This window comes from Lactuca virosa, chromosome 4 (genome assembly GCF_052849685.1).
Source record: "Lactuca virosa cultivar CGN04683 chromosome 4, Lactuca_virosa_CGN04683_v6, whole genome shotgun sequence".
In the NCBI taxonomy this organism is placed as follows: domain Eukaryota; kingdom Viridiplantae; phylum Streptophyta; class Magnoliopsida; order Asterales; family Asteraceae; genus Lactuca; species Lactuca virosa.
Window position 1 is genome coordinate 486,018,751 of NC_136429.1, and position 72,089 is coordinate 486,090,839.

The following is a 72,089-nucleotide window of genomic DNA, read 5'->3' on the forward strand; positions in this document are numbered from 1 at the left end:
CTTTCTGAATCGGTATTTAACTGTTTTTGCATGTAACCCCTTGATCAACATGTTACAAAGGTATTTGGATTCATGGAATAACTTTTATATTTATATACATACACAATTCTATATATAAATAAAATTTAAACGACACTCGGACAAATAACCGGTACTATAAGCCCACATCCAAACAAGGAAAAGGACCCAGAATGAGTTATCAGTCCTAAGCCTTTTAAATCTTATTTATATACATATATATATATATATATATATATATATATATATATATATATATATATATATATATATAATATAAGTTTATAAAAGAGTTTAATGTTTTGAGTATTTTTGATGATTTAATATCGTTTTATCATGATTTGAAATCATGATTTTATAACACAAGGTTCTTGTGTTATACTTGTACTCCCCCCCTTAAAACAGTAGAAATTATGAAAATACGGGGGTATGAACTCACATGATAGGTGGTGATTCGGACAGCGTTTCGTTTCCCGGAAAGGAGTTTATTTGACGAAAAACCGGCTTTAATCGGGTAGAGTTTTGACTGGAGAGAGGTTAACTTCTCCAGAATCTCGGGGTTTCGAGGCTTGCTTAGGGTTTTAGACTTGATACCGTGGCTTTAGGGGTTGTAGGTGAGGTTGTGGGAGTGAAATATATGAGAGTGTGTGAAATTTGGGGTGAAAAGTGTAAAATTCTCGGAAGACCTCGCACCCTTATATAGGGCCGAAGCCTCGGACCGAAGGAGGTGAGTCATTGGCACGCGTCGGACATGCGAAGGGGACACGGAGGCTAGACGCGCATGTTCGGACAGGACGCTCGGAGGTGTTGGCTTCGGAGTGGACCGAACTTCGGTCCAATGAGGAGGTGCCACGAGTATCCGAGGGGTGTCCGAGGGATGTGTCCTGCGAGGGTGTCGAAAGGTAAGTGGACCGCGGCCTTGGTCGAATGAGAAGGCGCCACGCGAGACTTCGGTCCAATCAGCAAACGACACGTAGCGGACACGGGGAAGCCTCGCATGCGAGATGACGTGGCCGAAGGTCAGCCATGCGAAATTGCCCGGTTTTCAATATTTCTCGATTTTTGTGCCAAAAACTTGTGAAAATCATAACTTTTGCATACGAGCTCCGTTTTCGACGTTCTTTATATGCACGCGTAGGTAAAATTATACTCTACGACTTTCGTTTAGACTTCGTCGGCTAATTTTGACTTTATTTTTAATATTATTATTTTTAACAGACCGAGACACGAAATTCGTTAAAAATTCATAGCTTCTTCATCCGACTTCTGTTTTTGTCTGTCTTTTTACCGTTGTTCTACTATTGACGAGACCTTCAATTCTCGTTTAGGTTGTGCGGCTAAAAATCACTCGATCTTTATTTCGAGTTGTTAGTTGTACACTGTTATACTGAAACTTAAAAAAATCGTAACTTCCCCATACGAAGTCAGATTTTGCGGTTCTTTTTATGAAAGTTCTCGGTTTAATATAAACTACAACTTTCATTTAGATTGTTATGGCTAAAAACCCTTTTATTGAAAATTCAGTTTTAACACTGAACAGTGTTTTGCCGGTTTTGTCGCGGATCTTCGATTGGTCATAACTTCTTAGTTATAACTCGGATTTTAGTGTTCTTTATATTTTTGGAAACCTTGTTACAATCTCTACCACTTGGTTCATCCCAATAGAGATTGTTTAATAATTTATTTTTGAGGGTCAATTATGTAAATATACACAGTATGCTAAAATTTCTCTTTATTGTTTTAAAAAGAACTACAAATTGACCTACATTATTACATAGGTTTGAAATAACGGTTTGTTACACCCTACATGTGACACAGTATAAAAGGAACCTCATATAGAGCAAAATTGGCCACTAAGAGAAGAACAAGAAGGCTAGCCGATTTTTAAGTGAAAGTGTTCTATTCTCAAGTTATTCCAAGTGTTGTGGTGTTGTGTGAAACATTTGAGGCATCACATTTGGGGTGCTAGGCTCACAAGGTCTTAAGGAATCCAAGCAACTACAAAGGTATGTCATTCTACTAGTTTTTTATATTACAAGTACCCCATGCCATGCTAGTTAGGATGAGAACCTTCGAAAATTCTTATTTGCATGTATATTAGAGAAAACATAGATCCAAGGTTTCTAGGGTTGCATGTACACCATAGGAGTGTTAGAATGCTCAAAACCCATCACTGGGGTGACCATCCTGGGACACAGAAGATCCAGGTCACAGCACCTAGCTGTGTATGCAGCAATGTCGGAACCCTTCATCTTTAGGTTCAAGAGCTCGTGCTCCAGCTTTTGCATCTCGCCCCCTAGGAAATACTCTGTAAGCATCAACTCTTTCAAACTCTCCCAACCCATGGCATTGGCTACCGACAGAGTTACGGATTTGAATCGGCTATTCCACTAAGTCAGTGCTCTATCAGTGAAGGTGCAGGCGGTGAACTTCACCTTGCTTGCTTCGAAGCATGCACAGATTTCGAAAATTGATTCGATCTTCTCGAACCAGCGGGTTAGGGCAATGACACCTCCATTGTCGTCGAATGATTTGGGCTTCACATTCATGAAATCTTTGTAGGAACACTCCTTCGGGTGTCCCTGGTCTCCATCAAGATTACGGGGGTTGGATCCACTTCCCGACCCGCCTGACCCGCCAGGATTCATCTGTGACATCGCGGCAGCCACATCGGATGTAACTACTACCTGGAACATGACAGGATCGAACTGAGAAGGCGGCGGCGGTGGAGGATCGTTGTTCTTTCTGTTGGGTCTCTTCCTGGGAGGCATCTTTTTCTAAAAGATACAGGGGGAATGATGATAAGCCTTCTGAATTGATCATGAGTCGGATACTTTCGAACAAGATATATCTTAATTTTACAGAGATAACAGAGATCTACAACAAAGGTTTACTAACATAAACAAGGAATTATAGGTCTTTCATTTGTGAGGATTAGTACTACTTGTAACAAGTTGTGCAGTGTTATAAAATACTCCTATAGTATTTTAACTATGTGTTTTGTTAGTATAGGATTTGGTGAGTTTTAGACTTGTCGCAACACCACAATCACTCCCAAACACATGTTGGTCATATCTCGGACAAATATAGTTGATCAAGTTATATTGGCCCCACATATGACTACATAACTATTCAGGTTTCACCGTAGTGTCCAACTCGCCCTAAATACTTTTATGTAGTTCTTACTGTGTTATAGCTTCTTGTACGTATGTATACTTGTATACTTCTTGTAAAATACTTATATTTTAAAGTATACTTTTAGTTTCAGAGCACTTCGGCCCCTTTAGTGTTTATAGTTGTATACCATGTAAGGTTCGGTATACTTAGTTCACTATAAACAATAGCTCTGATACTATTTGTAACATCCCCCTCTGGCACGTATCACAATATTGTCCGCTTTGGGCTCCCGACGCGAAAACTTCCCAGGGGGTCACCCATCCCTGGATTGCTCTCACCCGGGCACGCTTAACTGCAGAGTTCTTATGGGATCTACTGCCCTCACGGCTTTAAAACGTGTTGTGACAAGGAAGGTATCCACATCCCTTATAAGGAAATGGTTCGTTCTCCTTCCAAGCCGATGTGGGATCAGGTGCAACCCACCTTCACCCCCCCCCTATTGTAGGGTTCGACGTCCCCGTCGAACACATCGACCCGTGCCCTAGCTCTGATACCAATCTGTCACACCCCCAAACCGAAACGGCGGAAACATTCATGGGTGGAGGACGTCATGTGTAGTATCACAACAATTGCATCATAGTAATCAACGTAAACACAAACATTACATTGAATATATAAAAGGTATTTACATCTGCTTGATTCATATTTATATACATCAAAAGTAGCAAAAATATAAAGAAATGGCTCTTTATAAGCTCCGTCTTCACAAAAGCTGCGGGAGTACCTGCCTACTGATTTCCTGAGAATACAAGCGATTTTGAAAGAGTATCAGCATTAAGCTGGTGAGTTCATAAGCATGTTTTTGTAATGAAAACCTGTTATTGGATCAGTGAAAATGTTTGCATGTTTCCAAGAAAATCCAATATTTTCTAACATGTGAGTTTGTTACAGTGTTCCATAAAGTATTAGTTCGAATGCCTGTTTACCACTAGATGAATTGTATAATACTGTTTTGAATGTAAAACCCCTTCTGTATAAAAACCCTGGCTATCACCAGTATGAATAGGATGTTCCGTTGGAAAACCCTGGTTGCCACCAGTATGTAAAGTAGTTTCATTACTTAAAAATAAAACCATGTATTTTATCCCCTGGAATCCTCCAGTATAATGTATAGTAGTTCTATTAATTAAAATAAAACTAATGGAGAATGATATCTCGTAAACAAAAGGTTAGTTTATACTATTGTGAGTCGCATAACCATGCTTGATATGACTGATGACCTCTGCGACGTTCTTCAGGCGTCGGATGGTATGATATTTGTCACCCCAGGCATGCCTGCTTAACTGTAGCTAGCCGTTTAGGAGTGGGATTGTCAGTTCTGAATAGATCTATTCACAAATCTCACGCTCTCCCTCCAGGAGACTCTGGTTACACTAAAAGATAGGATTTAATCTGTACCCCGAAAGGTACATTTTGAAGAGTTGTCTCACAATCCTGTATTAACTAGTTTACGTGTAGTTCTGTATTGATCTATTGTATTTAAATCCGTCTGTATACTTTATATAGTAATAATTATACTTAAATAATTATTTAGTAAAGTATTCTTGCTACCCGAGAATATCATAAACTAAGTCTGTCATAGTTTATATGCCTTTAAGTTAAAACCGTGTATTGAAATCCCAAACTATACCTATTATGGTTTGTAGGTAGGTTATGTACTTGGTTCGTGTATTGATCAAAAAACTATGCAATTATGCTTATGAGTTGAAAACGTCCCTTATGCTCAGCATGTTACAAAAAGGGATAAAATATCTACATATTTTATAAACTGTGGAAACCATATGGTTATAATAATTGCATCAGTTTTTAAGTGTGTTGAAATCCTTATTGTATAAATTCACAAAATCATTTGTGTTTGGCTTGTATTTCCCCCCTAAAAACATTAAAAATAATAAAAGCATAGGGGTATGAACTCACTGTTAGTGGCGTGAAAGTGTCGGACAACGAAATTGTGAATGAAGACCCTCGGGTTGATGTACGCGACACTTAACGGGATCCTAATAACAATTAAATACATATACGTATTTTATTAGCGAAACCATTATTTATAGTGTTGGAATACACTTGATTTTGGTTTAGGAATGTTATCGGGACTTGATTGAATTGGAGAAAGCGGGTTTTCAGCTAAGTTCACGACTTAAGAAGGTTTGCGGCCGTGAACTGTTCTCGGTCATGAACTGTTCTCGGCCGTGAACAATTTACTGCCCTTGAAGGGTTTACGACCTTTGAAGGTTTGAAGGGTTCATGTCCTGTTCTTAATGAACTATGAAGATTTGAAGGGTTCACGGCCGTGAACTCAAGAACAGCAATACTGGATTTGATGAAAAACGCGTTTTAGATGCTCCACAACTATTGGGTTTTGAGCATTCTAACACTCCTATGGTGTACATGCAACCCTATAAACCTTGGATCTATGTTTCCTCTATTATACATGCAAATATTAACTATTCCAAGGTTTCATCCTAACTAGCATATTATGAAGCACCTATACTACAAAGTTCTAGTTAGATGACATACCTTTTGATGTAGCTTGATGTCTTCAAGCTTTAAGAGCTTAGCCCCAATAGTATGGAAGCCTCAAATGGAATCACAAATCACCAAAACACCTTGGAAGAACTTGAGAGAATATGTATGCACACTAAAATCGGCCCACTCTTATTTTCACACACTTGTTCCAATTTTGTGAGCCAAGGACCCCTTTATATATTATGGAGGATTAGGGTTACATCCATGTAAACCCTAATACCCATGACCTTTCATTTACATAGGATCCATGGGTTAAAAGCTCCATGAACCATCCATGAAAGCTTAGCCCAACCTAAATGAACTTGGCCCATTCCATATATATAAGAGTCCATATTTAATTAGTTCTTTTTTATCACTTAATTAATTCTAAATTAATTCTTGATCAATACTAATTAAATAATATGATTCCATATTAATATATTAGAACTTATAATATATTAATATAAATCATAAATATACTATTCTCAAAAGACTATACATATAAATTGTGTCGGTGAAGTGCAACCCAAATGGACCATGCCGGGTCGGGTCAAGTACATACCAAATATAGTTATGGACTTAGACATTAATCCAACAGTCTCCCACTTGGATAAGTCTAAAACTATTATTGAGTATGACTTCAAAACCTAACTGGCAATCGTAGCTCTTAAAGCCGCTGTCGAACTCTGACCTTGTCAATGACTTGTCCATTAGATAAGGGATCATATATTCCTCCATTCTAGATATCATATGGACTAAGACATGGATTATAATCATTCTCTCTGTCCATTTGTTGTTTCCCGATTTTCGATTTATGATGACTGACTAATTGAACAAATCAAATCAGTCCTGGCTTGGCCAAGCACTCACATGTGTCATCGCTAAATCATCGAGGGGCCCACAAATATCGCTTTTATCCCGAATGTAAAAGGAATGGATAAACTTCGACTCATATGGCTTGTTCTACTACTTGTTGAATCATACAAAAAGGCACGTTTTATAACATCGAGTTACCAAATGCGTTTTCGTGCAATCAATGTATAACCAACTCATAGTAACAACTCATATCTCTAGGTTTGAAGAATATAAGATATTATCGTCTCATGATCACTCGTGATAAAATCCATGAAGTGATTCAAATGAGCGCGGGTTGAATCCAATACTCAGAACTTATGAGCACTCATGAGTGTTGTAGCACCACTTTTTCCACCAACTTGGACCTCTACAAACCAACCCATGACAGTCTTGATTCATATCTACTTCCAACATATGACCAACTGTGGATGGTTTGAATAACTTAATCATTCAGGAAGAGCGACTTAGTTATTCTGGAAGTCAAAACATGCAAAGTGAAACACAAGAATAAATGAATCAAATATGGTATCAAACCCTATGAATATAAATAAACACTTTTATTTATCACCATACTGATTACTCATTATTCATTGTTTCGGTTTTATCAACTTTATACTTGAATTAAAAACACTAGTTGTCCCATGCTCCAAGCATGTACACTATGTTTTTCTTAAACAATAGCTTTGCCATACACCAAGTATGCACTCTATGTTTGTCTATGATCCTTACTTTGTGAAATAAACCAATTGAACATAATTTCAATGATTCTAATTTCACACTCCCAAATCCTTATCGAAAAATGTGACAATTTCAAATTCCTATCATTTATCGAAATCTGTTTAGATTTTAAACTTATATGCACTGACCCTCCTGTAATGAATATGTACAAAGTCACAAAGACTTGTCAACAGTCATTATAAGGTATTCCAATGGAGATCAGCTCCATGGAAACTAAGTCTCATATTCAAAGTACATTGCTTTGGACATGCTTCTTGCATTAAGTTTTCTAATCTTACACAGATAACTTCCACCTATGGAGACAACTCCATATTCTCATTTTGACTATCACTTCTGAATAAGAGATGCCTATTTTCAGAATATATCAATATGGTTCTTCCAAAATTAGCACTATACTTCCAACTGTCCCTGAGCAACCAATCTTTGGTAAACCTCAGATTGTCCTCGACAATTGCTTAATCATTTTATTCATATCCAATTCTAGACCTTTTCCCTTCTTAATGCCTCTGGGCATTTGGAAAAATTTAGAAATGACAAATATTATAGCACATGCAATCGATCCTGTACCCAAAGCAAATGGTACACGATTCATGATGTCTCACATAAAGACATGATTCTAGACCAGTCTTTTGCTACAATATTTTTATTTGCCATGTTTTCAAAAATTGACTATGAAGAGGGATGTCGTAATCATAATCAAATTTTGAGAACGCAATATATAGAATTTCCTTAAGTTGAACCAATCCAACATGAAATTCATATATATATATATATATATATATATATATATATATATATATATTCTTGACTAAAGATGATTAAGGTCTCAATCTAAGCCTTTAGAATTGAAATGAAGTATATCATCTCCCTTAATTATAGCAAAACAACCTTTTCAATCCCTGCAGCCTCACGAATTGAAACTTTTGTTTTCTATAATTAACATTGCTAAGTTGCAACACTAACAATAATTATCATGCTCCCACTAACATGATGATTATTAGCATAACACTTATGCTCCCACTAGCTTTGACATGTACTCAGAAATCAGCTGGACTTCTAGAAATCGATACTTTATTGACTTTCTTACCAAAGTTCAGATTTCTGATACGAGATGCTTTGATAAAACTTTATCAAAATCATACACCTTTCCTTAGATAGCATGCATGTGTGTCTAAACAATTTTAGAACTATGAAAAGGGATGCCGTAATCATAGTCTCAATTGTTTAGACCTTTTGCCATCTGCTTCAAATCTACTTGGTGGAAGTGTTTCCTCACCATCATTTTCATGAATCGGAGAGAAACCTTATGACCCTTAGATTTTATGGTGTATGTGTTCTTATCCATGTGAATCTTCAAAACCATAGTCACAAGACAAGGATAATGACAAATCCAAACTCATATGGACTGAACTTATGCAATCTTAACACCTGGCAGTACAGGGTCTGCCATTGCTTCCAAGTTGTTATGCAACCAATTGAGAACTTTCAGAACTCCTATGCAAAGCCAACTTTAACTGGAATGGGCACAAAATATGTCAACACGATAGGTTATAAACCTCAAGTCGTGTGCTAGTGAAGAACCTCAGGTTTTATTCTTGATTAGTTCTTGAAATTCTTTTTAGGATCTTTAAGACTCCCACTAACCTCTTGACATATAAGACTATCTTGTCAAATGTTCAAGAGATAGTGCGGATTCTTTATCAAGACAAACACTTCACACAATTGGCCTTAGTTGGTCTTTGTTTTATCCAAAACATCACAACTTACCAATTTCAAATGTACAAGAGTAGGACACTTTTACTCTTACATTTGACAAGTGTTTTAAACCTTTCTTTAAGATATGTCACTCAAGTTACAATCTTGGAGTATGACTCTAAGAATTGTTTTGGAACGAAGTATGACTCATCTTCCTGATCTAACCATTTCAACAATTCATGACTCCTCTTCTTAGTCATAAGAATGCACTAAGATGACCTTTAGAGGACTAATTGTGATATGATTTCTAAATCATTAAGATGATCACAAACATGATACTAAAGTACTCTCCCATCTTTTCAGATTTGAGAAACTTTTATCTTTCTGCCTAATTTGATTCTTCCCATTTGTTCTGCCATACATTGAGACTTTTCCAATGTTTCAGAATTATACTTAAACTTGTAAGTATAACCATATTTACTAAACTTTAGTAAATCAAATAGTCTTAACGAGCTTTGTGGTGGACATGACCAGTGCACAAGAATGTGTACTCGATCCCTTTAGTCCTTCACTTGACTCACACATCCATGTGAACAAGTAATTAGTCTTGATTTTCCAATGCTTGAAAGTTCTCATTCATCATACTATTCAACTTGCATGATTCCAAGTTTCGGTCCAATTGAAACTTGGGCGATGAGGAACTTTCCTGATTTGGTAAATTTAGACACTACCACAAATGAAAGAATCAAATCCATTTTCCAATATTGCTGTCAGTGGAATCATATAAGCAACAATTTTCCACAAATTCCATTGTAAGGATACTTCAAATAAACAAAATAAAAAATTTCCTTTTATTTTAAAAACTTTGCGGAAAAACTTATCCTTACAATCCATATGAAAACCTTGTTGTTATATATTCCTAAGCAATGTGTCATAACTCCTAAGTAACAGCTTCAAAATTCTGATGCGATCGAAGTCCATCTTCGCGATCAGAAGCAGCATATACTTCCTTTAAGCTTTCTCTCTTTTCTTTGATTCTTATAACCTCACCATGTGACTCAGTCACATTATGTAATAAGAATCTCCAAATAGGAGCTTAACAGAGTTAGACAATGGACTTTACCTGAAGTAGAGTCAAACTTATTGACTTTAACATCCTTAGGTAAATTTGACAGCTTCGCAAACAGTGCCCCTTCCTTTGGCAATTTTAACAAATTGACCCTTTGGTAATGGTACTATCTCAGACTTAGCCTTTCTCTTTACCATTTGGTCAACCGGGTTGACTATGGCCAATCCCTTTCCATTGGGAAGAGAATGCTTTTTCTGGATTTCCAGTGTCACCATTGTCACTGTCCATAAAGTTTTTGGGAAGTTGATCTTCTAATCAAATTTGCTTTACTATCGTTCCAAATCATTGCTGATTCAGCAGCACCAAGCAAATAGATATGATCATTAAGGTTCATGTCATAGTCTGTTTCATAGTAGTCCCAAAGGAACTCACTGTGTGACTTAGAAAGTGATTGAACATCCAACTTTCTCAAGACTTTGACACGCAACTCTCCCGGCTTGTCAATATGTGACTTCATCTCTAAGATGTGATCACACATAGACCTTGCTTGCCATTAGGGCTTGAGTGACCTTGAACTTGTGGGTTAGGGAGAATAATTGGAGGAGGTAGAGGAAGAAAAGTATGACTTCCATGAGCCAAACTCGGGAAGTCATATTCATTAGGAAAGCTTGGTTTGGGAAGATCATTGTTGTCTAAACCAGACATCAACAATGGAAGAAATTCACGTAAAGTTGATTTAAGTCCTTAATATAACACCCAATATGATATATTAAGGCTAGGACCCAACAAACTATTTTATAACTTGGAAGAGGGATGTCGTAATCCAAGCTATAAAATATTTGAAGGTAGGTGAATGACGATTCACCAATTTTCACCAAGATAAACGAAATGTATTATTAGGTTTTAATTGGTTTTCAAACTCCTAGATTCTTTTGAGATTCATTGAACTTTTCAATGGCATGTTTCAATCTCGAGTGTGCCCTTCAGGTTTTGTGACTGGGATGTTGAGGATCACAAAACAAGGTGTGAAGTAACCATGCAAATATACTTGGTACCCTTAATATTTACCCCTCAATCGATGTGTCGGTTAACCACACACGCTCCACCGATGCTATGATAAACATTAAGTTACCCTTTGCCTACCTTGTTAAATCAAGCTAGTGTGCCGGTTAACCACACACGCTCCACTAACTGACTTAAGAAAGTGCAAAGTGTAATTTCATGGGTTAGCACCAAATTCACATTTTCCTAAGTAACTAAGATTGGGAATTTATAAATGTTTAGTTACTTAGTATTTGTCATTAATACTTTTAATGAAGGGAGAATTATAGTCCTTGTCCTACCCGTTCGGCTAACGACCCTCCACCGGTCAAGGAAGCGGTGGGTGAGTGTGGACACCCATTAAACTGTCATTTTATAGGCAGTAACCTTATACCCCCCTTATAGACCGGCTTCGTGAATGAGGCCTACTAATGGTAAGACGACTTGCTCTTATACATATATATATAAATATTATTAACTTATAATATTATAAAGTATAAGGGTTGAATTTTAACTTTTAAAATTCTAAGGGCTTAACTTGGAATTAAAGTATTCATGGGAAAACTTTACAAATTCCAAAACTTGAGGGCAAGTTTTTGAAACTATTAAAAAATTTTCATTTCATAACTTATGAGTTTAATGGTTCATTAAAAGGAAGACTCTTCATTTTTTATGTAACCTCTTATTCTTTAATAACACTTTTAAAGAAGTGACTCTTAAACATCCATAACTTGAGGACAAGTTATGGAGTCATAATACTATTTAATGAAAAAGACTCTTCATTTTTTTTTATGTAACCTATGACACTTTTATGAGTTTTAAGATTCATAAATGTGACCTTTTATGTAACTTGAGGACAAGTTACAAAAACACATTTTATGAACTACCTCTAGATTAATTAGGATTGAAAACAACTAAAACACAAAATTTTTTTCCATTAATCTAAACTAACTCATAAATCAAGGAAACACAGAAAAAATAACTTTTGGATTCCATAACTTATGGAGTTTAATGTTTTGTTTTATGATGAAACTTTTCATGTTCCATAACTTAAGAACAAGTTATGGAATTCTTTAAAACATTAAGACCAAGTTTTGTAACTCCATAAAAAAATTTGAATCAATTTTTTTTTAAACCTTTTCATATCCATAACTTATGGAGGTTTCAAAAAACTCTTTAAATCAAACTTTTAAAACTAATAAAATAATCATATCATTTTATCTTTTACTAAATTTGACCTAATTCAACTCATATAGCAAATGATTCAAATTTTACAAATAATTAGTTTTTCACAAAACAAGTAATTATCTTAAAATTTGACAAACGTCATGTTTTTTTTTTCCTTTTTTTCAACTTTGAAAATAAAACATTTGCATCAATATAACAGAAAACAACCCATGGCTCTGATACCACTGTTGGGTTTTGAGCATTCTAACACTCCTATGGTGTACATGCAACCCTATAAACCTTGGATCTATGTTTCCTCTATTATACATGCAAATATTAACTATTCCAAGGTTTCATCCTAACTAGCATATTATGAAGCACCTATACTACAAAGTTCTAGTTAGATGACATACCTTTTGATGTAGCTTGATGTCTTCAAGCTTTAAGAGCTTAGCCCCAATAGTGTGGAAGCCTCAAATGGAATCACAAATCACCAAAACACCTTGGAAGAACTTGAGAGAATATGTATGCACACTAAAATCGGCCCACTCTTATTTTCACACACTTGTTCCAATTTTGTGAGCCAAGGACCCCTTTATATATTATGGAGGATTAGGGTTACATCCATGTAAACCCTAATACCCATGACCTTTCATTTACATAGGATCCATGGGTTAAAAGCTCCATGGACCATCCATGAAAGCTTATCCCAACCTAAATGAACTTGGCCCATTCCATATATATAAGAGTCCATATTTAATTAGTTCTTTTTTATCACTTAATTAATTCTAAATTAATTCTTGATCAATACTAATTAAATAATATGATTCCATATTAATATATTAGAACTTATAATATATTAATATAAATGATAAATATACTATTCTCAAAAGACTATCCATATAAATTGTGTCGGTGAAGTGCAACCCAAATGGACCATGCCGGGTCAGGTCAAGTACAAACCAAATATAGTTATGGACTTAGACATTAATCCAACAACAACAACACCCAAATGTGATTCTTGATGATCTTCGGAAGAAAAGAGGGTAGTTTTGTGTTTGCGGTTGAGAGGTTAGAGAGAGAATGTGTAACAAACCGTTATTTCAAACCTATGTAATAATGTAGGTCAATTTGTAGTTCTTTTTAAAACAATAAAGAGAAATTTTAGCATACTGTGTATATTTACATAATTGACCCTCAAAAATAAATTATTAAACAATCTCTATTCGGATGAACCAAGTGGTAGAGATTGTAACAAGGTTTCCAAAAATATAAAGAACACTAAAATCCGAGTTATAACGAAGAAGTTATGACCAATCGAAGATCCGCGACAAAACCGGCAAAACATTGTTCAGTGTTAAAACTGAATTTTCAATAAAAGGATTTTAGCCATAACAATCTAAATGAAAGTTGTAGTTTATGTTAAACCGAGAACTTTCATAAAAAGAACGGCAAAATCTGACTTCGTATGAGGAAGTTACGATTTTTCTAAGTTTCAGTATAGCAGTGTACAGCTAACAACTCGAAATAAAGATCGAGTTATTTTTAGCCGACACAACCTAAACGAGAATTGAAGGTCTCGTCAATAGTAGTACAACGGTAAAAAGACAGACAAAAACGGACGTCGGATGAAGAAGTTATGAATTTTTAACGGATTTCCTGTCTCGGTCTGTTAAAAATAATAATTTAAAAATAAAGTCAAAATTAGCCGACGAAGTCTAAACGAAAGTCGTAGAGTATAATTTTACCTACGCGTACATATAAAGAACGTCGAAAACGGAGCTTGTATGCGAAAGTTATGATTTTCGCAAGTTTTTGGCACAAAAATCGAGAAATATTGAAAACTGGGCAATTTCGCATGGCTGACCTTCGGGCATGCCACCTCGCATGCGAGGCTTCCCCGTGTCCGCTACGTGTCGTCTGCTGATTGGACCGAAGTCTCGCGTGGCGCCTTCTGATTCGACCAAGGCCGCGGTCCACTTACCTTCCGACACCCTCGCAGGACACAACCCTCGGACACCCATCGGATACTCGTGGCACCTCCTCATTGGACCGAAGTTCAGTCCACTCTGAAGCCAACACCTCCGAGCCTCCTGTCCGAACATGCGCATCTAGCCTCCGTGTCCCCTTCGCATGTCCGATGCGTGCCAATGACTCACCTCCTTCGGTCCGAGGCTTCGGCCCTACATAAGGGTGCGAGGTCTTCCGAGAATTTTACACTTTTCACCCCAAATTTCACACCCTCTCATATATTTCACTCCCACAACCTCACCTACAACCCCTAAAGCCACGATATCAAGTCTAAAACCCTAAGCAAGCCTCGAAGCCCCGAGATTCTGGAGAAGTTAACCTCTCTCCAGTCAAAACTCTGCCCGATTAAAGCCGGTTTTTCGTCAAATAAACTCCTTTCCGGGAAACGAAACGCTGTCCGAATCACCACCTATCATGTGAGTTCATACCCCCGTATTTTCATAACTTCTACTGTTTTCAGGGGGGAGTACAAGTATAACACAATAACCTTGTGTTATAAAATCATGATTTCAAGTCATGATAAAACGACATTAAATCATCAAAAATACTCAAAACATTAAACTCTTTTATAAACTTATATTTTTCCCCAAAATTCATATTTGTATATATATATATATATATATATATATATATATATATATATATATATATATATATAAGATTTAAAAGGCTTAGGACTGATAACTCATTCTGGGTCCTTTTCCTTGTTTGGATGTGGGCTTATAGTACCGGTTATTTGTCCGGTTGTCGTTTAAATTTTACTTATATATAGAATTGTGTATGTATATAAATATAAAAGTTATTTCATCATTCCAAATACCTTTGTAACATGTTGAGCAAGGGGTTACATGCAAAAAACAGTCAAATACCGATTCAGAAAGTATATATAAATTATAATAGGTATAATTTATGATACATAGAACAATAATTCCTGATTCTAGCATACTAGAATACACTGTTTTACAAGAAACAAGGATTTTGATTCAGAACAAATCAAGGGTTTACACTTGTCAAATAAATATTCGGAATACTAATTCTAGAACATATTGTCAATCGTTTATTTCAGAATGATTGGGTTTTCATGACTAATATACATGTAACGTTTATATGCTTTTTATGAGTCATTCAATTCAGGTTGTGTAATTCATTTAGACAACCCAAGTAAAGTCCTGACTTTATAACCAGAATCTCCAGCCAGGGGATCGAAACAAGTTGTGTGTAGATCTATATCGGGATTGACAACCCCGCACTCAGGCTGCTAGCTACAGTCAGGCATACACGCCAATGAGTGGCAATTGTTATCTACAGTTTAAACACCCACAAAGCGTTTGTTTCAGACCATCCTGTCTTAGTATGGTTATAATAACTCATTAAAAAGATATTAACAATACGTTAGTGTATAATCAACTAAACGGAAGTACACCTTCAAAGTACCATTTTACAGAATATACAAACTATAATGGTTCAGTATAGTTTTCAATAACAGCTGGTGAAGCCAGACACGCTCTCAGTTACAAGTTTTACAAATACAGAACATTGGTTTACAAATAGAACGATTTTATGGGAATAAAACTACTTTTCATATACAACAGAAAATATAGGATTTTCTGGAACAGTTTACATATGCAAGATACAGAGACACCCTTTTAAACATAAACACTTATGCACTCACTCAACTTTATGTTGATACTCTCTTTTCAAATTACTTGTATTCTCAGGGAAATAATACACAGGTACTCCCCGAGCTTTTTGAGAAGATGGAGCTATTTTGAGTCATATCTTCTTTTGTATAACTATTTTGGATTCAATATACAATGATTGAACACATGTAAATACTTATACTTTTTAAATACAATGGTTGTTTGTACTTTGATTACTATGATGCATGTGTTGTGATACTACAAATGAAGTCCTCCACCCCCGGACGTTTCCGCCGTCTGGTTTGGGGGTGTGACAGATTGGTATCAGAGAATTGTTTATAGTGAACTCAGTATATCAATCCATAAAAGATATACAAACTATAAATACATCGGGGCTAGGAGCTCTGACTACAAGTATACTTTTTAAAGATTTAAGTATTTTTATAAGAAGTATACTAACACTCATACCTACAAGTACAGTATCACAGTCATAAGAACTTAAAAGTATTTGGATGTTGAACACTATAGTCAAACCTGGGCAGTTATGTAATCATATCTGAAATTAATATAGCCTGATCAACTATATTGATTTGAGATATGACCAACATGTGTTTGGGAGTGATAGTAGTGTGGCGACATGTCTAAAACTTACCCTACATATTCAGAAGAACTATAGAATAGAACACAAAGATTAAAATACTACGGAGAGTATTTTACTAACCTTACTTCTAATACAGAACCTATGGCTGAACACAATTTACCAGGGGACCCCTACAATCCACAAAATGCAGGCTGGATCTCAGACTCAGATGAAGAACCCTTTGAGGACAGCGAATCAAGTGGTACGGATACAGAGCCACAAGTCTGTAACCCTGGGGAGCGTCCCATGAGACAAGATGAAGCAGAACCCATACCCGAGTGGGGCCAATATATAAACCATTGGAGTCGACAAGACGGCCAACGCCCTCCTTACGGAATGGTACGAGGTTTCTATAACGTCTCGAGAGGAGGAGCAGCCGATAGAGCTCTTCTAGTTATAGTAAACCGAATAGCCCGGCAAGCCGATCAATCCAGGATTTCGATCAATCGAATCCTCCAAGTGAATACGGTTGCGCAGGCTAACACTGCAGATATCCTTCGTCTTGATGAAATGCAGGATGACACCCAGCACCATACAGAAGCCCTTCAAAGGCAAGTCAATGCTGCTCAATCAGAGATGAGAGAATTGAGAGAGCATCAAGCTGCCCAAGAAAGGCGCTGGAAAGCAGAAGACGAAGCGGAACCCAGCAACCGTCGTAGCAACCGCCACAAGTAGTGTTCGCACTACTTCTACTTTCTACTTTCTATATCGAATGTATATACTACTTTTCACGATATGTAGAAAACCGGGTATCAATAAAACAATAAGCACTTTACTTCAACAAGAGTTATTATAATTCTCATAAACATCCTATTCCAAAGTTTTGCATCACAAAAATGTTCCAGTGTTATTTTTCATGCTTTCAATACGACCGCGGAAATTTTATTTTCGGTAGGTCGGTTTGATGTCGACGCTTTCTCAGTATTGGAGTATATTATAGTCCTGCTTTAAGGTCAAGTTTTCCGGACCTTAAGTACTTAATATACCAATACAGTCGACATGTACTTTCATACTCTTTGAAAAATAACCATTCAATTTCATATTATCCTGTTGCAAGTTGTACTTGGAGTGGATTTCTATTTCCAATTCTTTACAAGATTCATGTTGAATTAAGTGTTTCGTTCAGAGATATCAAATTCATATTCATTCTTGATATCTTACCATTTTTTATCTTTTAACTATTATAGAAAAGATGCCTCCTCGTAGAAATCTAAGACGTGACAATGAAGCACCGACGCCACCCCCACCACCACCTCCTCAATTCGACCCCGCTATGTTCCAAGCGGCGGTCACGGTGGCTGTAGCGGCTGCGATGTCTCATATCAATGCTCCTGGTGCTAGTGGGTCGGGAGCTGGTGTACGTCCTTCTAACCATGGCGAGGGTCATGAGCACTCGCGAGAGTGCACTTATAAATACTTCTCGAACGCCAAACCCATGACCTTTAATGGAACTGGAGGTGTGATGGTTCTAAGGCAATGGATTGAAAAGACAGAAGCAATCTTTGAAATTTGCTCCTGTCCGGAGGGTAGCAAAGTTAAATTTGATGCCTGTACTTTTTCAGATAGGGCTCTGACATGGTGGAACGGCCATGTTAAGTCGCTAAATTTGGTAGTGGCTAATACGATGAGCTGGGAGAACTTAAAAGCCATGCTAATGCGGGAATATTGTCCGCGCGGGGAAATTCAAAAACTTGAGCATGAGTTCTGGGGTCTTATCATGGCCGGTGCAGACATAACAACTTACACGAATCGGTTCTGTGACTTGGCGATTCTGTGTCCTGAAATGGTTGCTCTGGAGAGCAAAAAGATCGAAAGGTATATTTGGGGACTGTCGCCCCAGATACAGGCAAGTGTAATTGCATCTAGGCCTGTTACCTTTGACAGTGCCAAGGAATTAGCACAGTCACTTATTGACCACGGAAATCGTCAAAATTCTATGGTTACTACTCCAGAACAACCTAAGGAGAACAACAACAACAGCAAGAAGAAGGTTTAGAACAAGAGGAAGGGCAAATCTCCTCTGGAACCTGCAAAGAAGCAACAAATAGTGGCAGTCCATGCTACTACTGTACCTGCTACCATACCTGCTACTGTACCTGCTGTTGTCCCTAATAACCTTGCACCAACTAAGCCCTATGTTGGTAACCTCCCTAAATGCAACAAGTGCAATTTTCACCACAACGGAAATTGCCAAGAAATGTAGTGCCGTAACTGCAACAGGAAAGGGCATTCTGCCCGATTCTGTAGAATACCACCCCAACCACTTAACCAAGTACATGCCGCTGGAGTAGGTCGAGTATGCTACCAATGCGGTGATGTGGGGCATTTCAAGAAAGATTGTCCAAAAGCTGGAAATGTCGGTGGAGTTGGGAGGATTCTAGCACTGGGTCATGAAGAAGCGGTGGCAGACCCTGCAGTGGTCATGGGTACGTTCCTTCTCAACAATACTTATGTATGCATTCTATTTGATTTTGGTGCTGAGAGGAGCTTCGTGAGCCATAATTTTAAACATCTACTAAATCAAAACTCCCAACCACTAAATGCAACTTTCACAGTAGAAATGGCTAACGGGAAATCCGAATCTACCAACGATATATACATAGGATGTACCCTTACCTTGAATGACTTGTCTTTCCCAATAGACCTTATGTCGGTCTCTATCAAAAGTTTTGACATCATAATAGGTATGGATTGGTTGTGCCCCAACCATGCCGACATCCTATGCTATGAAAGAGCTATTCGTTTGAACTTGCCAACTAATGAAACTCTTATTATCTATGGCGACAAACCCGTAACGAACCTTCAGATCATTTCTTGCATCAAGGCACAAAAGTACCTTCGCAAAGAGTACTGTGCTTTCTTAGCTCACGTGGTAGACAAAAAGCAAGAAATGAAAGATATCGCGAGCATTCCCGAGGTTTGCAACTTTCCCGATATTTTTCACGATGATCTTCCAGGAGTGCCTCCCGAACGACAAGTCGAATTCCAAATCGACTTAATCCCTGGAGCTACCCCTGTAGCCAAAACCCCCTATCATCTTGCACCTTCTGAAATGCAAGAATTATCCAGCCAGCTTAACAAACTCCTTAGCAAAGGTTTCATAAGACCAAGCTTCTCACCTTGGGGAGCACCGATTTTGTTCGTAAAGAAGAAGGATGGATCATTCTGCATGTGCATAGACTACCGCGAGCTGAATAAACTTACCATCAAGAATCGATATCCTCTGCCTCGCATTGACGATATGTTCGACCAACTTCAAGGTGCGAACTACTTCTCGAAAATAGACTTAAGATCCGGGTATCACCAGTTACGGATATTAGAGGAAGACATTCCCAAGACCGCGTTTAGAACTCGTTATGGTCATTACGAGTTTATAGCGATGTCATTCGGATTGACGAATGCACCTGCTGTGGTCATGGACCTGATGAACAGAGTGTGTCGTCCATTCCTGGACGAATTCGTCATAGTCTTCATTGACGACATCCTTATCTACTCAAGAAGCAAAGAGGAACATGGCCAACATCTTCGTCAAGTATTACAAACCCTTAGGATAGAAAAACTCTATGCGAAGTTTTCAAAGTGCGAATTTTGGATTAGGAAGGTTGAATTCCTAGGTCACGTGGTCAGTTCAGAAGGAATACACGTGGAACCTTCCAAAATCAAAGCAATTGAAAACTGGCCAGCACCCAAAACACCTACAGAAATCCGACAATTCTTAGGTCTTGCTGGCTACTATCGCAGATTCATCCAAAATTTCTCCCGAATCGCTAAACCGCTTACCACCCTGACGCAAAAGGGTGTAACTTTTAGTTGGGGAGAGAAGCAAGAAACAACATTCCAAATGCTCAAACAAGCCTTGTGCAGTGCACCGATCTTGTCTCTACCCGAAGGGACAAAGGACTTTGTAGTGTACTGTGATGCTTCAAATCAAGGGCTTGGGTGTGTACTTATGCAAAGAGGAAAGGTTATCTCCTACGCCTCAAGACAACTTAAGACGCATGAAGTCAACTATACAACACACGACCTTGAGCTAGGAGCGGTGGTGTTTGCTCTGAAGATCTAGAGACATTACCTATATGGCACGAAATGCATAATATTCACGGACCATAAAATTCTCCAGCATATCTTCGATCAAAAAGAGCTGAACATGAGACAACGACGATGGGTGAAGCTACTGAACGACTACGAATGTGAAATTCTTTATCACCCTGGTAAAGCAAACGTAGAAGTTGATCCCCTTAGCAGAAAAGAATACTCGGGACGTCGGGTCAAGTCGTTGACCATGACAATCCATTCACATCTGTCCACACAGATCAAAGAAGCTCAACTTGAAGCCTTGAAACCCGAAAACGTGGCAGGTGAAACCCTGAGAGGAATGGATAAAAACTTCGAAGTCAGGGATAATGGAGTCTGTTATTTCATGAACCGGATCTGGACACCAAAGTTAATGGTTACAGAGACATGGTTATGAATGAAGCACACAAAACCCGATACTCCATTCATCCAGGTTCAGACAAGATTTATATGGACCTTAAGAAACTATATTGGTGGCCTAACATGAAGGCCGAAATTGCTACCTTTATGGGCAAGTGCCTTACTTGTGCCAAAGTCAAGGTAGAGTACCAAAAACCTTCAGGTTTATTACAACAACCTGAAATCCCTGAATGGAAGTGGGAGCGGATTACAATGGATTTCATAACCAAATTACCCAAGACTTCGGGTGGTTATGATACTATTTGGGTAATCGTCGATAGATTAACCAAATCCGCACACTTCTTGCCAATAAAAAAAGTCGACAAGATGGAGAAGCTAACCAAAACTTACCTCAAGGATATTGTTAGACTGCATGGTGTACCAATATCTATTATTTCGGACCGAGATAGTAGATTCACCTCTCGTTTCTGGCAGTCTTTACAAAACTCTATGGGAACTAGGTTGGACATGAGTACAGCCTACCATCCACAAACCGACGGACAAAGTAAGAGGACGATTCAAACATTAGAAGACATGTTGCAAGCTTGCGTGATAGACTTTGGAAAGGCATGGGATATTCATTTACCCCTTGTTGAATTCTCTTATAACAATAGTTATCACACTAGCATAAAGGATGCCCCATTCGAAGCCCTCTATGGCCGCAAGTGCAGATCCCCTCTGTGCTGGGCTGAAGTGGGTGACACGCAGCTGGCTAGAGGTCAAACTCCTGACAATGCTCTCACTGGTCCGGAAATTATTCGAGAAACTACCGAGAAAATCGTACAAATTCGGGAGCGACTTAAAGCTTCCAGAGATAGACAAAAAAGCTACGCGGACAAAAGGAGAAAACCCTTGGAATTCCAGGTTGGTGACCGCGTCTTGTTAAAGGTCTCACCCTGGAAGGGCATGATACGCTTTGGAAAGCGTGACAAATTGAATCCAAGGTACATATGACCATTCGAAATTCTTGCTAGAATCGGTCCTATAGCTTACAAACTTCGACTACCCCAAGAACTAAATAATATTCATCCTACCTTCCACGTTTCGAACTTGAAAAAGTGTCTATCCGATGAGACTCTTGTGATCCCACTTGAGGAAATCGAGTTAAACGAGAGCCTCAATTTTGTGGAAGAACTCGTAGAGATTCTAGACAGGGAAGTTAAGAAAACCAAACAAAGCCGTATCCCGATAGTGAAGGTTCGCTGGAATGCAAAACGGGGACCTGAATTCACTTGGGAGCGGGAGGATCAAATGCAACAGAAATATCCACATCTTTTTCCCTAGTCTATATGTAATGTTAATTTCGTCCAAATTCTCTCTAACGGGGGGATAATGTAACAAACCGTTATTTCAAACCTATGTAATAATGTAGGTCAATTTGTAGTTCTTTTTAAAACAATAAAGAGAAATTTTAGCATACTGTGTATATTTACATAATTGACCCTCAAAAATAAATTATTAAACAATCTCTATTGGGATGAACCAAGTGGTAGAGATTGTAACAAGGTTTCCAAAAATATAAAGAACACTAAAATCCGAGTTATAACGAAGAAGTTATGACCAATCGAAGATCCGCGACAAAACCGGCAAAACATTGTTCAGTGTTAAAACTGAATTTTCAATAAAAGGATTTTAGCCATAACAATCTAAATGAAAGTTGTAGTTTATGTTAAACCGAGAACTTTCATAAAAAGAACGGCAAAATCTGACTTCGTATGAGGAAGTTACGATTTTTCTAAGTTTCAGTATAGCAGTGTACAACTAACAACTCGAAATAAAGATCGAGTTATTTTTAGCCGACACAACCTAAACGAGAATTGAAGGTCTCGTCAATAGTAGTACAACGGTAAAAAGACAGACAAAAACGGACGTCGGATGAAGAAGTTATGAATTTTTAACGGATTTCCTGTCTCGGTCTGTTAAAAATAATAATTTAAAAATAAAGTCAAAATTAGCCGACGAAGTCTAAACGAAAGTCGTAGAGTATAATTTTACCTACGCGTACATATAAAGAACGTCGAAAACGGAGCTTGTATGCGAAAGTTATGATTTTCGCAAGTTTTTGGCACAAAAATCGAGAAATATTGAAAACTGGGCAATTTCGCATGGCTGACCTTCGGGCATGCCACCTCGCATGCGAGGCTTCCCCGTGTCCGCTACGTGTCGTCTGCTGATTGGACCGAAGTCTCGCGTGGCGCCTTCTGATTCGACCAAGGCCGCGGTCCACTTACCTTCCGACACCCTCGCAGGACACAACCCTCGGACACCCATCGGATACTCGTGGCACCTCCTCATTGGACCGAAGTTCAGTCCACTCTGAAGCCAACACCTCCGAGCCTCCTGTCCGAACATGCGCATCTAGCCTCCGTGTCCCCTTCGCATGTCCGATGCGTGCCAATGACTCACCTCCTTCGGTCCGAGGCTTCGGCCCTACATAAGGGTGCGAGGTCTTCCGAGAATTTTACACTTTTCACCCCAAATTTCACACCCTCTCATATATTTCACTCCCACAACCTCACCTACAACCCCTAAAGCCACGATATCAAGTCTAAAACCCTAAGCAAGCCTCGAAGCCCCGAGATTCTGGAGAAGTTAACCTCTCTCCAGTCAAAACTCTGCCCGATTAAAGCCGGTTTTTCGTCAAATAAACTCCTTTCCGGGAAACGAAACGCTGTCCGAATCACCACCTATCATGTGAGTTCATACCCCCGTATTTTCATAACTTCTACTGTTTTCAGGGGGGAGTACAAGTATAACACAATAACCTTGTGTTATAAAATCATGATTTCAAGTCATGATAAAACGACATTAAATCATCAAAAATACTCAAAACATTAAACTCTTTTATAAACTTATATTTTTCCCCAAAATTCATATTTGTATATATATATATATATATATATATATATATATATATATATATATATATATATATATATAAGATTTAAAAGGCTTAGGACTGATAACTCATTCTGGGTCATTTTCCTTGTTTGGATGTGGGCTTATAGTACCGGTTATTTGTCCGGTTGTCGTTTAAATTTTACTTATATATAGAATTGTGTATGTATATAAATATAAAAGTTATTTCATCATTCCAAATACCTTTGTAACATGTTGAGCAAGGGGTTACATGCAAAAAACAGTCAAATACCGATTCAGAAAGTATATATAAATTATAATAGGTATAATTTATGATACATAGAACAATAATTCCTGATTCTAGCATACTAGAATACACTGTTTTACAAGAAACAAGGATTTTGATTCAGAACAAATCAAGGGTTTACACTTGTCAAATAAATATTCGGAATACTAATTCTAGAACATATTGTCAATCGTTTATTTCAGAATGATTGGGTTTTCATGACTAATATACATGTAACGTTTATATGCTTTTTATGAGTCATTCAATTCAGGTTGTGTAATTCATTTAGACAACCAAGGTAAAGTCCTGACTTTATAACCAGAATCTCCAGCCAGGGGATCGAAACAAGTTGTGTGTAGATCTATATCGGGATTGACAACCCCGCACTCAGGCTGCTAGCTACAGTCAGGCATACACGCCAATGAGTGGCAATTGTTATCAATAGTTTAAACGCCCATAAAGCGTTTGTTTCAGGCCATCCTGTCTTAGTATGGTTATAATAACTCATTAAAAAGATATTAACAATACGTTAGTGTATAATCAACTAAACGGAAGTACACCTTCAAAGTACCAGTTTACAGAATACAAACTACAATGGTTCAATACAGTTTTCAATAACAGCTGGTGAAGCCAGGCACACTCTCAGTTACAAGTTTTACAAATACAGAACATTGGTTTACAAATAGAACAGTTTTATGGGAATAAAACTACTTTTCATATACAACAGAAAATATAGGATTTTCTGGAACAGTTTACATATGCAAGATACAGAGACACCTTTTTAAACATAAACACTTATGCACTCACTCAACTTTATGTTGATACTCTCTTTTCAAATTACTTGTATTCTCAGGGAAATAATACACAGGTATTCCCCGAGCTTTTTGAGAAGATGGAGCTATTTTGAGTCATACCTTCTTTTGTATAACTATTTTGGTTTCAATATACAATGATTGAACACATGTAAATACTTATACTTTTTAAATACAATGGTTGTTTGTACTTTGATTACTATGATGCATGTGTTGTGATACTACAAATGAAGTCCTCCACCCCCGGACGTTTCCATCGTCTGGTTTGGGGGTGTGACAGAATGGGGGAGTTTTCGGCCAGAAAAGTGTAAATGAGGGTAGCACACACACACACACAAACACACACACACACACACACACATATATATATATATATATATATATATATATATATATGGGGTTTTTCATGGTCGGTGGTGGGGCCACCAGCCGTGAACGGGTTTACGGCCGTGATCGGGTTCACGACCATGAACACCAATCAGGCCGAAATCCGTTGATTTTCGAAGGAAACTCGGTTTCTTGTGCGATTTTGGTTCCAACTCATATATATAAATTTCACTTATATAACTTAAATGACTTTCCAAACCATAGGAATTTGACGGAACTAAATAAAATTCAAAATTTATTTAACTGAATCGGGCTAACGTTAACGGAAAAAGGTTCGGGTTGTCACATAGTATGTGGGCATTCCAACCCGATGGTTGAGGGCCTGGGATATTCCAACCTGATGGTTGATTGGACACATAGTATGTTGGCATTCCAATCCGATGGTTGAGGGTCTGGGGTATTCCAACCCGATGGTTGATTGGACCCATAATATGCTGTTTGTTATTATATGTGTATTGTTGTGTATGAGTATTTTAGGGGAACTCACTAAGCTTCGAGCTTACAGTTGTTGATTTTGTTTCAGGTACTTCAGATGATCGCGGGAAGGCGAATGCGTGATCGTGCACCTCCTTATGTTTTTATGATTTGATTTCTAGGATACTCTGACATGAAACTATTTTGAAAACAAATTGTAATAAATATTGGTTTTGAAATGTTTTAAATTGACATGATTTTTATGGATGTTACATAAAATGAGAAATTTAGTAGAGGTATCCATATGCGCTAATTAGTAATTAAAGGATAACAATAAAGCCTCTCAAGTATTAGTATCTAAGTCGATTATCAACACCAAAGTAATAGGCACATTTATGTCTTGTTTACTTATTGGTTTTGCATTGGCTATGACCAACAACAAAACATAATGACACAATTAACATTCAAAACTATGTTACATAGATTTCACACAATACTTGCCACTTCGTGGCGTCCATCACGACACGCGATCAACTAAGTCTTATGCCATGTCGTGGTCACCAACCCACCACGTCATGACATATGGTTTTCCCCCAAAACCATATTTTTAACTCCTTCATGTCACCTACCGACCCATTCTAGAAAACAGATGTTGCAATGGGATTCTCATTGATCATTTTCTTAGTTCATTTTTATCCTAATCTCTTGCACTTCAAACATCTCTTGAAATGATTAATCATTTAAAAAAAGGGAATGGTTGGTATACAAAACAATATCATGTTTATAATTTATGCGGCTACTGTTTTTTTAAAAGGACAAAAATACCCCTAACAGCCTCACAGCCTTGTCACCGAGAAAAGCCCCTTTCGTTGTCGATCCACCGAATCTGTCCTTGTTGGCCTATAAAGTAACAACCACCGAAGCCTCCGCAAAATTTCAGATCGTCGCCTGAGATTTGATTTCAAATCTCTCTCTCTCTCTCTTGTTCAAACAAGACGGCTGATTCTATTTTGACCTTACGATTTTGCTCAAAAATGGCTATGTCGACCTCTGCTTCTAGGGTTTCCCTTTCTTTTGAATGCCGAACGGATGCCAATTTCTCCGGCGGTATCCCTCGCATCGATGGCGCACGGTTCTCTTCCAAGCTAGGTGGGGCGTCCGGTAAAGGAACGTTTGGTATGTCTTCATTGATTCTGAGGTTCCCACCGAACTTTGTTAGGCAGCTCAGCAATAAGGCTCGGAGGAACTGTAGCAACATCGGCGTTGCTCAGATTGTTGCCGCTTCATGGTCTAACAACCAGCCTCCTTCTTCGGCGGCGGGGGCTAAGGCCGTCGACGCCGCCGCCTCCTCCGCCGTCTCCACTCCGTTCGTCGTGGGTGAAGATGTTGTTGATAATAATGATATGGATATAGGTTCTTGTAATGGTAGCCCTTTTGTACAGTTTCAGGCTTTGGAAAGTTTTCATAAGCCTTCGTTTTTGAAATCCGATGATAGCGTTGCAATTCATGCTGGTATGCTCTCTCTCTCTCTCTCTCTCTCTCTCTCTCTCGATACTCAAATATTCTTGGAATAGTAATACATAGATCTGTTCATTACCATGATTCGATAAAGTTGCATATTTTCCTGGATTCTGATCATCAATGATTGGATCTTGGTTTCCAAATATCGATTTGTTCAAGATCTGGAAGAATGTGCTATGATCAGTATTTCAAATATCCAACATTTACGTTCTAATTCAATTGCAGTCTGCTTTTAGCCTATTAATTTCTCGGATTTGATGTTTATGTAAATGATGAAAAATTGTCTCTTTTGCTTCTAATTATGGCAATATCCTAATGCTTTTGCTAGGTGAAAGATTGGGTCGCGGCATTGTTACTGATGCAATAACTACACCTGTGGTCAATACATCTGCCTACTTCTTTAAAAAAACTGCTGAACTCATTGATTTCAAGGTATCAATCATTCTTTTCTTTGCGTCGGGTGTTCTTTAATTGAATGCACATCTCAAATAAGTTGCAATATTCAGTTTCTGAATCTTTTAAGTCTTCCATCTCGATCCTGCCATTATACGGCATTAGCTTGCTATCTGAGATCATTTCTGTAACTTAAATCTTCCGAATCTCCAATCATGAAACAGGAAAAAAGACACGTTAGCTTTGAGTATGGGAGATATGGAAATCCTACTACTGTGGTTGCTGAGGAAAAGATAAGGTAATGCCCTCTGCTTTCTACTTTGTTTTCCATTTGCCTCTTGTATGATAAAACTTCATAGTATAACTCAATAAAAGTACATGTATTTTGAAAAAAAAAAACAGTGCGCTTGAGGGAGCTGAGTCAACTCTGATACTTGCCTCGGGGATGTGTGCTAGCACTGTGATGATGTTAGCCCTAGTTCCAGCTGGGGGACACATAGTCACCACCACTGATTGCTACAGGAAAACAAGGATTTTCATTGAGACATTTCTTCCCAAAATGGGAATCACGGTATTTTTTCTTGATACATGTTTTTTCTCTTTTATTTATACTGAAAAAAAGACTCAGACTGATGTGAATGGGAGAAAGTTTGCAACTTTTTATCCCATTTGTACAAAAGACGTTAATGCCCTTCTAACCCACATGGTGGAGAATTATTATATCTGATATGAATGCTCTTGTTGTTTCATTATGTAGGCAACAGTTCTTGACCCTGCAGATTATGCAGGCCTTGAAGCTGCATTAGACAACCACAAAGTGAGTAGTACAGAAATCTAAATTACATTTTTGGTCCCTGTATTTTTAATCTATTTACTATGAAATTGGTTGTTTTGGGTATATTTGATCTCTAACAGGTCAAATGGGTTAACTATAAAAGACTATATTACATTTTTGGTCCCTGTGTTTATTTGTATTTTTGGGATCTTTTCCAAAAAAGAATCTTTTTTGCAAATTTGGTCCTGACTCAAGGTTTTCATAACATTTTTGGTCCCTGTGTTTATTTTTATTTTTAGGATCTTTTCCAAAGTAGAATCTTTTTGCAAATTTGGTCCTTACTCAAGATTTTCACAACACTTTTGGTCCATATCCCATGTAAAATGACTACTTTGCTCCCTAATGGTGATAAAAATCTGTTAAGAAAAAAACCTTAAAGTGAAAAGTAGTCATTTTTACCTATGGAAAGCACCAAACATGTGACAAAATCCTTCAAAAATAACCAAATCTGCAAAAAAAAGATTCCTTTTTGGATCTAATCCAGAAGAACACCTAAACAAAGGAACTAAAAATATAATTTAGTCTTCTAAAAAGCATAAATGGTTCAACTCATTTGACCCTAAAACCTGCTTATTTTGCAACCTATGCTCCAAAGATCCATTTTATTTCAACAACAGAGTTATAAAAGAGAATTTATATATAAACTAGTTTATAATTTATGCAACAGGTTAGTCTTTACTTCACAGAATCACCCACAAATCCATTCCTAAGATGTGTTGACATTGAGTTAGTTTCAAAGATGTGTCATGCAAAAGGAGCAATTGTTTGCATTGATGGAACATTTGCAACACCTCTCAACCAAAAGGCTCTTGCCCTTGGTGCAGATATTGTTCTACACTCAGCAACCAAATACATTGGTGGACACAATGATGTAAGCAAAAAATCAACAATCTCTTTCTTTGCTAATAATATAATTTTTTTTACCATTATTAAGAAATATTGACTATGTTTGACTTTTTTTAGGTTCTTGCTGGTTGTATTAGTGGTACTACTGAAATAATTTCTCAAGTTCGTAACTTGCATCATGTTTTAGGTGGTGCCCTGAATCCTGTAAGTAGCTTATGAGCTGTTTTTAACATGCTTGATATATATATAACAATGGTGTCATAGTTTTTTTTATTTTTTTTATTTTATTTTAATAATTAAATATTTATTTTAATGGCAGAATGCTGCATACTTAATCATTCGAGGCATGAAAACGTTGCATCTACGTATAAAGCAACAGAATTCCACTGCGCAAAGGATGGCCGAAATTTTAGAGGCACATCCTAAGGTACTCTTTTTTTTTTTTTAATAAAAAAAATTGATGAAGTGCTGTTTGGATAAATGATGTTTATAAGTATTTGAGAAAATGATAACATACATGGGAAGATGGAGTGAAAAAGTGAATGAGGGTAAATTTGTAAAAAAAAAACTTTTCTTTATAAATCTTCTCCAATGCATAAACTTTTGCCAAAGCTTTTTTAACAAGCAAACATTAATTCTCATCTGTTTGAAATGCTTTATAAAGCCATCTCGAATATGTCTTTTTTTAAGGACACATCATATTTGATATTGGTGTGTTATTTTAATTGATGAACTGTATGTAGTTGTAAAAATAAAACTTGATAAAAGTATTTTATTGTCTTATCTGTTTTTAATATTTGATATTGGCGTCATCTTGATCACCTTGACATATTTAATATTACTCTAATCAGTCAAAAAGTAAAAAAAAAATCTTCAATTTTAAACGATAATCAAGGAGGATACAATGAAAATGTTGTTGAGAAGAGGGAATAATATGAATATCTAAAACTAGAATAGATCATTAAGTGGTTGGAGATTAGCAACAAAAAAAGTGCTCCAATTTTATAAAAAAGCCCTATGCTCTTAATGGGAAAACAATGTCTTAACTCTTAAGTTATGGTGAAATTTTACAGGTGAAACATGTGTATTATCCAGGGTTGAAAAGTCATCCGGAGCATGATACTGCAAAAAAACAGATGATTGGTTTTGGTGGTGTTGTTAGTTTTGAGGTGGATGGAGATATAACAACCACCATTAAGTTTGTTGATGCTTTAAAGATCCCATACATTGCACCCTCTTTTGGTGGATGTGAAAGCATTGTGGATCAACCAGCCATTATGTCTTACTGGTAAGTTTCCATTTTCCACCAGACAACCTTTCTAGGGCTATTTTAGATGATAGAGGATGAGGAGGGCATTTACATCTTTTTGCACTGATGAAAGATATCCCCCTTTCTCACTTTTTTGGATGGGAAAATAAGTTGATTTTTTTTCTTCTTATAAACCCATGAGTGTTGCTACTTACTAGCAAGCTTTTTATGATTATTTTTGATGATAGGGAAGGTGGAGGGCAATTATGTCTTTTGTACAGATGAAAAATCCCCCTTTTTCACTTTTTTGGGTGGGAAAGTGAATTGAGTTTTTTTCTTCTCTTAAGCCATGAGTGTTACATGGGACTAGCAAGCTTTTTATGACTATTTTAGATGATAGGGAAGGAGGGCATTTATATCTTTTGCACATGTGAAAGATCTAGAGTTAAGAGTGTCCTTTAGCAAACCTACTTTTTTGGGTGGGAAAAATTATTGATTTTTTTGTCGTATTAGGCCATGATTGTTCCACACTACTAGACAAATACATGAATGGTCCCTATGGTTTGGGGTAATTTGTGCGTTTGGTCCCTAACTTATTTTTGTAACTCGGAAGGTCCTTATTGTTTGTTTTTGTTACAAATGAAATAATAGTTTGTTGTGTAATGATTGGAAACAGGGATCTGAGTCAAGCAGAGAGGGCTAAATATGGAATAATGGACAATTTGGTTCGCTTCAGTTTTGGGGTTGAAGATTTTGAGGATCTGAAAGCGGATGTCCTGCAAGCTTTGGAGGCCATATAGGCATGTTTCACCTGCGTGATTGTTTGTTTTTTTTAATGAAAAATCTTTGTTGTTTTTGAATGTTGATGATGATTGTGTGTTGTAGAAGACTTTTGTAGTTGAACACTCTTGAGTTGGGTGCTCCTATTTTATTTATCAGTTAGCTAGATCGATAAATGTCTTATGTCTCACAAAATTTACGTAAAGCTAGAAAAACAGAAATCAAATCAAAAACTATATCTTTCAAATTTAAAAGATATAGTTTTACAACCCTGAAATTTAATTCCTACAACTACCACTTTTACAACATAGAAATTTAATTCATATAATAACCACAGGAACAGATTTTTTTTGGAAACGATCATTTTATATTCTATATTAATTGCTCAACAATTTGATTTCATAAATAAGTTATTAATTGTAGGCTGTTGTACTACCATGTGCTTGAACACATCTTGTCGACATCACCACACGCATGATCATTTTGAAGATAAATAATTCATCGTTTAAACAACTCGGACTTTAGCAAAATATCCCCTAAAAATCTGATTACTCTTTAGCAAACAATCAATTAAAAATCATATTTAGCAAACAAACTCATATTTCAGCAAGTAAATCAATAAGCAACCAACAAAATAATCTAAAATTAGATGTCCTACACCGACAGGGAGAAAGAACCTACGTGTGTTTAAAACTATAAACTCTTCTAGCACATGAAGACTTATCACACATCATATTATGAATTCACGCATTGCCAATTAATAATTTGGCCATGTAGCTCGTAATTAAGCATGAAAATTTTATCAATTGAGCTCGAAATTTGGCATCGCCGATCAAACAAAGCCACATAAAGCCCAACATCTTGATGTTTTTCATTTCTTTACTCCTTGATTTTATTAGTGTTGATAAAGATTAAAAAAAAAATTATGCATTGTGTTTTGCTTTTTCATTATGGTAAAAGAGCTATATGAGAAATAAATGATTGTACTATAGAAGGGGAAATGATATCAATGCATCATTTGTCATATAAGATTATATCGGATAGTTAGATTTGAAGTTTATGTATTAACTTTTAAGTTTATCACAAATGTTATAAATCTTATGTAACTTAATAACTATTTCAATTTGGCATGTGCTTTCGATCCCTAATTCACCATCTCTATTACGATAAAAAATCTAGCAAATTGAAAAACTATCGTATGTAACATCTCAATCTTAGCAACTTTGCTTTGTAAGATTCATTAATAAGTTTCGCATAAAAACTTTACGATAGTAGAGATATTATAAACATTTTGGTTTGTTGACTTGATACTGATACGTCATTAAAAAACGTAGTAAAATAAAACTTATTTTACTGTGGATATAACTATAGTTGTCATCATGCTCCCCAAAACATATTAATTTTATTTTTCTACCGTTGATACATCTATAGTTGTCATCAAGCTCCCTAAGCAATTATGTTTATATTGAAATTCATATATAATATTCTAAAATTATCAATACCCAAAAATGAGAAACCAAACCAAGCTATAGGACCTAAACCAAAAAATATACAAATGAAATAATAGTTTGTCAAGTGTTCATAGAATATTATCATAAATTCCTTAGAAATAAGAACCTATAGGGGTGTGCAGAAATTAACCGATTTAATTCAAACCGACCAACTATGTAACATCCAGAAATTATGACTCAAAAATTTCATTTTTGATTTAAGTAAAACAGTATTCCAAAACATTGTTCATACATCCCAATAGAATAAATATGTCAAACATCATAAAAATCAGAGTATGTCCCATAAACAGAATCCATATGGTGTGTGCGATGCAGTCAACCGAACTCTTCCCCTTGGAACCGGAAGTACCTGAAACACAAACTAAAAACCGTAAGCACAAAGCTTAGTGAGTTTCCCCAAAATATCACATACCATACATACAATAACATATAATGGGCCCCGCCCTGTCTTCGAGCCCCGCTCGGTAATAGATCGGGCCCCGTCCAGCATACATATAACATATATCAAATAATCACATACACATGCAATAATCACAAAGATACATAGCATACAAATGGTCATCGGGCCCTAGCTTAAGGCCCAATAATGCTCCTGACCCAAAACTCCCAAAATCAGATGGTCCAACTACACATATATCCTTCCAAGCCCAAAACGGGGCCCAACCCTAAAGCCCAACATCGAATGGCCACCAGACTGAGTACGCGGGGCGTACTCAGCTTGTACACTAAGCATACTAGCTTGAGGGCTTGTACGCTGCGCATACAGGCTTGTACGCCCAACGTACTCAACCAAATCAGCCACCTTCTACTTAAGCACTTAACTCGATAAGACTTCACCCCAAAGTGCAGAACTAACCCCCTTAAGCTGAAATATAATGTAAAGTTGCTAACTTTACATCCATGCATTCCCATAAGAAGCTCTAAAGCTCAACAAGAACTTAATAATGGACTTAATGAAAGCATGAGACTCCTAAACTCCATAAAGTTGTCACCTTTATGTCAAAAGAGTCCATGAAGACCTTAGATCTGAAAGAATAAGCCTTTGGGATGTCCTAATCCCAACATCAATCCAAACCATGGCTAAAAACATAACTATTTAACCCAAAAAGAGATCTAATCATCAAGCAACCAAGATAAGAACTTGATACCTCAAACTTCTAGCAAAATGGGTAGTGGTTGTGGATCCAAGACTTCCTTCTCCAAGCTTAGCAACTTCAAGATCTTTTAACTCCTTCACGATGAACAAAATGAACACCAAGATCTCTTCAAAGGCTCAAAAGCTTGACAATGGAGGCTACAACTCGTTTTAGGGTTTTGGAGGCTTTAGGTGCTGGTAAAGAGGCCAACCTCAGAAGATAAGGATGCTTAAATAGGGTGCAACACCCCCAATTAAGGTTTCATTAAATTCTACGTACGCCCAACATACGCATGCGTACGCCCAGCGTACGCGACCTAAGTCCCGTCTCGCCACCAACCCAGTACGCTAAGTGTACCAAGTGGTACGCCCCGTGTACTGGCTTCTCAACCAGTTTGGTTCGATCATATATATTAAATTGGATCGAATCGATCGACAAAATCCGAACTCAAATAAATAATTAGATTGAATAGGTTCTTCAAAATGGATTTTAACCTATTAACACTCTAAACCTATTATGTGACTAGAGAATAAAAAGTCATACGTGAAAACAAAGCAAAAGAGGTATAAAGAATTATAAAGGTGCAAAAGTGAACAGACAAAAGAAAACGCAAAAGAGTGTCATCTTCTTCTATATGCTCTTCTTATCTTCCAAAATCAAGAACAATAGAATATTCAATATTCTTGTCTCTATTCCATTTCATTCCTGTTCAATAAAACCCCAGATAGACAATCGATCTTCGTCTTCATGTGGCGATGAAATTCGGTAAAGAATTCGGAATTCATCTCGAACAAACCCTACCTGAATGGAAAGACAAGTACTTGTGTTACAAACCCCTTAAAAAGCTTCTCAAAAACCTTCCTAATCCCACCGTCGATGACGCCAACGACCACCCTCAGCCATATCGAAACCCTACCGGAGTTAACACCGACCGCAATCTACCACCTCTGCCGCATCACTTAGCGGAAATTCAACACTGGTTTGTCAGGATTCTCAATGAAGAACTCGATAAGTTCAATGATTTCTATGTTGATAAAGAGGAAGAATTCGTCATCCGATTTCAGGTTTTTCGTTTTGTTACTTATAGTAAATTGTGATATTTGTCTCCACGAGTTATTGCTATTGCTAGGCCTTTGACTTTTCTATATCAGTTCAAACATACGTAGAAATTGATCCTTCCAAGTTTCAATTTTCAATCAAGACCTATTATCCGACTTTCAGATTACATCTGGCAATTGACCATTTCTTTCAATTCTGTTTTATTTTGACCAACATTCAACATCATTATCTTCATGAACGATCTGTTTGAATGAGTATAGAGCTGTCGAATAGGTTAAATCTTGGGTAGGAGATTGTCATTGCACACTACTAACTTGTTAATTCAGATTATAGATTGAATTATGAAGAACCCCATTGCAATTTGAATCTGTATACTTATCATGTATGGAATGCATCGCTGAATTTACTTGTGATTCAATCAGGAGTTAAAACAAAGAATCGAGCTAGTAAAGGAGAAAAGCTGTAAAGATGGAGTGTTTACATCAGAAAGCGAATTCAGTGATGAGATGATGGAAATACGTAAAGACTTTGTCACGATTCATGGGGAAATGGTGCTTCTCAAGAACTACAGCTCCTTAAACTTTGCAGGTATGACACCTTCCTCATCGTTTAACGTATTATTTAATCTAGAAATTTACAAGAGATTTTTCCCAATTAATCTGGAGATTCGTGCTTGCTTGTAATGTAAGCAACACATATTAACCATGTTTGCCACACTTGACAAGTTTACTAGGGCTTTTTTTTTTTTTCCAACGAGGATGAGAAGGGCATTTATGTCTTTTGCATAGATGAGAGATCTAAGTCCCTGTCCCACTTTTTTGGGTTGGACAAAAGACTGCACTTTTGTCCTATTTATATCGGTTAAAATCCTAGTCCTAGTCCAATTCAAGCCAAACACAGTACAACTTGTTCTGTTTTGTCCTGTCATGACTAACAAATAGGCCACAAGCCTGTTTGCTTGTTACACAGGACAAAACATGATGGCCTTTTGTACTGTATTTGGCATACATCGGACTAAGACCGAGAGACTTATACTGATGTAAATAGGACAAAAGCTGCAGTTTTTTGTCCGACCCAAAAAGGTGGGACAGGGACTCGCTATTGATCTCTTGTCTATACAAAAGACGTAAATGCCCTTCTCATCCTCATCATAAAAAATAGCCCTAGAAAACTTGTCCAGTCTGTCCCATGTATGGATTGGACACCTTGTGGGCATTGGACCTTTATGTCTGACTAACAGCTAGCAGACAGTTGTGTACCTGATTTACATCTCATATCATGCTCCTACGGCAGTGAGCAAGCATAGAGTTGTTGGAAGAATAACTCGTTACATAATATCGATAACATTTCTATTTCTTTTTCATATTTAGGTATTATCAAGATACTAAAAAAATACGACAAAAGAACGGGTGGACTACTTCGTGTACATTTTACACAACTTGCCCTTCGCCAACCCTTTTTCACCACAGAACCTCTCACAAGGTTGGTGCACGAGTGTGAAGAAAATCTCGAACTCCTCTTCCCTTTAGAAGCAGAAGTAATCGAATCCACAAGCAGAACAACCACCACCACAACACCATTAGCACTTGGTGAAGAAACTTCAGATGTCTATAGACGGACAGTCGATGCTATTAAGACAATAAAGGGTCTTAAAAAGGAAAGTTCAACTTCAAATCCGCTATCGTTTGCTTCTATTTTTGGTAACCAAGATATTGATACGGGTGCTGTGACTGCTGAAGATTCGCGTTCTGATTCATCGGGTTCTGATAACATTGAACAAGATTATGATGATGGCCATTCGGCTGAATAAAGGTGATGCATTTTGGACATGTCTATATTTTTTGTGTTTGTATGTCTCTTTTTGTTAGGGAGTTTTAAGTGTTTGAATAGTACTTGTTTTGTTTTGATTTGGTAAATAAGATAAAAAGTAAAATGCTTGTTAATGCAATGATCTTTTACATTTTTTTTTCTAATTTATGTAACACAATTTTAATATATATATATATATATATATATATATATATATATATATATATATATATATATATATATATATATATAACTATGTTCTATTTTAGAACCAAAAAATGCGATGTATTATTTTAGGCGATTGAAATTTGATTATGTAGTTTGTGATAGCTACAAGTATTGGCAAATAAAGTTATACTTTGTTCTATAAATAAGCGAAAGGGGAAACGATGTTGCTTAAATTGGTAAAAGAATGAAAATAGATTAAATTGGTAAAAGAATGAAAATAGATGTAGAAATAAGTATTTAATCGGTGTCATGCAATGAGATTAATGGGTTCGGTCACAATGTTGCCTATTTTTTGGTTCTAGAATAAAACATTGTTGCATATTTCTTTTAGAAATCACTTTATTAAATAAATTTATAAAAAAGTAAAACCTTATTGCATAAACAAAAACAAACATACACCCAAAAATACCTTCTAATTTATTTACTTCAATAACAGTTGCATGAAAATGAAGTCAGTATTATTGTGTAATCTAAATATGTTATTGATTAATATATATTAAAACATAAAAGTTTAATGATTGTTTTTTTGGAAGGCTTAACCACAAAAAAATGGTTTAAAACTCTAAACTGTCACATCAAAAAGGTTAAATGTTATAGTATAAAATAATAAAATGACTAAATTTTACAGAAATGGTCCTTAAGTTTGTTCCAAAATTGCACTCCAAGCAGCTTTTTATTTTTTTCTCGCCATCGAACATCGTGCGTCAATTTCAGTTATTTTTCAGGCTTTACCATGAACACGAGCCTCACACATGAGGGCATAAAAGTCATTTCTATCATCTCTTAACGAAATCTGCTATTTTATTTCACCTCTTTCTCTTTCCTTATTATATTTTCTTCGGTCAGACCTCTCTTCTCTTGACCAAGAAACAAACTTAAGATAACCTCTCCTTGCAAAATAGAGAGTATTTAAATTGTTTTATAAATTGTTGATGGTATCATTGCACATATAAATCTTGTCAATGCAACTTTCTGCATATTATCCCATTTATTTAGTTTTAAAAAAGGAATGAAAGTAATAAGTAAATTGCATTAGGAAAAAAAACATTTACAATTGCAACAAAAACTTTGATTTTTCCTTGGGCAATTATAACCTAAAAAACCATCTAACGAAAAAGGGAGCCTTACACTGTAGTTCCATGAAGAAATAGAGTAAGATATATACCATTCTACTTTCATGGTATAATGCTTGATTAAGAAAATAAAAACTAACAAAACACCCTACTTTCATTCACTAGCCAGTTGCCAAACAAAAATAGTGACAAATAAACACATGTTTGTATTTCAAAACACGAATAAAGGCAAGTAAACTTGCTAATTTGCTATTACAATAAAGACTAAGCAAAAGTTATTATATAGGGTAAATTACACGGATGGTCCCTGTGGTTTAGGGTAATCTGCGTGTTTGGTCCCTAACAACTTTTTTTAATTCGGATGGTCCTTAAAATATATTTTTGTTACGCGTTTAGTCCTTATCCGAGATAAAACGACTATACTGCCCTTAATAAATTTTTTTCTAATTTTTCTAAGTTTTCTAATATATTTGTTTTATTATATAAATAACATAAATACATTAAAACAAATTACAAAAAGAAAAAAAAGACTTAAACCTAAAGCACCCATCTTCAATTCTTCATCCCTGCATCTTTTCTCTCTAACGCCGACTCCACCGACAACCAACCTCACACCTTGCCGGAGATACAATCGTTGATTCTGCATCCGTCTTCTCTTGCCGGAAAACTTCAACGACAACCAGCCACCGCCACCTATCTACTCCACATCCTTCTAACGCACCTACAGCCCTCCAACCTCGTGAAGTACCGGTGATGCCGGTCGATCCAACCATCGCCGGAAACAATGGAGTCCACAGAGCTACATTTATAATCGGAAATGAGGGTGTCATCTGTGAAACTTCTTTCCAGGTAACATCATATGAATAAAAAAACAAATTCCAATCCTTTCTTCTGTGTGAGTTGTGTTTGTATTAACTGTACATGACGTGTGATGTTGTATTTATTATATAGGATACTATGGGGGTGTTTGGCTTAGCTTTTCACAGCCAAAAGTCCTTTTTGGAAAAGAAAAAAAGCAAAAGATGTTTGGCAAAACTAGTTTTAAAAGCTATTTTTGGAGTTTTGATAGAAGGAAAAGGAACTTTTTGGAAAAGTCAGGAAAACCTGACTTTTTGTAACTTTTCCAAAAAGGACTTTTGGGCTGTGAAAAGCTAAGCCAAACACCCCCTATAATCTGGATATAACTTTGTGATTGGTTCTGAAAAAATGGAGTCCACTTGAGTTGCACAAGAGGTGTTTGATGAAATGCTTAAAAGAGATGTTTCCTGATGCCCAAAATTGCCAACATAGTTATCACTTGTAACTTATCTCTGTGCATAAACCGCGTCTTCAAATTAGCAAATTGAGTCCTTTAAATCTTTGTTTTTTAAAATTTGGAGGTCTGTAAATTAAATCTTTTAATGATCTAATCAGTGGTTATGGGTTAAAAATGTTTACTCACTTGAAACTAGTAATTTGAATCCTTTAATGATTTGATTTTGGAGAGACAACAGTTGTTGTTCCACTGGAACAATCATCTCTGTTTTCTTTGGCTCTACATACCATGAATCGTCAGAGGCGGAGGATTGCCGGGGAAAGAAGAATGTGATATGAGGATGTCGATGTTAGAGCAGGAAAGAGATTGGGTGGGGATCAATTTACCGATGACGGGAGTATTATGGTGGTGAAGAGTTACCGGCGGAGAAGAAAAGAAGATGAGGAAGATCTCGTGAGACGTAGGATTGGGTTTTTCACAAGGGGTATAGGCACGAGGTGAATGTAGGGGTGAGCAAAAACCAAACCGCAAACCAAAAAAACCGAAAAAACCACATAAACCGAAACCGAAAAACCGAAACCGAAATGAAAACCGATGGTGCGGTTATTAGTTTTGCAAAAACCGAAAATACTCGGTGCGGTGCGGTTTCTAGTCTCGCAAAAACCGCAAAAAACCGAACCACCCCGCATATATATATATATATATATATATATATATATATATATATATATATATATATATATATATATATATATATATATATATTAAGTATTGATATTTGTAAGAACCAAGAACTTATGACAATTAAAATTTCTATAAATATAAATATCTATCTTATCTATCGGATGATGATTGTATATTTTTAAGCATACAGTCAGTGATATTTACAATAACAAATAATGTTTATGATATTTTTTAGCATTTAAATATGAAGAGTACTAGTGATGATAGTATCATTTTTATGAATATATTAATTGATATTATTGCATGTACATGTGAAACAAATATTATATTAAACTCGTATTATGTTCAAGCATTAGAAACATGTTGGATGAGTGGTTATGTAATTTGATTTCAAACTAAGAGGTGGTGGTATCGGTTCATCTCCAAAAGATGATTAGCACTCATCATCTAAGTCAAAGTAACTCGCCGAGTTACTTGAGTTTTAGTAAAAAGGCAAAATGAAAACAAAAAAAAAACTAACAAAAAAACCGCAAAAAAACCGAACCGCAAAAAACCGCAATAAAAAACCGCAATAAAAAACCGCAAAAACCGAACCGCATAAAAACCGAACGGTGTGGTTTCTAAATTTCAAAAAACCGAAGTTGCGGTTTTCAGTTCAGTTTTGGCCAAAAACCGCACCGAACCGCATCATGCTCACCCCTTGGTGAATGTGTAAATAGGATGGGACCATAAATTTAATTATTATTTTTTTAATAAATGTAAAAACTAAAAAATCCTTATAAGGACAAAATAGTCTTTTTAGGACAGATAGGGACCAAGCGTGCAACAAAAATATAAAGTAGGGACGGTCCGAGTTAAAAAAAATTGTTAGGGACCAAACACGCAGATTACCCTAAATCACAGGGACCATCTGTGTAATTTACCCTATTATATACAAAACTATAGCTTTTTTGGCAGTATCAAATTAATGGATTAAGTCGAAAGGATGCCATTTTCATTTCAAAACTAAGTAAATTAATTGCTATTACAATAAAGACTAAGCAAAAATTATTATATACAAAACTATAGTTTTTTTGGCAGTATCAAATTAATGGATTAAGTCGAAAGGATTCCATTTTCATCTCAAAACTAAGTAAATTAATTGCTATTACAATAAAGACTAAGCAAAAGTTATTATATACAAAACTATAGCTTTTTTGGCAGTATCAAATTAATGGATTAAGTCAAGAGGATTCCATTTTCATCTCAAAACTAAGTAAATTAAACATTTCCCAACCTTCAAATACGCCTCTACCTTTTCTCTTACCTTTTCTTGAATTTGCACCTCTTCCACAACATTGACCTTGGCTTCACTCTCTTCCACCTCCACTTCCACCAATGTCATATATTTTGCTCCATCTTCTTCTGTTGTTACACTAACTTTAAGGACATCTACAACATCCATTACTCGTGGAACCCATTCAATAACTTCTTCCCTCCTATGCTCTATATACAAACTTATCATACCCCCATTGTTGAAAGCATGATCCTTCAATACAATGCTTCTCAGACGAACACCTATGAGTGGTGTATGTTGATAGTCAAATTCGTAGGAGGATCAACAACCACATAAACCATTTCTGTAATTTAGTCTAATATAAATGATATTTTTTTATATATTAAATGGTTAAAAATATACTCCATCGTAATATCAATGTTTTAAAATCGGTTCGAACCAGAACCCGAGTAAATGAATGGTTCAGCTATAACCGGTTTTAGACCAATTTTTAGAGCAGATTAAACTGGACAGTTTATTTCAAAAACTGGTTTTTAAAATAGTGTCATATAGACTCGTAAAATGATTAATATCTTGCATTTCGTTTTGTATTTAAGCATTTCTAGAATACACATAAAAGGTTGTTATGACTTATAATTATTAAGTTGTCGAGTTTCAAACTAGAAATAAAAAATTTACACAAGTATACTCAGCTGTCTTCGTTTAATAATTCAAATTTACACAAGTATATTCAGCGGTGTTCATTTAAGAATTCCTATTATGTAGGGTTTATAAAAGGATACTATATCGAAACACAATGTGTAATTTATATATATGCACGTAGAAACAAAATTTGTAAATTCTTTACAACTTTCTATTCATATTTCAAAAACGAATTATAAATCCTTCTGTCTGTCCTCATGGCTAAAAGGTAGTGGCACTGATTTGACAGCTCGGAATTTCCCAACATTGTTCAAATGCTCATTCTCCAACCTAAATCAAATACAAATACAATGTTAGATTGTGTTTTTCCTGATTTTAATTTTAATGTATTGAAAAATCATAAGACCTGAAAAAATTCCATAAACCACGACGAATGATCTCCAAACTTGCAACTATTGCAACTAATGCATTTCTATGGAGGAAACGACCTTCATGGAACCCTAGTACAGTTTGCATCCACGCAAGTCTCAACAACACATTCAATACCTGCAAAATTAGATTTATTAAGATATCTAACAGTTTTTTCTTAAACGATAATTACATCTTAAAATTGGGGATTTGGTAATTACCATTGCTATGAAGTAGATAGATTTTTTAGGCAAAATAAGTTTGTCTCTTAACCATGGATTCTCAGAATACCTACATAGCAAACCCCAATCCATCACCAGATCCCAATATGTAGCAAAAATCGTTGCAAATATCGAGGTAGCTAGAGCAATATATTTTATCGTCATATATTTTCCATCCAATTGTGGTATTTCAGCTTGATTTATCCTTGTTAGCATTTGAGTTTGAATTGTCCTTGCAACAACAGCTACAATGATCGAGAAGTATTTGAATGCATTCAAAGCTTGTGTCGAATCTTTCCCTTCACACAATCGTCTAAGACACTACACAGTCATACATACATACATACAGACAATATAGTTAAAATTAACAACATTTAGGAGTGTACAAGTTGACAATGCACGAATAGACCATATACCTGTAGGACACGAATCCAATATGGGACAACAGCAACAACTATATAGATAGTATCATAAATATCGCTTTTAGTGCAAGTAGTTGCATCCCTCTTTTTGTAATCTCCCCAACCATAGTAGCATACATAGAACTGCAAACTCCTCAATAGTTGAACCTGAATCCAAAAAAAAAAAACCAAAAAATCCAATTAATTTTAGTTCCTTGATTGTCTAATATTATTAAAAATCCTAATTCTTTATTAATTCTTAGTCTTACCTGACTTGTAAATTGATCAGCCAAGAAGAAATCAGGGAGAGTGACCAGATAAAAAGGAGCACATATGCAGTGCCATAAACAGACTAAAAGGAAGAAACGATTTGCACGATAAAAGATATTAAATGGACAGATTGTTATCAAAAGGAAAACCTGCAAAAAAAAAAAAAAAAACGTTTACAATGAGATTGAAACTAAAATGGAATTACTTAAGAGATTAGTAGGGAAAAAGAGGAATTGCTCACAATGACTAAACCAAGAGGAAGTAATTCAGTGAGAGCTTTGTAACTTTGGGTTCTGTCATCCAAATCCATTTCAAGATTTGATAATATTCCAGCAAGAGTGACTACTGATAGACCAGAACCTAGGAGCAGAACTTCTTTAAATCCCAATTCTGTCCCTTGCTTAAATCCGAATATGAAGGAGTAATTTACTCGAAAACGAGTCCAATAATATACATTTGCAGCATACATCAATATATGTAAAACTAGAAATCCAAACAAACTGTATAGTGGAAAAATGGTATTCATGTAAGCAGTTCGACTTCTATGCTGAAGAAGATTTCTAGCATGTACAAGCACAATGATTGCAACAATAAGCGCTAATGAGCATCCAAAAAAACAACCTACACGAAAAATATATACAGATGAGATGTTATGAAAAAATCATTAATTTTACATATGACAATGAAATGTATTGCGTTTAGCATGCATTGGACTGGACTGAGACTGGAACTGATGTCAGTAAGACAAAACTTGCATTTTTTTTTGTCTCACTCAAATAGGTGGGACAAGACTCGCTATTGATCTCTCGTCTATGAAAAGACATGTATGCCCTCCTCATCCGCAGCATTGAAAATAGCCCTAGAAAGCTTTCTAGGGCTAGTTTTTAAGGATGAAGAGGGCATTCATGTCTTTTCATAGACGAGAGATCGATAGCGAGTCTTGTCCCACCTGTTTGAGTGGGACAAAAAAAAAATGCAAGTTTTGTCTTGTTGACATCAGTCTCAGTTCTAGTCCAATGCATGTCAGACACAGTACACAGTCCAGCCTGTGTAACTAACCGACAAAAAATGTGATCCGATGCCTCTCTCTTTTGGCTTTGGGCCTTAATGTGTCCATTCCTTGATGTCGATTCCCGTTACAAAAATGCTTTATGAAAGCGGCTTCCACTCTCTCTATCAGCTTAACAACCTGAAGTGATTTTCAGTTAAATATTGGAAAAAAAATACTTAATATTTTTTAAACATCGTAATAGCATCATATATATACCTCATCAGATTGGCCTAAATAAGATTCATCAACCATCTTTAAATAAGCATCCGATGCGTTTCTTGATGTAATCTGCACCAATAATTTATGTCAACATTTGTTAACCCAACATGATATTATGATAATCTTGTATTATAGTTCATCTAGTGAAAAAGACGTAAATAACCTCCTTGAAATCAGCCTAATAAAGAGAAAGAATCGCTAACCTTATCATACTTCTTCATTATCTTGGAGAATGCTAATTGATTCAGGAAGCTGGTTTATAAAGCAAGATCAAAATTCAGTTCTATTTCGATTGATTGTATATTCAATTTTTGAGTAAAATTAAAGTGCTTAGTGCTTACGAATAGCTCTTCAAAAACCGAAGCTTTTCATGGAACTCAATAAAAGCCAGCTTCAACTTCTCTTGTGCATCTTTAAGTTCCTTTTTGTTGTAATGCAACTCCGATCTCCCAAAGTGAAAGACACTTCTCACGGTGGATCGCGGCGTTTCTGCGGTGGCGTTGATTTTTATGTGATTCAAAACCTCCAAAGAAGCCATCTTGTATCCCTTTCGATCATCCAATCTATTATTTTCCTCTTCTTCTTCTTCATTCCCATCACCACTAGTGCTGATCTCTTGAATCACCTCCAATGGATACGCACCTTAAAAAATCATCGAATGTTATTGAAGCTTTACAAATTTACTATTTTACCCTCCGTAAATTGGTGAAAAAAGGGTAGCTACCTGTAGTTTTTTCATTGATGAAGGGGGGGATGGCGTGAGGATCATTGACTTTGATTCGAAGAGCAATGAGAGCATCCATTTGTATATTCAACTCTTCAGCTTGTTTCACGACCTCTTCGACTTTCCCTCGATAAAACTGAATCACTTTATTGAATTCGAGATCAAGTTGTCGGAAAAACACCAGCTCAAACTCGCCGCCTTCCTCCGCCGACCGGAGAAAAGTAGTCTGGTAACTCCGGAACTCTTCCCCTTGTTCTTCATCTGCTACTTGCATTGCACTCACTAGAATCACTTCATCTTCTTCGTCTTTTCGAGGACTAGTGTTACCATAACGACTAGTTAATCCGCTGAAGGCTCTGAAAAGCGACACCTTTCTCTTCAACGACGTCGCCTTCACCGGCGCCTTTGCTGGCGAAGGATACCTGATCTGCTGCTGCCGGAAAATTAAGATCTCTTTTAGGAGAGTTTTGAGGTAGCTGTAGTTCATGTATGCTTCTCGCCATTCTGGAATCATCTGTGAAGCAAATTCTTTCCCGAACTTCATTGTTGATGATTGGTGAGATTTTTGAAATCAGAAAATGATGGAAAATCCCAAAATCTGTGAAGTGTTGAAATAGGGATGAATGAACACACGTCCTTGTTGTTGATGATTTCGTTGTGTTTTCCTTTTTCCTCACATTCCGTCCAAAAGAAATAGGAAGAAACCAACCCACTTCCAGCTTTTTATGGCGTGTTTCAAAGAATGAATCAATTAGAGTTGGTCTAGTTTTTAGAATGAATCAATTAGACTTGGTAGCTAGGTCAAGTTCCTTTTTTGGTTAAATTTAAAAAGGGATAGTCATAACTAGTTTTATAAAACAGATTTTATCAGATTCGTAGTTTATATTTTATCATTTTATCATTTTATACGATCAATTATATATATATATATATATATATATATATATATATATATATATATATATATATTAAATTGCATGGAAAGTTTCAGGAAACTTTTCATGCTTATAACTTTAACACTATATTTTTACTTTTTCTTAATTTTGCCATTAAAGTTTCAATAAATTTTTCTTTTTTATAATTCTGCCACTTTATTTTTAATTTTTCATATTTTTCCCACTAAACTTTCACTTTTACTTCTTTAAAACCCCTTTTTTTTTATTCTTTTATAATTTTACCACTTTATTTTTAATTTTTTATAATTTTGTCACTAAAGTTTCAACAAACATTTCCTCTTTATAGTTTTGGTACTTTATTTTTACTAATTTTGCCACTAAAGTTTCAACAAACTTTTCCTCTTTATAATTTTGGCACTTTATTTTTACTTATTTATATTTTTGCCACTAAACTTTCACCCGTGCAACGCACGGGCCTTTTCCTAGTTGGAATAATATCTCGAAAGGTAATAATTGTATAATTGTATATATTTAACCATTAATTAATTAATTAATTAGTTTTTTTTTTGTATGTGATCTCTCATTCAACTTGTTTATTTGTTAAAAAAAAATATCAATATTATCGGTATAGTGGATGTTGTCGGTATCAAATGTTTAGTGACTAAATATAAACAATTGTAAAACTTGGTTAAACTTATAACCGTTAACCTTTCTTTTTAATCAAATTCAACACAAAACTTTTTTATAAGGGCGTGTTTGACACGGAGCGTTTGGTGCAAACTCCGATATGAATCTTATAACAAAATCAGGCTAACTCATAGCCTCGATGGCAACTCCCAGAGCATGGTAAACCTCCTCCTACCAATCATGAGTTCGATCTCTCAAAAAGCAAGTGTCACACCCCTAGCTAGCGACAGAAACTTCGGGGAGTAAGACAACATCATGGATCACAGTAATAAACATACATTAAACATACAACAATACGGTAGTAGAATAAATACTTTTATTCATTGAAAGAGTAGATTACAATCTCCCTTAGTCTAGGGTACAAGGAATTGAAAGGTACAAAACAAGCCTTAACAATAGGTAACAAAAAGAAATACTGAAATTCAAAAGACGACTGCAATCCCATGATCATCCTTGTAATGTTTCTTCCAACGGTCTAATTTCCTGAGAATACATGCGTTTTGAAAAAGTGTCAACTAAAAAGTTGGTGAGTTCACATGTTTGTAATAGTTGAACCAAAATATACTTTTTTTCACTAAAGTATAGTTATATTAGGGTTGATAAGTACTTTTCGAGACCGAAAACATTACTTGGATAGATAGATAGTTTCTTATCTTATAATGTATCGTTATTATCCTAATTTCCTGATAATAAGATAATCCTTATGTTATAGGTATTTCAAGTCTACTATATTATTTATATGTTATAGGTATTTCAAGTTTTCTATACATATTATATTCACTGTGAGGTCCTATAACCGAGCTATTTTAGAATGATATGTCTCTCCCGACGCTTCATTAGGGCGTCAAAATAGTAAAAGTCAATTATTATCGGTATGACTCTGTCGTCCAGATTGTAGCTACCAACCATGGTGGGGGTGTCAACCCATATAAATCTATATATAATTCCCCCGCTCCTTATGAATTAACGGTTATAAACCAGATGTCTCTCTAAGTATAGGGATGCATAGTTTGATAAAAAAGCTTCACATGAATTTGAATTTGAAACATAATAATAACACTAACTTTTATAACAAGTTTTTGGTTATTATTCTCATAGCAATACACAATACTGTAATCATTTCTTAATTCAATGTTCAACAATATTTCTACTGAATTTGGTATTGAGATAAAGTTCTTACAATGCAATCCAACTATATCCTTTGATTAAACATACTTTTGATTTAGTTTAAGTAACATTTCTATAGATTTAATAGAAATAATATAGTTTATTGCATGTATTACCCCCCGAAAACAATAAAAGGTTTAAAATGGGGCCGTGACACTCACTTGGTTGAAGCGTATGCGATAAACCGAAGAGATTACGATTTTTCGAAAAATAACAATTTTTCATGCGACATGCTTTCTGGAATAGTGCCTAACCGGAATCCACTCGAAAAATTGGCCGGAAAAGTCTTCGGCGACGACGGTGGCGTATAGTGGCACTAGCCGGCCGATGGCAATTGTTGGCGTCATTTACTTCGTCGGAGATGGTTGGTCGATAGATGGTTGTCGGAGGGAGGCTCTCCGGTAGCTGGATCGGAGAAAGGAGGTGGCTGTCGGTTGTTCTGGCCATTCTCGATTTCCTGGCGCGACTGAGATTGTTGGCCAACGGTGGTTCACGGTGGTCGGCAACCGAGGAAAGGGGGGGGGGGGAGAGAGAGAGAGAGAGAGAACTCTAATCGAGAGGGAGAAAGGTGGGAGAGAGGTGTAAAGAAAATGGTTAGGGTTCCCCTCTATATATATTAATTCCAATCTCGATCCGACGGTCCACGACGAATCCAATCCAACAGTCCACAATCAAAGCTAGATTTTTGATCTTATCTAGCTCATGCGACATGCTTTCTGGAAATTTCAAGTGGCGAAATTTTCGTTAATAAAATCAAATACTATATGATTTTCTAATAAAAATGGTTCGATTTCTTATCACGAAGAAATAGCGTAGCTATCCTAACGAAGGGTTTGAAAGTGATTTCCGAACATTATCCGTTTATAGTTGCGAACTTTCACTTCATAAAAGAGTCGGTACAACATGAGACGGAAAATTTAGCTCTTAAATCAAATACTACATCAAAACTTGATTTATAATATATCACTAACTCGGAAATGATGCTACAGATCATCCGAAGTTTACTTGGTGAAGAAGGCGAACCTTAGCCATTCAACCTTCCCCACAACAGCTCGGGGCATTTTCGGGTAGAAAAAGTTAGGAACATGATAAATTCATAAACTAAATGAGACTCATAGGAAAATTAACCGGTAATGAGAATGCATTTCCTAAGACGTCTCGTTTTTCATTTGAAGTTCGTGTTTTGACACCTATTAGGTGGTTAGCTGTTACCCGATTATTCGTTTTTTAAAACAGTCGTATCTTTTGCATATGAACTCCATTTTCAACGTTCCTTATGTCTAAATTTTCCTATTTTCATGGACTATGTGATGAGCCTATTGATACCATATAATAATGTCTAATACATTGTTAGGTCATATTTTGTTGGTTTGAGCTAGGCATTCATTTGTACGAGTCTTGTTAGTCTTTGTTTAGGTGTTTATAGGGTTTGCAGTTGGGTGAACCGAAAACAGGGTGTTTTCGGTTGAACTAGTGTTTGCGGTTGTGAGTCTGTTTACGGTCGTGAACCACTTACGGTTCATGTTCCCTATATATATGTGTCAGTCTTGTCAGAAAGACAAAGAGAGAGAGAGAGAGAGAGAGAGAGAGAGAGCAGACGACGGTTGTATGTGTGTGTGTGTCCATTGTAGCATACGTTTACGGCTCAATAGAAACGTGTGCAATTTGGATCATTCTTGCTTCTACTCCTTCTTGTTCTTATTGATTATTGCTTGTTCTTGTGTTTGATCACTAGTTGGTTCCAGATTTGGGGACTTACAATTGGTATCAAAGCCATACTAGTGTCAAAACTGTTCAAGTTATGTTTTCGGTTGGAGTATTCTTTATTTTTGTGATTTTTCAAGCTTTGTTACTGAGTTCCTACTGTTGATCGTGATTTCAAGGCCAAAGGGATTGAAGATCTGCTCGAAATCAACTGTTTTCATCAAATTCTGGGTGTTTTCGGTTGTAAATTGTTCATCAGTTTTCGGCTGTAAACTATTCATCTGTTTAAGGCTGTAAACTGTTTTCGACTGTAAACCCTCGTTTTCGACTGTAAACTGCTCTTTGACTGTAAACTGCTTTGACTGTGAACTGTTTTCGGCTGCAAACTCGTGTACAGCCGTAAACTCTCCTTGGACTGTAAACCGTGTTCTCGGATGTGAACTTCTTTTCGGTTGACTTTATTGGTTTCAAAGTCAAAGTGAATTTTTGGTAAACAATGAGTTCCTCAAACGTTCCGGTCAATGAAGTTTCATGCTCTCAATCTTGTGAAGCTACGATTAAATTTCTTCGTGAACAAAATGATTTGCTAAAAAGGGAAAATGAGGACCTTAAATATGAAGGCTATACTCTAAGGAAAGGTCAAAAACCCCTAAAAGAACAATTAGAGGCCAAAACTAAGGACTTTAAGAAACTTCAAGAAGAGTACAGCAACAAGTGTGAGAACTACAATTTTATCAAGGGACAACTTGTCAGTCTAACTACCGATCTCGACACATTGAAAAACAAATTTGAAAATGCAGATTTTAATTTCAGAAAATATGATGTGTCAAGTGAGGTAGTTGCCTCGATGATTGAAAAACAGTTAAAATTTAAAGTTAATCAATCTAAGGGTTTAGGGTATCACAGTGTGTCACCTCCTTTCAATGATAACTATAACCCACCTCTTGAGACCAATGAGGAAGAAATACTTGCTCAGTATGGACAACCCCCTGCTCCAGCTTCAGTTAAAACTGAACAATCTACGCCAACTGAGGGTGTTGAGGTGAACGTTTTTTATGATTATACTTCATGTGCAGGTAAAGTAGTGGAAGAAGAAAACAAGGAGAACATAATTAATTCTAGTTCTGTTAATTCTACTAACTGTCAAACCAATGTCTCCTTGAACTCTGAATCTGTTGCTTCTAACTCAGTTACTTCTAAACCTGCTATTGGCAAGTACATACCACCAAAACAAGTGAAACAGACGACCTGCTGTAAGTGTGCTTGTAGGAACAATCAGAAACGAGGCAAGAGCACGCCACTAGGGGCAGGGAGAAACAACTCCTACGTGAAGAAGCAGACTTGCTTTCACTGTGGAACACCTGGACACTGTAACGCCCGTAGATTCGGGCTAGTCAATTTAGAGACGATAAGCGTCAAAAATGACTTTTTAATAGAAGATTATTTAGAATGAATAATCTTAACCAAGTCATAGTATATGTTACAAGGGTTCCGTACATATAAATAACGCCAAAATCCAAGTTATAACGAAGAAGTTATGGCCCGTCGAAGTTTTACGGCAAAACCGACACGACACCGGGAGACGTAAATAGTGAATTTACTATAGAAGACTTTTTAGCCTTAGTGATCTAAACAAAAGTTGTAGTATACGTTAAACCGAGAACATACAAAAAACGAACATCAAAATCTGACTTCGTATGAGGAAGTTATGATTTTTCTAAGATTTGGCATAGCAGTGCATAGCCCGAAATTCGAATTTTAGATCGATCGATTTTTGGCCAACGCAACCTAAATGAGAATTGAAGATCTCATTAATAGTAGCGCAACGGTAAAAAGACAGACGAAAACGAACATCGGATGAAGAAGTTATGAATTTTTAACGGACTTTTCCTGTCCCGGCCTGTTAAAAATATAACTTTAAAAATAAAGTCAAAATTAGCCGACGGAGTCTAAATGAAAGTTGTAAAGTACGTCCCCACCTATGCGTGGATATAAAGAGCGTCAAAAACGGAGTTCGTATGAACAAATTTCAAAATTATAATAACATATTTACGTATTAAAATAAAGTATAAATCATATATACGTACACATATATATACATATGTATATATCATTAGAAAGGTATCGACGATGCGGTCATTATAAGACCAATGTTGAATACTTTTGACATTAGTTTAGTACAAATATCGTTAAATCTATTTAAAATAGTATTATAAAGGGGTGTTTAGTTGTTTATATAACTATAAGGTCATTAAGTAACTATGATGATAGTTTTTGAAAATTCAATTACTATAAATAAGAGCCTTGGGCTCTCATATTTCTTGCACCATTCTCTTGATTCAAGAGTCTTTCTCTTCTTATCCCCCGAGCATTTCGGTCCCTCGTGATTCGACTTCTCTTTCTGTAGTTTTAGTATAGTAAGGTGAGCGTTGAAGCGCTGCACGAATCTTTCCTAGAAAGATTCAGCGACGAAGTTCTGCCCCTGCAGAGCCCGACTCCTAGCTAAAACCCCATTGTAAGTAAGTTATGCTTACCCTATTTTAATATAACTTATATTTAAAATTAGTATTGTTATTATGAACTTATAATAAATATTTGGGCTATTATTATGACTTATATAAGTGTCGTTATAATATCTTTTTAACTACTCGCGGTACGGGGAATCTGGTTTAAAGGGCCGCATAGGGTTGTTGGATTTCAAAAGTGCTATATGCCAAAATGGTCCTGCCCTCCGGTGTTTTATGTCTGGCCCCTGTCTGTACATAGTGGTTGAAAATATTGTTTAAACGCTTATATAATAATAATAATAATAATAATAATAATAATAATAATAATAATAATAATAATAATAATTAGTCTTGGTAAATATTAGACTAAAATCTAGTGGTAATAATACTAGGTTTCGTCGAAGGAAATTATTTTTAAGAAGCGAAGCGCTGTCTGAGTTCGGAATCACCACCTTAACAAGTGAGTGCATAGTTACTTTCATCTTACACATAGATATGAAGTATTTTATATAAATTACGTGTTATGTGTGCATATTATCTGTATACTTGCTATCTACGTTGGATGAACGATTTTATACATGTTTTAAATGATTTAAATTGTATATGTATTTATATCTACAAAATATGTTGGGTAAAACATGGGTAGATTAATGATGAAAGCTGATATAGAGGAATATTAGCAATATGGACATAGTGCCCTATAGGTAAACATTGGCAGCAATGGACTTAGTACCCTATAGATGAGCATTGGCAGCTGCGCCACAACCTATAGATGTTTATAATCTACGATGTACTCTAAACATCCTAGCAGATGCGCTCTAAGGATAGTATCGGCAGCTGCGCCTAATAGAGAACATCATAACCATGACAGTTGCGCCTAAAGGACAATACCGGCAGTTGCGCCTCATAGAGAATGTCACAATTCTGGAAGCTGTGCCTAAATGATAATATTAGCAGCCGTGCTTGACAACTGTGTCATTGGCAACGATAGACTTCGTGCCTATTCCTTAGGATAATCCTTAGGAATGAATGAACGGGGAATAGCTGATTCTTAGGGTAGATCCATACGAGTAAAGAAGATAACGGGGATGGGTAATTGGGTTGATTGTTTGATGTTTAAACATAATAATTACATTATTGTGGGTTGAAAACCCTATGTACTCACCAGGTTTCCCAACCTGACCCACTCAAGCTTATTTGTATCACAGGTGTCAATATGAAGCTACTTTACACTGAGAGATTAAAAAGAGATGTAGATCACTAGTGTAAATGAATGTAAGTTCTGTTTATGCTTATGTTTCTGTATTAACGATGACATCCCAATGTTTTAAAATGAATAAAATACATTTCTTCGGAAATGATTTGATAACATATTTATCATGTTTTTTAAGGAACAAATTTTGCAACATTTTTATGAAAAGGGTACTCTGATTTTTATAAAGCATAAACAAAATCGGTCTTTTCTGGCCGTGAAAATGGGGATGTCACAGACACATTTCCATAAATTCTCCTAATCGCGCATGTGTTCCCTACTATGTACAAGGATGGCAGAACGCGCCAAGAGGAAGATTTTCCAAAGGAAATCATTCGAGATCACAATCGCGAAATGGCGACTGGAATGCCACGAAGAACATGAGTTCAACTCCGAAGGCCAAGAATCAAAATCCCAAGAACAAAAAGGGAATGCCGGCCAAGAAGCCCAATCCAAGAGATTCTCTAGTGAAACCAAGACCGATTAGGTCAAAGCCATCTCGACGACCAACTTCAAGTTTAGAAGCAAGTACTGAGCCACCCATCCGATCGAACAAGAAATGGGTTAAACCCAACTACAAATAGGTACCAAAGGTTCAATCTACCAAATCGTCTAATGATTCTAATATTTCTACATCTTTTGTTTGTGATAAGCAGGATATGTCATGGGAGAGAGTTCCTTGTAAAGATGACAAAGGTCAACCCAGTTTCAAAATGGACTGGGTTCCAAAGACCAACTGATCTCGCTCTGTGCTGGAGCAGATATGGAGGAATATCATCAGACTTCGGTTTGTTGATAGTGGTTGTTCCAAGCACATGGTAGGAGACATCTCTCAACTGTACAACACTCAGAACTTTGTTTGAGAGTATGTGTCCTTTGCGGGGAAAGAAAGGAAGAAAGGAGAGGATCACAAATGGGGTTTGTGCTTAATGATGTGAAGAATTTTCGGATCTGTTCCAAGATTGAAATACAGCTAAAGCTGAATTCGTTGCTGCTTGCGTCTTCAATTGCTGACTTTCGGTTTGAATTCTTTCGATGCTCCTGAGTTTTTCATAAAATGATTCGTTTCGAAGACAAATTTTTATTTTTACGCATTTATTTTATTTCTTCCCTATGCTCAAATTAAGGGGGAGAAATCAAAATACAAAAAAAATAATAATAATAAGAAAAATCAAAAACACAAAAAAAATATATATATGTTCTCATGATTGTTAGTTTGTAGGTGCTTATTTGGGAAATGATACGAGATTTAGTGATAAGGGCAAGTTAAATTGCTTGACAACTTTGATCCCAAAAGTTTTCGTATTTTACTTTTGTTTTGTTAAATTTGTTCATATTCTCTTATATGGACAAATTTAGGGGGAGAAATTAAAAAAAAATTAGAAAATTTCAAAAATAAAAAATGTTTATTTCTATTTTTATTTCTTTTTCAGAAAAATCAAAAATCCAAAAATACTTTTATTTTTTTCTTAAAGTGCTAAGCTTATTTTTATTTTTTGTGTTTATCTCAAATTTTTTCATTTGTCTTGAAAAGTGAATTCAGAAGAAGATGAGACTCAAGGAGACTGTATCGAAATATTCTGAATAAGGAGAAGAAACCTGAAAGTGGAAAGGAATTGGCGGTCATTACACTTCACACTACTTTCACAAGGAATTGACGGAAGATTCAAATGCGAGTGACAGACTCTTCCATATTGAGACATATACTAGTCTTAATAGGAGTCTTCGCATCAAATTTTAATGATCAAAGGTCATTTTCACCATGACCAATGTGAAACACCCAACCATTCTTCACCTATATCTAAAATTTTCTCCATCAAATCACTTCCACGTACCGGTACCCCTTGAGGTTCGAGTATAAAACAACTCGGCTGACGGTTGCCAAAAAGTCTGTGTTTATGATCTTAGATGTTGTTGTCACCATGACTCTAAGTGAAACCCCAAATCCAAAACCATTTATTAGTGAATTGACGGTGAACGTTTTATATGTTCTAGATTTCACCCATGAATTGACGGATAATGACTCATACCTGGTGTGACATTATACAAAATGCCAGTCAGGCAGTTTCTTTTTAAGAACTGTCGTATCTAAGGAATTGAAAGTCTGAAACGGTACAAATTGTCAGATTGGTCTTGTCAGCTTTCTTTACCTAAGAACTGTCATGGCACCAGGGCGATTCACCCAACAGGGAAATAGGTATCGCTGAACGTCTCGCCAAGGGCCAACTTAACTCGTTAACTTGATAACTGTATTGAGATCTATGATCAAGGATATACAGGGGCTAACATCAAAACTAGCCACGAGTAGTTATCCGATACTCAACAAATCACAGTGCGTTCCTCCGAGTTCACACAGATACTGCGAGAAGTCTCTTTCTGAGCCAAGGATTCATCCTTGAACAACTGTGGTGAGAAGGGTCTTTATGATTCTTTCTGTGATCCACAGGGACTTTTTAGTCACGGTTACTTCTCAAGACGCATCGGTGATCATTCAAGAATTCTCATTCGAAGGAACTAGAAATGACGATTATTCTTTCAACATTCAATCTTTAAACCCCAGAAGCAAGGTGAAGCTGTACTTGAAGATTATGTGACGAATTGCATTGAAGCCTCCTCAATCAATTTGTTGCTATCTATGTACCTGCTGAAGTGATCCAAAAGTTCGTTCTTTGTTCTCTATGAAGATTCTCAAGTTGAAAGCACCATTTTTCAAGAATCTCTACATGAAGCCTCCTCACCCAACGTTCGTTCAAAGCCAAATTTTGAAGAAATGCCCAAAATTTCAAGATGAAGTCACTCATGTAGAAGATTCATATGTTCATCTTGAAGCTGTGAGGAAATTGAAGATTAAGGATGAAGTCAAGCACAAAGTGAAGACTGAATTCATGCTAGCCTCAAACCAAGGGGGAGACTGTTAGGTTATATTTTGTTGGTTAGAGCTAGGCATTCATTTGTACGAGTATTGTTAGAATTTGTTTAGGTGTTTATAGGGTTTGCGGTTGGGTGAACCGAAAATAGGGTGTTTTCGGTTCAACTAGTGTTTGCGGTTGTGAGTCTGTTTACGGCCCTGAACCGTTTACGGTTCATGTTCCCTATATATATGTGTCAGTCTTGTCAGAAAGACAAAGAGAGAGAGAGAGAGAGAGAGAGAGAGAGAGTAGACACAGTTGTATGTGTGTGTGTCCATTGTACCAGACGTTTACGGCTCAACAGGAAACGTGTGCAATTTGGATCATTCTTGCTTCTACTCCTTCTTGTTCTTATTGATTATTGTTTGTTCTTGTGTTTGATCACTAGTTGGTTCCAGATTTGGGGACTTACATACATATATCTCTTTCAGTCATATGCATTAACCCATTCCTTATGTATACTAAAACTGTTCGTTTATTAGGGATTCATACCAATCCAAGACTTGATTGATATTTCGGGTGTATTTCAAAGTATAATACCCTATAAACAACAAAATATATCTTTATTACATATTAGGTCTATTACAATAGTCATTAGACTAACACTGTTCGTTTAACGATGACCTAATTTCTAAAGTTGTCAATTTCTCCCCATGTTAAGAGAATTTCGTCCCAACTTTTTTTTAACTTGTATTGCTCTTTACCGCGACATTAATAAATAGTTAAGGGTACTTGATATTCATCTGATCCAACCTTTCCAAGGTAAACTCAGGTCCTCGCCTTGAGTTCCATCATACATTTACTTTAGGAATACGACTTTGTTTTAATCTCTTGATCTCTCGATCCATGATTTCTACCGGTTCCTCCACAAAATGGAGTTTAGAATCGATTTGAATTTCATCAAGAGGTATGGTAAGTGTGTTGTCGAACAAACACTACTTAAGATTTGATACATGAAAGGTATTATATACGTTCTTGAGTACCTGAGGCATCTTTCGTCTATATGCTACAGGACCAATTTTGGTTAGAATTTCAAATGGTCCTATGTATCATGGGTTTAGCTTTCCTCGCTTTCGAAACTGTATCACTCCTTAACACACGATCTCCTACCTAAAATTCCAAAGGTTTACGTCGACGGTCAGCGTAACTTTTGTGACGGTCACGTGCAACCTTTATTGTTGGAATAGATGTCCAAGGTCATAACTAAATTGGTCAATGTCAAAACTAAATCAATATAACTTTATGGAAATATAGTAAAGTCCTTTTTGGGTTGCCTTTATAACCAGAAATTGCTAGAATTGATGTTAGGAGAGAGAGAGAGAGAGAGAGAGGGAGTGTAAGAGAGAGAAAGAGAGAGAGAGATTAAATGATTTGTTAATATATTATATGATTAATATATTAATTAGAAATTGTTATTTAATTATTTGTTAATTTTTTATGTGATTAATAAATGAATTAGAAATAGTTAATAATTAAATATGAATTAATTAGAGATAGTCAGAATTGATTAATTATTAATCATAATTAATCTAGAATTAATTCGGGATTAATCAGAGTTAATTAAGGTACAGGGGGTAAATTGTAATTGTTCAATAGTTAAACAAAAGAAGAAATTCTTGAACTCTCTATGGAATGGATCATTTTGGAGGAGTTTCTAGGGTTTCTGGAAGCCTTCTGGTTGCAAAAAAAATAAAAGGATTTGAATTAGGAATTAGATCTTTTATTTAATTATTCAAATCTGGCTTTCTCTGTAAGTTATCTAAACTATAAATAGGACCATTAGCTCCCTAAATTTGTGGCTTTTACCTACGATATGGTGGAGAAAAAAATTATCTTCACCTCTCATCTTTCATCTTCATTCTAGGGTTTCTAGGGTTTTGTGTGTGAGTCATTAGAGACAACCATACTTTTGGTGCTAGTTTTCTAAAGCATATATGAGGATTCTAAATTGTTATATATGGTTATAACACAAAGGTATGTATTGCATTATATACATTTCGATTATACGTAGGGTTTATGTTAGTTTCAATATGATGTTGTTATAATGTGTAAAGACATAGATTCATAGGTTGCATGTGCCCATAATTAGATTATGTGATTATTCCATTGTGCAAATATGTTTATATAACCTATAAAACCCATCAGTGGTATCAAAGCCTAGGGTTCTTTCTATTATATGTTAATAATTGAAACTGAAAAAAAATGATAAATCGAAATTTATTTCGCACCATGACGTGACGAATCTTCTGCCACGACGTGGCGAGTTGCAGAAGTTAATTTCGGATTTACCAGCCTAATTTTGAATTGTAGGATAATTACTAGATATTAATTGTTATTTAATTGATTAAAACCTAAACATTAAATCTAGGTAATAAATATATCCTAATTCGAAAATCAAGGGGTTAAAAGTGGAATTAATATTATTTAATTAATAGTCTAATTATGATAATTTAAATTCATAAAAAATATTATTAATCTTAATACTTGAATATTAATAATTTAAAAGTTAAATTGATTAATTAGATTCAACCCTTGTAATTTTAAATTTTTTAAAAATACATCCTTATATATTATAAAAGTTTATAATAGTATACATATAAGATTAATAATTGTCAATCGAATCTCTAGTACGCCTCATTCATGAAGTCATACTATAAGAGAGGTATAAGGAAACGATTTATACAATGACCGTTGAATGAGTGTCTTTTTCACCTACTGCTTCTTTGTGTGGTGGATGGTCGTTAGATGAACGGGTTTGATAGGACATAATCACATTAAAAGTATAATGAATAAAGTACTAGAACCTTCTATAAAATCCCACTATAGTTACTTTAGAAAAAATACGAAATTGTATACTAACCCATGAAAACACACATTATTTCTTTGTGAGTTGTTAGTGGAGCGTGTGTGGTTAAACGACACACTAATGTGGGACTACATAGACGACATGATGACACATACTTGAATTTATGGTTGTTGATGGAGCATATGTGGTTAACCTGCACATCAATGTGAGATCATAAACGACCTCGAGTGTAACATCCCAACCGTCAGGTATTATTAAATTTTTTCCATTTAGACTTCATGTCTAAGGTCTACTCGACGAGTTGGCGCTTGACTCGTCGAGTAGCAGCGGGCCAGGACACGTCAATTAATGAGTGACTCGTCGAGTCGGCATGAGGGACTCGACGAGTAGGAGCTAGCAGTGGAAACCCTAATTTTCAGGGTTTTGCACCCTATATATTGGACCATTAGCGCCTCCCACTGTCCTCTATCACCCTCTTTAGACCTAGAAACCCTAATTGCTGTGAGTGAGAGCTTGGAGAGTGTTTTGGAGCTTTGGGGAGTGAATTTTGTGAAGGAAACTTGTAGATTAAGAGGCTAGCATCAAGATTTCCATGTGGATCCATAGTCTACTTCAGTTTGGGCACGTTATGGGAGGTAACCAGCTGTTGCCTTAACCTCTTTTCTTCTAGAATCATTCATATGTGAAATCTAGGGCTTTCTTTAGTTATTCATGAAGGGATTTTGGTATGGGAGCTAGATCTGAAGTTGAAACTTCAGATCTAAACCTCTTTTGAGTCCTAAGTCCATAAAGTTTCCAGCTTTTGCAAGAATGAGACTCTCTTATGGTGTAAAGCTCCATTAGAAGCTTATATTGGTCATTTAGAGCCTTTAGGGCCTTGCATGCGTGTAAAGTTTTCAACTTTACGTGATAAACATGCCTTAGAAGCTTGGATCTGTAATCTGGAACCTTGGCATGGCTTGAGAAGTGTCTGCATGGATGAAGGTCTGCAAGGACTCGGCGAGTTGCATAGTCAACTCGGCGAGTCATATGAAGATGGTCATGAACTCATCGAGTTGATGAACAAACTCGGCGAGTCCGTTGAAGATTGCCTTGAACTCGGCGAGTCCTTCGAAGACTCGGCGAGTAGTTCGAAGACTCGGCGAGTCGGCTAGGGTTTCTCCCAGTTCTTGGACACATATGAACTCGGCGAGTTAAAGGGAAACTCGACGAGCCAATCAAGGATTTCACGACTTCTCGAGTTCAGGAAGGACTCGACGAGTCGGTGAACTGCACTCGACGAGTCGAGTCAACATGGACTGTTGACTTTGACTGTGGACTTTGACTTTGACCAAGAGTTGACCAGTTAACTTCTGAGGGTATTCTGGTAATTTGGAGATTTATGAAAAAGGGTTTTATGGTAACTATAGGTGGTGGAGTCCGTGTTGGTGATCCGGGAGTTGAGCTTTCTAGTTTCAGACGACAGTTGCAAGGTGAGTTATCCTCATTATACTAAGGGGTCTAAGGCACCAAGGCCGGCCCATTGGATATGATATCCTAGTAGTTGTATTATGTTGAGTATGAGTTGGTTATGCATGCTAGTTTGATATGCTAGAAGGGTAGGTCTGTAGGACTACCTGTGATACTGATTGATTACCTGTATGTGCATTTATCTGTTACATGTCGACATGTTAAGTTGGATGGGTTGAGGTTGTATTGCTCCGTGCGGTAGCCAACAAACCCTATAGTATTCCAGATATGAGCTGAGGGCCCGGTAGGCATTCCAGACTCATACTGAGGACTCGGGAGCATTCCAGATACGAGCTGAGGGCCCGGTAGGCATTCCAGACTCGTACTGAGGGCTCGGTGGCAATCCAGATGTGAGCTGAGGGCCCGGTAGGCATTCCAGACTCACACTGTGGGCCCAGGGGTATTCCAGTCTGTAAAGTTGCGGACCCGTTACGTGCTGTTCTGTTCAGTTTGTTATGATATGTTTATGTGGACTGTATGTGTATCGGTATTTTGGGGGAACTCACTAAGCTCTCGGGCTTACAGTTTTAGTTTATTGTTTCAGGTACATCAGGGGATCGCGGCAAGGCGAATGCGTGATCGTACAGCTCCTCATGTTTTGTCTATGTTTCTGGGAAAACTTTGATATTATACATTTTGAAAACAAAGTTGTAATGATTTTTAATGGTTTGAAATGTTTTTAAAAGTTTAAATTGGTTTGAATTTTTTGGGTGTTACATCGAGCATGTCATGCATGTTTGCATGGTTATTCACATCTTGTTTCTGATCATTGGAATCCCAGTCACAAAAGTGAGAGCATAATCCGAGTAAACATGTCATTGATAAGATTTAATGAATCTCAAAAGATCTAGGAGTTTAATAAGATCAAAATTGGTAAAAGCCATACCTACCTAAAATAGATTCACAATTTGATTACGACATCCCTCTTCAAAGGTCGAATCGAAAATATGGATCCTAGTCTTAATTTCAAATTGGGTTAATAATTAAGGATTGAATCAACTGCTTTAAACTTTATATCTTAGGTTAGATGGAAATCCTCCCCACCTCCTTACTCACTTTATAATTATAGCTTCTTAATGTTCTTTATCGGAAATAACTCATTTGCTATGGAATCTTCCTTAACTGGAAAGGATGTCCATGATGAACATATCTCTCAAATCAATAATTCATCAATTTTGAATAAGTTTTTATTCCATTAATATGTAGATTTGTCAAATGAGGTCTCTTGCATCATTTATGTTTATGTGCTCGATGCTCCAAAATGATTTTTTGTGAACATGTGAACATATGAAATAAATTTGCAATTGAGTGAAATGTTTCAGCAAAAGGCAAAGCAAGAGTGATTTGAATATCGTCAAAGGTTCCTAATTTTATTCGAATTGAAGAAAAGAATTTTGTATGTAATCAATGAGGCCCCCGCCCATGTTTGTTTGGGTTCGTATTGAACCCCAGGGCTGGGCCTATTTGTATGATCTGCTTGGGTTATTTTGGGAAAACTCACTAAGTTTTTTCTTACAGTTGTATTGTGATTTCAGGTACTTCTGGTTCTAAAGGGAAGGGCTCGGCTTGATGACGCAGCATGCACTCTCTCCACTGTTTTCCGCATTTTTATGTAATGGGTTCTTAGTATCAAACTTATGGCTGTAAACCTTATTTTAAAAATGAAAAATTTTATCTGGATTTTTGGACTGTTAGAAGTTGGTATCAGACCCTTGGTTTGAGAGATTCGGGCACACTCTCGGGTGTGTCAGAACTCAAACTGAGGAATTGGTAGATATATTTTTTTAAAAAGAAACAAAAGCCAAGTTTTTCTGAAAATGGATTTCTTAATCAAAAAAGGGAGAGTGCAATGCGCGAAATCAGCCGAGCTCAAGTAAGTGTTTCCCAAAATTTAACCATGTTATAAATGTATTCTCAGAATCGATTTTGACTCTGTTAACTGCTAAGTTTATGCTTTCAAAGTTATATATGCTTAGGATTGTATAGCCCTAGAGTGATGAATTCTGCCTTATTTCATTTTTCTTGTTTGGTTGTGGTCTTAGGGTAGAGGCTTTATTTGACAGTCTATGTGATTCTATTTGTGTATAACTTGCATGTATAAGGCAACCTGCGGTGTTGATTGAGGTTTCTGGTTTTGTAGTGATTGTGAAATCCTAGAAGAGTCTAGGTTATACGTATATGTCATATGTTGTAGATCATGTTTTATTTATGTTGGGTGATTTAGAGGTATCATGTATGGCCTTGAGGAAGGTACAGGTAGGTGTGGAAGGTATTATTGTGTCCGTACTACTGAAAGCACATGACATGTACCCGAGGCAGGGACAGACCTGGAACTCTAAGGAGTCCGGTGGGGAGGTATCCCTTCGAACTTCCTTATCAATTGTTTTATATGTTGTATTTTCAGTTGACGATGGTGATGGTTACGAGAGGAGGTTCAAGTTCGAGATCGGGATTAGGCTCTGGTGAGGAGCCTATTGATGAGAGGTTGCACGAGCTTATCGCAGCCGAGGTTACTCATGACATCCTTGACGCTACCCCAGTGATTTTCGGTACTTTCAAGGAGGGGATCATGAAGATTATGGAGGAGAGGCTCAGATCTTTCCGAGCCGAGATCGCTGCGGGTCAGGTTGGGACTCGAAGTCCCTCATTCCGGGAGTTCAAGGCGTGTGGTGCACCCGAGTTCTTTGGGGTTAAGGACCCCATTGCTAGTCGTCGTTGGATCGCTGACATGGAGAATGGTCAACACACGAGTTTTTGCCTTGAAGCGGAAAATGTGGGATTCGCGTCCTGTATGCTGAGGGACCGAGCACGGGACTGGTGGGAGGAGGTTACCCGTGAGGCGGGATCGGCAGGTGTGACTGTTATGACATGGGAAGAGTTTGTACGAAGATTTGATTGGGAGTTTGCACCAGCCATAGAGGTTCAACAGCTGGTGAGGGAGTTCGAGGACCTTCACCAGACCACGAAGACTGTGGCGGAGATTACCACCAAGTTTAGGGAGAGGGTGATTTTGGTTCCGCAGTACGCTGTTAAGGAGGAGATGAGGAAGACGAGATATCACGCCATGCTGAGGGATGATATCCGGGAGTTTGTGTGTGACAACTGTCAAATTCCGGATCGAACAAAGTCAACAAGTCAACCGAGTCAACTTGACTAGTATTAAAATTTTTGGATAAATACTATTTTCCTAATGTTCCTAATGTACAATTGACAAATTATAATACAAAGTAACGTAACAATTCGGTAATTCAATTTTATATTATTTGGGTATAAATAATATTCGTAACACAAAGTAGTGGAGTTTGTAAACCTTACATTACATGCCAAATTCATATCAAGGGTTACATATACAATTTTTTTGGTGAATTCGTCACCAAATGCGACAAATTCGATACCCGGCCTAAAACCCCAAACTGTTAACGTAAAGAATTTACGAATCAACCTAATTTTCGTATAACGTATTATTATTTTAATAATAATGATTTTTATAATAATTTGAAGTTTTATAAGTCAAATTAAATATTTGTACATCCTTTATACCATAATCCTTTATAAAATACCATTACTTTTATATAAGAAGCCAAGTTTTATAAATGTTTGACTTTTTTTTTATAAAAATCACTAGTTACTAGGTTGTCCCCCCATTAAGCTTACGTCTCAGGTACAAAAACATTAACCACAAGGTAATACTCAACTAGTCAAGTCCATGTCCCCCTTTACCCCCCCTACCCACCCCCACCCCCTTCCCCCTCCTCCCCCCCTTAAAAGCTACGCCACCCTCTTCACCATTTCATCTTCTTCAACATTTTATCTCTTTATCTTTCTCTCAAGAACACTCCATTTGTTTCAAGATTCATCCTCCACAAGTTGGTTCTTAAGTTTTTGGTAAGCTTTCCTCCATAGATCTAGTGTTTTTACGCACATTCATATTAGTTTTGTTACATTTACACACATTTATATGTGTTATTATCCATAGGGTAATGTCATCGTCAAGTGTTCTTCAACCATCTTCAAGTGTTCTAAGCTTGAGGATCTTCATCTTCATCTCTTTATCCACTAAGAAATCCACTCAAGGTGAGTTCATACCCCATCATTTTCGAGTTTTTCCCAGTTTTAGGGGGGGGGGGGGAATACAAGTAAAAAAAATCCTATTTGGATGATCTAAAGGCTTTGCAAACTAAAAATACAAGTTATGTCACTAAAACATATCTAAGCTTAAAAATCAACTTTTTATAGAAAAGTTGTGGTCTGTTCACAGACTGTTTTTCGTTGCTTAAACTTAATATACTTAAAAACTATTCAGTATACAAATAGTTCAAGTGTATACCTTTTTAAGGACTACTCGCACACGTTCATTAGATTTTTCTACAATTTATGGTGATTTTTACAAAACTACCTATCATTTCAGAACATTTTCGGACCAGTCTGTAAAATTGAACGTTTTCACTCTGGTTAGGAACCACTTAAGGTCAGGGAAAAATATTATGGACAAAGTAGACTCATTTTCTAAGCTCTGAGAGTTTATGGATCGAAATTTCGACTTACGATGATTTTTGTAAAAACATGGACAGAAAAGTCAAAAACTAGAAATTGTCTTTATCATACTAAATGTTTTTATACTTGTGTTTAGATGTAAGTTTAAATGTTATAATCTTTTAAAACATCTACACATGATAACTTACATGTATTTATATATTTGATTGTATAAATGGACGTAACAAAACATTCATAATAAACTATAATTGGTATAGTTTATGGGTCACAAATACTACTTTATCATTTTGCACGAACCCTATAATTATTTAAAGGTATAATTATTTTTACACTATGTAACCACTATGGAAGGGTAATACTTCATTTGCAAAAAAGGTTTTCATTATACTAGACGTAAACTGGTTGATACAATTTTATGAGACATTTGGCTTCACCGTACCTACCAGAATACACACTAAAGTCCTGAATTATAACCAAAGTCTCTAGTAGGGAGAGCTTGACACTTGTGTATAGATCTATACGGGATTGACAACCCCACACCTAAACTGTTAGCTACAGTTAGACCGGCAGGTCTAGGGTGACAAATGTCGTAACAGTTTCGACGCCCGAAACACGTCGTTCAGGCCACTAGTCGCATTAGTATGGTTATAATAACTCACATGGAGTATTAACAAAACATTTGGTTTATGGATTAACATACATTCAAGTAGTTTTATATAAAGATAAAACTTCATAACACCATTTTTCAGTACAACATTACTTACATTTTTAGTCTTGGGTGTAAGACTTATAGCTCGTTTTTAAAGAAAAGATCGGATTTTCTGGAAGTATATACTATCATTTTACACGAAACAGTTACAAATCCTTCTCATACAAAATGCTTATGAACTCACCAATTTAATTGTTGACACTTTTCAAAATCAATTGTATTCTCAGGAAATCAGTAAACAAGTAATCAAAGCGTTTTTGGAGGATGAGGCATCGTCGCATCACGTTATTTATTTTTGTCATATACAATTGATGTCAAGTAGACAATGTTTTGAGTACAATGTAAACTTATTAAATATTCAATACAATGGTTGTAATGCTTTGATCGCTACTATTCAATTGTTATGATACTGTATATGAAAGTAATCCACCCCCAGACGTTTCCACCGTTCTGGTTTAGGGGTGTGACAGATTGGTATCAAAGCATTGTTTATAGTGAACTAAGTATATCAAACCATGTAAGATATACAACTATAAATACAATAAGGCTTAAACACTCTGACTAAGAAGTATACTTTTAAAACGTAATAGTATTTTTATAAAAGTATATGTACATGCATACATACTAGAACAGTGTCATAATAAGAACCATATAAAAGTATTAAGATAATTTGGACGCTACAATTAAACCTAGATAGTGTGTAATCATAACTGGGATAAATATGACCTGATCAACCATATTTATGCAAGACATGACTAACATGTGTTTGGGAATGGTCGTAGTGAACAACGAATCTAAAACTTACCAACCCCCATACAAAGAAACTCTAAGAACCAAACATAAAGTTTAAAATACAATAAGAGTATTTTATGATACTATAGAACCATACACCTAGATTCCTAATGTGTCTCCTATACTGTCACACCCCCAAACCAGAACGGCGGAAACGTTCGGGGGCGGAGGACTTTAGGTAAGTATCACAACACATGCAATATAGTAATCAAAGTACAAACAACCATTGCAGTAATAAGTATAAGTTTTACATAAGTGTTTAAACATTACATATTCAAACACCAAAGTAGTACAGTAGAAGACAAGAGTCGCGGTACGGTACTAGGTAGTCTTCTCAAAAGCTTCGGGAGTGTACCTGTCTACTGGATTCCTAAGAATACAAGTTATTTGGAAAGAGTAGATCAACATTTAAGCTGGTGAGTTCATAAGTATTTTAGTTCTATTAAGTATACCCTAAGTTCCTTGGATAAGTTCATTGGTTTCTCCAGGAAATCCTATATTTCCTGAGGTGATTAACTGATAACCTCAATAGTTTCCCTCTGTAATTACTTAGTTTATACTGATTATATATAACCCAATATCGAATGGACAGTTAAATGGGTGTATCTGTCCTAAGCCCACAACCAAACAAGGAACATGAAGTAAGGCGGAAGTCACACATTTCACTATCAATCGGATATTACTTATGTATAACTCTGATGTAACAACTAAGGAATTATAGAATTAACCACTAAAGGTCTTTTATGTTATACTAGTTTACAGAGATTGAATGACTAAGTTCCATTTGATAAGTAGTTTAATTCCATAAACCGTTTCATTTGTAAAAGTGGTTTAATCCCATAAACCGTTTCCTTTGTATAAGTGGTTTAATCCCATAAACCATTTCCTTTGTAAAAGTATTCTTAGTTATATATGTTCTATAGGAAAAACCTTAGTATTAATCCTGGAAAATATTATATTATCCATAATATTGCCTTGTGGTTTTAAATGTTCAAAACCAGAAGTACAAGTATATTTACCATACTTGATTTCATGATACGTAGTTTTTACTGTAAGTAAAAACTACTGAAGGTATATTTGGTTGGGATGTAATTATCTTTTCTTACTGTTTTAAGAGAAGTATATTACTTAGTAATTATCTCGTTGTTTTATCCATGTGAGTTCTATCAACCATACTAATATGACTGATATGCCTGCGGCGACGTTCTTCAGGAGTCAGAATGGTATGATATTTGACACCCTAGGCCTGCCGGCCAAACTGTAGCGAACATTAGAGGTGCGGGATTGTCAGTCCCATATAGATCTATACACAAATTCACGCTCTCCCTACAAGAGATTCTGGTTAATAGGTCAGGACTTAAAAGTTGTACTTAGATAAGTACACCGTGAAGGGTCTCACAAATGTATTGTTTCAACGAGATTTACGATGTATTATTATTACCCTGTGATTGCTAACTCTGGTACTCTGTATTGTACCTTTGGTTAATGCAAACCCGGTATGATGTATTATTACCTCGTGTTTGCTAACTCTGGTACTCTGTATATTACCTTTGTTAATGCAAACCCGGTATGATGTATTATTACCTCGTGTTTGCTAACTCTGGTACTCTGTATAGTACCTTTGTTAATGCAAACCCGGTATGATGTATTATTACCTCGTGTTTGCTAACTCTGGTACTCTGTATAGTACCTTTGTTAATGCAAACCCGGTATGATGTATCTTTACTTCTTTAATATGTTGTTTGTATATTAAAGGTATTATACATATCTAGGTATAGTTGAATGAATTTTGATAATTTCCTTGGAAAGTATACATTCGTGAATCATACTTGTATATTTAGTTTTGAATCATAAATTATACCTATTATAATTTATATGTTCTATCTGATTAGCATGATTTCTCATGGATGAACACGTTTGCTCAGCCTAATACAAAGATAATGATACTAAAAGGAGTAACCTTTTATACTCATATATGTATAATATATATATAATTAAGAAGGAAACGACCTTCGGACAAATAATACAACCTTAATTCCACATCCAAACAAGAAAAAGGAAATAAGATAATTCATTAGTCCTAAGCCCTTCAAATCTTATTTATATATTTATACATATATAAACATGATTTTGGCATTTATAATTTGAAATAGTTTATAAAACATTTTTCAAAGAATTTAACGGAGTTTTCATGACTTTAAAGATTTAACATGGCTTTAAGTCATTTTGGAAGTATTTGGAAATTCTTAAAAGCATACGGAAACATCACACAAAGAGTTATTGACACAATTTAATATTGTGTTAAACTTGTATTTCCCCCCCCCCCCCCAAAAAAAAAGCATTTAAAAACCATTAAAAAGGTAAATTATAGGGGTATGAACTCACTTTGATAAACGGTGATTCGGGCAGCGTTTCGTTTCCCGAAAAGGAGTTTATTTGACGAGAAACCGGCTCAAATCGGGCAGAGTTTCGACTGGAGAGAGGATAACTTCTCGAGAATTCCGGGGCTCCGGGGCTTGCTTCAGGCTTTAGACACGATACCGGGGCCTTGGGGGTCATGAGAAAGTCGAGGGGGTGAAATGGTGCAAAATGGGGAAATTTTGGGTGAAAAATCCCTTCCATCTGAGAAGGCTTGCACCCTTTATATAGGGGTGCGAGGGTGCGGTCCGAAGGTGACTCAGCAGACAGGTGGCGAGGCGAGGAGGTGAGTCAGCAGGACACGTGGCAGCTCCTGCGAAGGCCACGAGGCCGAAGTCTAAGGCGGTGCGGATTCGGACCCGGTGCGAGGCACATGCTTCGGACAGATGGAGGCTTCTAAGTGGACCGAACTTCGGTCTAATGGGGAAGGAAGATGACGACTTCAGACCAATCAGGAGATGCCACGCGAGGCTGCGGTCCAATGAGAAGCAAACACGTGTCTGATACGTGGAAGCCTCACATGCAAGGATGACGTGTCCGAGGAGTGACTCATGCGATTTTTCCCGGTTTTCCATTTTTCTTGATTTTTGTGCCAAAAACTTGCGAAAATCATAACTTTCGGATACGAGCTCCGTTTTTGACGTTCTTTATATGCAAGCGTAGGTAAAATCATACTCTACGACTTTTGTTTAGACTTCATCGGCTAATTTTGATTTTATTTTTAATATTATTACTTTTAACAGTCCGGGACAAGAAATCCGTTAAAAATTCATAACTTGTTCATCTGACGTCCGTTTTCGTCTGTCTTTTTATCGTTGTGCTACTTTTGACGAGACCTTCGATTCTCGTTTAAGCCGCGTCGGCTAAATATCAATCGATTTATATTTCGAATTTTTAGCTGTCTACTGCTAAACCGAAACTTCGAAAAATCATAACTTCCTCATACGAAGTCAGATTTTTAGGTTCTTTTTATGAACGTTCTCGATTTAACATATTCTACAACTTTCATTTAGATTGTTAAGGCTAAAAAGCCTTTTATCGAAAATTCACTTTTTACACTGAACAATGTTTTGCCGGTTTTATCGCGGATTTTCGATTGGTCATAACTTCTTCGTTATAACTCGGATTTCAGTGTTCTTTATGTTTTTGGAAACCTTGTTACAAACTCTTCCACTTGGTTCATTCCAATTATGATTATTGATCAATTTATTTTTGACCAAAATTTGACTGTTGTGTCACATTATCCCCCCGTTAGAGGGAATTTCGTCCCGAAATTAAGTCTAAACTGATACTCATGGACTAGGTCTAACCTTCCCTTTCCCAAGTGAATTCAAGTCCCCGGTTTGTAATCCAGTGAACCTTCACTAACGGGATAAGTCTTTGCTTGGTTCTTTAGATTTCCCTATCTATGGTTTTTATTGGTTCTTCTACAGAGTGTAGACTTTTATTTAACTTGATTTCATCGAGTGAAATAACAAGTGTTTTATCGGAATGACACCGCTTTAGATTAGATATATGAAAGATGGGATGAATGTTATTAAGTTTTTGTGGTAGTTTAAGTTTATAAGTACAAGACCGATTCTGGTAAGAATCTCAAATGGTCCTATGTACCTTGAATTTAGTATTCCACGCTTTCTCAAGCGTATCTTGTTCTTCTAGGGTGAGACCTTCATATGACAAGGTCATCAATCCTGGAATTCCAAGGGTTTTCTTTTATCGAAGCCGTAGCTTCTCTGATTAACTCTGGAAGCTTTATGTCACTTCGTGATTCGTATTTTGTTTTTGGTAGTTTCTCGGATGAATTTCAGATCAGCGAGGGTGCTGTGTGGAAATTGGATCTCTAGCTAGTTGCGTATTACTTAATTTAGTCCAGTGCAGATAGGATCTGCACTTATGACCACAGAAGGTTTCGAATGAAGCAACTTGAATGCTAGCGTGATAAAGGTCTCGACTAATTGGTAAATGGGTATCCCATTCTTTACCATAGTCGATCACATAGGCTCATGACTACTCTAGTTCCTAGAGATTTTATAGTGACTGCCTGAACTGGGAGATGATTCTATTATCTCAGTGGAGATAACAGACATCAGGTGCACTCACACGTTCTAGTTATCTTCTCTACTTGCCACATTTTCAGGTTTCAAGGCTTCCTGTTGAGCCTCCTTACTTTATGTGGAGAGATTTGAAAGGGTTATAATAGTTAATGATTGGCTCTATGACCTGTGTACTCTTTCCGACTTAGGGTGTCAGCTACTATATTGGCTTTGTCGAAATGATAAAGAATTTCGAATTAGTAGTCATTTAGTAGCTCGACCCATTGTCGTGGTCTCATGTTGAATTCCACCTGGTAGAATACATGATGCAGGCTTTTGCTCCGAAGTTCATGATCAGACTCATACTTGGCTCATCCACCATTACCTCGTGTATACAAGTCGTATATAATTTAGATTTCACAAAACGTTCAGATGGGTGACTCTGCCCTAGGTCCACAACCAAACAAGGAACAGGAGATAGGGCAGAATCACACATCCTTAATCTTGTTAAGTCTAACTTATATACCACTCTCGTGTATACACTTAGCAGCGATAGATTAACTTAATGAGTTCCTAGTCTCTATTCTTGAACTTGACCTGCTGTACAATGATTTTCCTACGAGATCTATTGTGGTACTTCGGTAGTTAATGACTTCTATGACTATTTCGGTGCTTTTCGTTTGAAGTTTCCTGTCTACTGAGTAGGCTAGAATGGTGTGGTACCCTTCGTATGGGTACTTCTAAAGTTTTGAAATGAGAGACAACCTAAGGGTTTTGCGTTATGGCTTGGAAGAATTTCATTTTACGG

The 72,089-nt window shown here is 36.4% G+C and overlaps 3 protein-coding genes across 3 annotated transcripts; 2 read left to right on the top strand and 1 right to left on the bottom strand.

Moving 5' to 3' along the window:
• Window positions 1-26,729: 26,729 nt before the first annotated feature.
• On the top strand, window positions 26,730-31,607 carry MTO1 (Pyridoxal phosphate (PLP)-dependent transferases superfamily protein). The gene is made up of 10 exons (XM_079046394.1): window positions 26,730-27,319; window positions 27,657-27,760; window positions 27,946-28,019; window positions 28,124-28,292; window positions 28,479-28,538; window positions 29,224-29,427; window positions 29,520-29,606; window positions 29,722-29,829; window positions 30,476-30,690; window positions 31,328-31,607. Exons 1-10 carry the CDS (start codon window positions 26,842-26,844, stop codon window positions 31,449-31,451), a joined length of 1,623 nt encoding a protein of 540 aa, XP_078902520.1. The 5' UTR covers window positions 26,730-26,841; the 3' UTR covers window positions 31,452-31,607.
• A 3,073-nt stretch (window positions 31,608-34,680) lies between these two features.
• Window positions 34,681-37,110, top strand: SPX4 (SPX domain-containing protein 4). The gene is made up of 3 exons (XM_079046395.1): window positions 34,681-35,142; window positions 35,560-35,725; window positions 36,508-37,110. Exons 1-3 carry the CDS (start codon window positions 34,834-34,836, stop codon window positions 36,945-36,947), a joined length of 915 nt encoding a protein of 304 aa, XP_078902521.1. The 5' UTR covers window positions 34,681-34,833; the 3' UTR covers window positions 36,948-37,110.
• Window positions 37,111-42,135: 5,025 nt separating this feature from the next.
• Window positions 42,136-46,177, bottom strand: LOC145109255 (phosphate transporter PHO1 homolog 3-like). Its single transcript, XM_079046396.1, has 11 exons — window positions 45,399-46,177; window positions 45,016-45,316; window positions 44,878-44,926; window positions 44,672-44,743; window positions 44,464-44,593; window positions 43,646-44,025; window positions 43,404-43,553; window positions 43,150-43,302; window positions 42,734-43,054; window positions 42,511-42,650; window positions 42,136-42,434 (listed from the first exon to the last, which is right to left on the bottom strand). The coding sequence occupies exons 1-11, from the start codon at window positions 45,940-45,942 to the stop codon at window positions 42,338-42,340; spliced, it is 2,337 nt and encodes a 778-aa protein (XP_078902522.1). The 5' UTR covers window positions 45,943-46,177; the 3' UTR covers window positions 42,136-42,337.
• Window positions 46,178-72,089: the final 25,912 nt, after the last annotated feature.

Coding starts and splice junctions, on each gene's coding strand:
- MTO1 (XM_079046394.1), top strand. CDS start 26,842: ATGGCTATGTCGACCTCTGCTTCTAGGGTTTCCCTTTCTTTTGAATGC. Junction 29,428..29,519: donor ACATTGGTGGACACAATGAT/GTAAGCAAAAAA, acceptor GACTTTTTTTAG/GTTCTTGCTGGTTGTATTAG. Junction 29,607..29,721: donor TAGGTGGTGCCCTGAATCCT/GTAAGTAGCTTA, acceptor TTTTAATGGCAG/AATGCTGCATACTTAATCAT.
- SPX4 (XM_079046395.1), top strand. CDS start 34,834: ATGAAATTCGGTAAAGAATTCGGAATTCATCTCGAACAAACCCTACCT. Junction 35,143..35,559: donor AATTCGTCATCCGATTTCAG/GTTTTTCGTTTT, acceptor TGATTCAATCAG/GAGTTAAAACAAAGAATCGA. Junction 35,726..36,507: donor CAGCTCCTTAAACTTTGCAG/GTATGACACCTT, acceptor TTTCATATTTAG/GTATTATCAAGATACTAAAA.
- LOC145109255 (XM_079046396.1), bottom strand. CDS start 45,942: ATGAAGTTCGGGAAAGAATTTGCTTCACAGATGATTCCAGAATGGCGA. Junction 44,927..45,015: donor CGGTTTTTGAAGAGCTATTC/GTAAGCACTAAG, acceptor TTTATAAACCAG/CTTCCTGAATCAATTAGCAT. Junction 43,554..43,645: donor TTCCTCTTGGTTTAGTCATT/GTGAGCAATTCC, acceptor TTTTTTTTGCAG/GTTTTCCTTTTGATAACAAT.